Genomic DNA, 51,043 nt, shown 5'->3' with positions numbered 1-51,043 from the left:
GCATATACAATAAAAGCTTCGATTTGCATGGAAAACTGAGGCTGCCAGAAGAAACAGTTGAATAATTTCATACTGTGTGCGTCAGACGGAGATAAGTTGTGATGTGAGAAAATTAATTTGAAAATTGAAGGAAAATTAAAAAATCCAGACAAAAATCATTTTTAATCAGATATGTAAATTGTCAATAATCTGTATCTCGGGAAGGGATTATCTTGTCGATTTGAAGTCTTCAGCAAAGTTGTAGGTTATGTTGAAGAAAAAAAAAACAATTTTAAAAGTATCGTTTTTACACAATCATTAATATTCCCAATAAAGCCAGTAAAAATTTCAATGAACATTGTAGTCCCTCGATTCTAGTTGAAGTCGAGGGGGAGGCAAAACAAATGTCAAGCCTTTGTAAAATATTGTCAAGCCAATATTTTGAAAAAAAAGTTTTACAAAAAACTTAAAACATTTTCAAAGTTATGTTACTTTAAAAATATCATGATATTTATGAATTCATAAAACATATTTTTCTTCTTTTTAACAATTAAAAATATTTCATTGTTTCAACCTGAAATATTTTCAAAACTTAGGGATGACCTGTTGATTTCATTTTCTAAAATGAATTCTGAAATTTTCTGCTCTTTGCGAAAAATAATTCAAAAATAAAACCAAGCCAAACAATTTATAGATCAATTTAAATTCTAAATTTCTTTTTCAAAACAACCTATGTGCCATGAATTTCATAAGCACATAGGACCTTTATAAAGAGTAAGCAATAATTGATTGTATTTTTCTTAAAATAAAAATTTAGAAATTATTTTTATTGAGCTAAACAAAAAAGCACAAAACTTTCATTTTTTATCGTCAGTTCAAAATATGCCAAGAACACTGAAAAAAAAACAATTTTTCACTAATGAGCAATTCACAGAGATCTCGGTAATTCGATTTTTTGTATCTTTTAATCCGACTGAAACTTTTTTAGTGCCTTCGGTATGCCCATAGAAGCCATTTTGCATCAATAGTTTGTTCTTATATTTTTTCAAACAAATTTGGCAGATGTTCGTCGGGAACCGTGGTGTAGGGGTAAGCGTGGTTGCCTCTCACCCAGTCGGCCTGGGTTCGATCCCAGACGGTCTTGGTGGCATTTTTCGAGACGAGATTTGTCTGATCACGCCTTCCGTCGGACGGGAAGTAAATGTTGGCCCCGGTCTAACCTAGAGATTAGGTCGTTAGCTCAATCCAGGTGTAGGAGTCGTCTCCCTGGGTCCTGCCTCGGTGGAGTCGCTGGTAGGCAGTTGGACTCACAATCCAAAGGTCGTCAGTTCGAGTCCCGAGTGAATTATATGATTTTTTTTCAGATGAAAAAATTATTTATGAAAATTAAAAAAAATATATCTTTTAAAGGACTTTTTTGATCCATTTGGTGTCTTCAGCAAAGTTGTAGGTGACAATGACAGACTGTAAAAAAATGCTGATTTTTGTATTCAACTTTTGTCACTCATACTTGAATTTCAAAAAACCTTATATGTTCTGCTATGTTTTAGGGGACATCAAATGCCAATTTTTCAGAAATTCACAGAATGTGCAATAAATCTTTGACCTAGTTACACATTTTTGAATCAATACTGTTTTTGTAAAAAAATTGAAACATTGGTCGCAAAAACTTTTCAACTTTATTTTCCGAAAAATTGAATTTGCGATCAAAAAGTACTCTAGTGAAATTTGGATAAAGTACACCGTTTCCAAGATATAACAATTTTTAGGTAACTTTTTTGAAAATAGTCGCAGTTATTCCATTTTTAAAATTAGTGCCCATTTTTGCTTACACTTGAAACAAATATTTTTGAAAAGCTGAGAAAATTCTCCATATTTTGCTTTTTGAACTTTGTTGATACGACCTTTAGTTGCTGAGATATTGCCAAGAAAAGATTTCAATTTCAATTTTCAATTCGGTTTTATTGGTAAATAATCAAGATACAATAAGTTCTTTTGAGGTACATAACAGAGTTTTGGAGTTCCTTACAGCTGTGTGTTACATCATAATCCATTTTGGAACAATTATTGCTTGTAAATAAAGGTGACACCAAGAGAAAGAAAAATTAAGAAAAAAACTTACTAAAATTACAAGGGAAAGGGGATAGAGATAGAGAAAGCTTAAAACTAGATCACAGTTTTTTATCCTTTATAGATGTGCTTGATCATCAGCTCCCCAAGGGCCAGGAATTGCTTCACCTTGTTACGGCAGGTAAGAAAAGATTTAAAAATAGAAAGAATGAGGTTTTTACGTCTCACCCAAACAACCCACAATTTTCTAATGTCGATATCTCAGCAACTAATGGTCCGATTTTCAATGTTATAATGTAAAACATTCGTGACATTTTCGATCTTTTCGAAAACATTTTTTTTAAATTTTTCTAAATCAAGACTAACATTTCAAAAGGACGTAAAACGATAAATTTTATAAACGTAATTAAAACATTTTTTAAGGAAAAGAAAAAAACTACTATTATTTTGAAGGAGTGGCTTATCTCGAAAGAAAAAAACGCTTTCAATTCTTTCAAATGATCCATTGATGTTTTGCAATAAAAAAATACACTAAAATTGATCTTTAACAATTGAGCGTGAAACAGAAAGTATATTGGTTACATTATATTAAACGGCTCTTTTGTGATGGTGAAGATCATAATAATGGCCTGTGGTGGTGCATACTCTATAGCGAATAAAATAGGAAATGACAGAAAAAACTTGGAGACTTTATGGCTAACAATAATTTTATTACGGTTTGGACAACTAAACTCAATGCTTCGGTGTTATTCATTCTGAAAAATATCCCTTTCGTCATTGCCTTAATATGAAGTTGATTTCCCAACAAAGCTGAAAGAAAATGATTTTAATCACGTCAACTTTTATTCTTGCCATGATTTCAGTCCAATGATTTAAAGTTTGCTTCGCAAAGAGTACAAATATGGCATGTTAAGGGTAAAGTATGGAATTGTAATAAAATAACATTCTACCTCACAGCGAGCACAAAAATATACCTTTTCCCTTTATTTAATGTGCGCTTCAATTAAAAAACCAAAACAAGTATCCATTTCGACCCAATTCCAGCTCATTCCTCTAATTCAGATGCATCCGCAACAACCACCAGACCCCAGCCCAGATCCCATTGCGGAAATGTTTCGTTTAAATCCAACCAACCACCGCCGGCCATCGCTTATCGGTGGCATCACCCTTTATCGGCCACAACCCGGCCGGATGACAACCCTCCAACCGGGTCGCCTGTGTTGACGTTGGAATGGATTTCCAGGCTGGGAATGATTTTTTGATTGAATCGGTTTCGACACTAACCACATTCAATCCATTAAAAAGGGCCTGGGAGACCATTTGGGGGCCCAACTCAGATGGCCATCAAGCGGGTGGAAACGATACCCAAACCGGTAGTTTATTTCGTGGTTTCTGCAAATTGGTCTCTGTTTGTGTCATCCGGGGGGAGCTTAGCCCCAGTGTGGGTGTAAGTGTGTTTGTGTCAGGATGACCAAGAATGACACGTGCACGTGGTTGTTTTCTAAACGTCCTGTCCGCAACAGCAGCAGCAGTCAATCTGACCCCTACCAGGACCAGGAGGGTCGGGTTAAATGAAACCCATTTGTGGCGTTTGTGATTAAAGCTTACATGATGAAGTCATAAATAATAACAGATAAGAACGGATTGTGGGGTTTGAAATTTATTTTACAAACCACAAGAAATTACCAGCATTCTTTTTTTTTTATTAATCATTCATTCAAATAATCGAAGAAACCAAATCGATCAGAAAATCCCTTCTCAAGATTCAAATTTTGGAATATTCGCATATTACTTTTCTATGGACAGGCACCAAATTTGTGTGGAGACTTGTATGGACAAACCAATTATGCAATACGACTTAAAAATACAATGAAAAGTCGATTTACGAAAACGTACAGAATTGCTCAATTGATATTCCGTCCAAGCAGTTGCCCAGAGTAATGTTACCTTTGCTCTTATCGGTCCTGGAGTGCACGTGTCTGAGCCGGTAAACAGCACAAAAAATGGCACGGATTTAGGAAAAACTATCCGACTCGTTTGTAACCCACCGATAACCACTTTGCGGTAGTGAATTATGGTCTGCCAGTGTGATAAATGCGAAACTGTTGCTTCCACGTTGCGCTCCCCGTCTCGCTGAAGAGTTGGGGGAATTTGAAAAATTTGATAATGACATTGTATTATTTATTAGATTTAATGAACCGTCACACAGCGTCTCGCTACTGGATGTTGGCCGCATAAAAGTGCATAAATTAGCCTCGATACTTTTTCGGTTCATTGAGCCTCCAGGGCCAGCCTGCCGAAGAACGAGTTCTGCCTGGCAGGGTACGCACTCGTTTTTTTTTTGCATTCTGGGGTAGGAAATTTATCATCCCATTGAGTACATGCCGACATCGGGTAGTTTACCGTGAGTTGCAACAGCAGCAGCAGCACGAGAAGGGAAAAGAAGATGCATGGCAAAAGATTTTTGTTTACTGTTTTAGCATGATAATTCATCGAACCACATACTTTTAATGAGTCTATTAGCATAATACCGCGCGCCAACGTCGTAAATTGTGACCACGGTCGCGCTTCAACGGGAGCATTTATTAGGCGGCGTGGTTGAAGGTAAAAGTGGCTAATTTGCAATGTAAAATGACATTATCAAAAAAAAAGTTTCGTCAAAATTCGTTTCGGTATTTGATGTGATTATACTTTGAACTAATTTTTTTCTATGTTTGACTTATTATTTATACAATCCAAGCTATATTATCAAATCCTAGACTATCAGAAGTTCGATTATTGAATGGTTACAAACTTGATTATAAACTTACGGAAAAAATGTGTTTTTTAACAATTTTTTAAATTATTTTATCAAATTTTGAGTTCAGTGACATCATAGCAGTAAAAAAAATGTTTTATAAAAAAAGTAATTCGTGTAAAACCCTGGGTGATGAATAGAGAGAATGCGTAACGTGATTTTCGAATGATCCAACTTTGTTTACATCTACAAAGTAGGAAGCTGTTCAAGCACAAGCATGACTTTTTTCTTACTGGCAAATGAGCTGTTTGTAATCAGTTGCTTGTGTTTTATTTTGGCTAACTTTTTTGAACGTTTTGCTGGAAAATGATTTGTGTTTTTAAGTTTCTGTTTGTTAGAAGAGGTTTTTCTTTTTTACGGATTACGAAGAACTGCGGAGAGAGTGTCATTCTGCGAGGTCACAGAGCTCCCTGGCTGATTTTGGAATCCTACAGCTCTTCCTGATCCAGCGAAAATCATCGCTAATTCAAGCGAAGCTGATCCAACAAAAAGAGAAGATTTTTACTAACCAGCAAGTTTTCAAACAGAATCAAATTAAGATTAAGACAGCTTCTGGATGGATACAACCGCATCGACTTCATAAACAACTTATATTCATAATCATAAAAAAATTGCGAGCTCGCCTTAAATTTTTTTTTAAATTTTATGACTTCAACTCCAGGTCCTAAAAAGCCTATTTTTTCATTCTTGAAAAAAAAAACAACTTTTAATAATCGATAACAATACTCTCTACTTTTGGCGAACAGTGAATTGGTTCCGCTTTGACAGTTAAAAATTGAGGCCGTTTTGCGAACCACTATTCAGCACCCAGGTAAAACCTATCGAAATTAATTTTTCTCTTGAGTTTTTTTCAGCATTTTCATCTTAAAGCCATACCACAAATGTATGTGGCCCATCCGTGTTTGTGGGTAAACTGCGCCATATTAATATTAAGAGCGAGTCCACGAGCAAAGCATTGCCATCACGCGTCGACCTCACCAATCTGCATGAAATTTTTAGGAGTTGTTTGTACATACAAAACTAGCATCAGGCCAAAATATGAGCACTCTAGGACAACGGGAAGTGGGGCAAATCGGGACACAAAGTTTTATGGTTCAAAAACGTCAAAAATCTTAAAAAGGCTGTAGCTTAGACAAATTCAATCAAATTTAAATATTCAAAATGCAACTGAAAGGGCTGGAAAAATGCAACAAAATGCGAGGTGAAGCATTCCAATCAGTTAAATCTAAAGGGAGTTATTGGCATTTTAGTGAAAAAATAGCATAATTTTCAAACTCAAAGATAAAAGTGTTCCATCCAGATATCAACTCGATTCAACCTGGAGCTTATAGGGAACATTTGGGACTACTATCTGAGGCTGATAACGCTTTGGATAAGGCAGATTAACACAAAAAATAGACACTTTTTCTTTTAGTGAATTTTTTGGCTGTAAATTTTTGCTCGGGGACCAATAGAGATTTCATTTTTTTTGGTAATAATTTTAATCAAATTTGTGTTTCTGAGTCAATTTCACAATAAAAACATGCATAATTATTTTTACTTTCATCCATTTTAACCCTTCAAAAAATTTGAGGGGGTAGCCCACAGGAAGCTCGGATTTTGACCACCCTTATGTGCAACCTAACTTCAATATTTTTAATTGAATTCAAACATATTTAAAATTAAAATATTTTAAAAACATATGCACAGTTTTAAATTTATTGACCTCCAATTTTTAGGTAAATGAAAAAAAAATCTTGAGGCATTATTTACAGTCTTGTTCCGGTTTTGCACGCCACGGTTTTGAACTGCCCCGGTTTTGATTCGTTCAGCTACCTCGGTTAAGGGGTTACATACATGTATATCGGCAAAAAAAGTCAGAGGTTAGTATGAGCACACACTTTAACTTTTTAAATGTTGTTTTCAGGGCATTAAAATATACATTTTCACCGACTAATAAAACAAATTTTAAAATATTTGGTTGCATGATTGCCGAAATACAGCAATTTCAAATTAGCAGTTTCAAAAAACGGGTGCCACGATGTCTCAACACTGTCTTGACCAAATCGGCTCAAAATTTTGGTGAAGAATAGTGAAACCGATTCTGTGTGCATGACGAAGCCCGATTGAGCATAAATTTTCTTTTACTCAGTTTAATCATTGAATATCTCCATGAAACTTTCAGGAGTGATTGAAAATCATCTTTTGAGTTGATTTTACAAATATTCTGCAATATAAAATTTTGTTATTTTCTACATGTTTGTAACCTCTTAAGCATGACCCAGTGCTTAACTGAAGCACAGAGCTTATGGGATTTTTGCTATATGGGAGATATTGGCTATAATCGTATGAAAAATCATACTAACATAAAAAATTACAGTGTTTTGGAATTGGGATGATGTCAGCTATCGATTGCACTTATAATGAAAATTTTCACAAAAATACGTATTTTTCCTGTATTTTGAAAATGCAATGTTTCTCGAAAAAATACTCAAAATTATTGTTTTTGCAATATGGGTATCAAATGATCGGTTTTTTTCATACATTTCAAATGCAAAACTTTTTTGAAAATACTGAAAAAAATTCACAAAATTACGTGTTTTTGAAAAAAAGCTAAAATTTTAATTTTTAACAACATGGTTACCAACCTATCGGGATTTTTTCATACATTTCAAATGTTAAATTTTTTTTACAAAACTACGTTTTCTTTGACAAAAAAAACTCAAAATTTAAGAATTTACACAATATGGATATCAAATGATCGGAATTTTTTACACATTTTTAATGTAATAACAACATTTTTTGAAAATACTAAAAAAATCAAAAAATTACGTATTTTCAAAAAAAAATACTCAAAATTTCAGTTTTTTCTTAATATGAGTTTCAAATGATTGGGATTCTTTTATTCATTTCGAATATAGTATCGTTTTTTTAATACTCAAAATTATTATGAAACCACATATTTTCGAAAAAAACACTCAAAATTTCAGTTGTTTACAATATGGATATCATTTTTTTGAAAATACAAACAACTTTTTTTACGAAACTACGTTTTTTTCGAAAAAAAATCAGCTCAACATTTCAGTTTTTGACAATATGAGTATCAAATGATCGAGATATTTTAATAAATTTCGAAAAGTATAACTTTTTTTTTTGAAAATACGAAAAAAAATCACAAAACTAGGTTTTTTTTTTCTAAAAAATACTCAAAATTAATGTTTCAAAATTTATTACCCAACTGAAATTTTAAGTATTAAACAACACAAAACGTACTTTTGTGAAAATGTATTTTCAAAAAATCTTGTTATTGCATTGGAAATGTATGAAAAACTCCCAGTCATTTAGTACCAATATTGGAATAAACTGAAATTTGGAGTATTTTTTCGAAAATACGAAGTTTTGTAAAAAATGTGAGTGTTTGCTAAAAAATTTGTTATCACATTCCAAATGTATGAAAGAGACTAGATCATTAGATATCCATATTGCAAAAATCGAATTTCGAGTATTTTTTTTCGAAAATACGTAGTTTTGTGAAAAAAAATTATGACCCATATTGAAATAACAAATACTTTGAGGTTTTTCTAGGGTAAATAATTACATTTTCAAAAAACAGGAAAATAACGTTTTTGTGAAAATTTTCATGTAACTATAAATACAATGGAAATGGATGTGGATAATGGATGGAGTTTGATGTTTACATGATTTTTCATTCAATTATTACCGATGTCTCCCATATACACGGAGAAAAAAGAGTTCCCAAAATCGTGAACAAGCGTTCATGAATTTGGGAACCACGAAGAAAGTGTTCAAATGCCATGGTACGTTTTACAAAAACGTTCGTGGTTCCCAATTTCATGAACGCGTTTTCACGATTTCGGGAACTCTTTTTTCTCCGTGTAGCCAAAATCCCATACGTTCTGTGCTTCATTTATGCACGGCTCGGTTTTGCATCCCCCATATGCGATGCTAAACCGAGGCACGACTGTAATCTGAAAAAAAAAACATTTGCAACGATCTTTATCTTCAGAATAATGTTATTGATTTTATTTTATAATCTTTATTTAAGCAGCGAATAAGAGATTCATATTTTTTTTTTTCTTCAGGTTGCCATAGAAAAGTGCTTATTCAAATTCAAAATTAATGCAAAAAGAAGTTAAAAACAGTTTTAGTTCTAAATTAAGCTTTCTTCGTCACATCTGTAACTAGCAATCTAATTTTTTTTATTACACATGTTTACTGATTTTGTTTTATGGTATAATTTTTCAATTAATTCTGAGAAATATTAATAAGGAATAATATTGAATTCAATTTTGATTATATTTAAAAAAAATCAAACGAAAATGTTCATAAAAAATTAAAGACAAAATAAAATGAATTTAATACGTTGAATAAGTAATATTTGATGTCCAAAGCATAGACAACATTTAAATATTGCTTTATAAATTTTTGTTTTTAAAATGGGAAAAGTGAGCATATTTAACTTCAACAATCACAGCTGTTTGGTCCCGAGACCTGCAAAAACGCATTTTAAGTTTTCATACGACATTTTCAAATATTATTTAAAACTCCAACCTATTTTTCACTAACCGCTCAACCATTTACCACTCATTTTCATCTAAAAAGAGCTTACACCGGTTGAAATGAAATTGTTGAAATTGTTTTGTGGACCACCCTAACCCAGAGATCGCCCACTCCCATTTTGAGCAAGATCGGAAAACTTTTTTTTTAAATCATGCTGTTTTCGTTGGGTGTCTCTGAATGGTCACATATTTAAATGATTTTTTGGAGCTTGAAAATAGTTTAATTCTTCGTTTCTCATAGATTTAAAAAAATACCATGTTCAAAAATAGTAGCGTATGGAACAAGTTGCAAAAAAAAATTTTTAGCACGAGTCGTACATTTATCCAACGAGGTTAGTTTTAATAAATAAAACACAAATGTAAAAAAATGTATGACTTTAACAATATGAATTCCATAATGCGAGTTGAGTATGTGATCACATTATTCAACAATAGCTCAAAATTTAATGGACCTTCAAAAAAACACTCTAGAATTTAAAACTCTTCTTGTTCCTGCACGTGAGCCACTTTTTCCGTCAGCGTTCGCCACCGTATCGATACCGCCCGAGCAGAACAGTTTAACCGAAAGTGTTATTGATGCATCTTAATAATGCTATAAATATGTCACGTCAATACTTTGCCCCCTTCTTCGTCGTGTGTGCGCTTCTTCGGTGGCGATGTTGTCTTTGCATTTTTATGGGCCACCGCCACCGCCTGATATTGGAGTTTTGGACGCTGTCGTGGTCGTGCTAGCTTGGCGCAGGTTCAAAAATGGGTTCAATTTAGTCATTGACGTAATTTTGTGCATTTTTCAAAGCGTTCCAAGTTGACGCATTTGCCAAATGAGATAAATGTGTACAGTAATGATATTTTTTTGTTTATTCAAAGTCAAACTGAAAATCGCATTTTTCTTGAAACGTCAAAAAGCGACGTGCATCAAGGAAGTACGATCACAGCAACGGCGAAACATGGAGATAGAGGTGCACGTGTAACTATCTGCAAGAAGAAGGCCAAGAAGCTTATGCTGGTAATTTTTCTCTAGATTCCTCCACCCAAGCCTCCACAAAGATATCGTTCCACTAGCGATGGATGGTATGCACTTTATCAAAACCATCGGAGCAAAACTGTTAAAAAATTTGTTTGGAAAAACTATTTCTTTAAATAAGGGCACACATTAAGGTTGAGAAAAACTCAATTTTTTGTAAAAACGTATCCAATGTTATCAAAAATCACAAAATTTAATGAACTCATTTTTTTTAAATAACTTTTTATCCTTTTTGACTGTTTCTAGTTGTAATGTACATTGCCGTACTGTTCTACTCCAGGACGCTTTCCGGGATGACACTGGACTGTGGTTGCGGCGCTGGTGCTGAGCAAGCATGTTGTAAAATGCCAGTCCAGGCGTCATTATTATTCATACTCATTTATCGCTTTGTACCGGCGCGACAGTAATAAAGTCATAAAGTGGAGAAGCTGGAGGAATATTTTTAAGGTGTGCGGTCCAGTGTTGGGTAGCATAGGTTGCCCTTACTGACATACTGATGGACATGCTGGAGAGAGATTGGGTCGTACAAATATGCAGAAATCAGAAATCAATCAATGTAATGATTGTGTATTGAAATTTTATTGGAACTCTCTGACGAACTTTACATTCTCATCCAACAATCAAACTCATCTCAGCAAAGAAGATATTTTATCAAACGTCATTCTCCCAAACAATGCCCTCGATCCACGGGATGAACTTGTACAGCTTTATGAACCGAATCCTGGCACACGTGCTGTTCACAACCAGCCCGGCCAAGTGGAGCAATCCGTCAGCGGGAACCATAATGGACGGGGCCAGCAGTTGATCAAAACATTTCACCGACTCCATTAGTGGCGGCGTTGGCTGCTTTGCCACGTCCACCGCCGAGTAGAGAATGATTTTCGCCAAATCGAGCTCCCCCCGGCTCCACAGGCACACAATCTGCTGGCTAGGGATTCTGGAAAGCAAAAGAAGAAACATAAAATCGATAGAAAAAGCGGTAGCTAGAATACGATATTTGTGCGCCACATATCGATATAATAAATGCACATGCGGATTGCCATACGATACGTTTCTTTCCAGCTCAATTAGTGCGAGGTTGTTTTCGGTCGGGCTGGCGATGAACTTGGGATGTTGATGAAAATTCCGAATCCCGTACCGGAGCGTACGACCTTCCGTTTCGATAATAACGAATTGCTCTGGGCCGGCTTCTGCGGAAGGAACGAAGGGAGGAAATAAATTCGATTTATTATGTTGTCGGCTGACAGCGGCCGGGTACACCCAAACGAAAGAGTTGTGACATTCAATGACGAAGTTATCACGTATTTGTTAGTGCCAACTCTCCGCCAACTCCCACAGCAGTTGCCCCCCTGCAATTTGCGTGAAACTTTGTCCTAAGGGGTAACTTTTGTACCTGATCACGATTCCGAGGTCCGTTTTTTTATATCTTATGAAGGAGGGGTGGAACGACCCCTTCCATTTTATAACATTTGAAAAAAGGCTTGCTTTTCAATAATTTGCAGCCTGAAAGGGTGATGAGATGGAAATTTAGTGTAAAATTGAACAGCCGATTTGATGGCGTACTTGAAATTCCGAGTAAAAGTAGTGTCTTTTTAAGAGAAATGTAATGTTCTTTTCGAATCTACATTGACACAGAAGGCTATTTTTTCATTTGAAGCAAAATTTTATTTATTTTTTCTACCTTTGCAGGGTTATTTTTTAGAGTGTAACAATGTATAACAAAAAGAGCAGAAAATTACTAAAAAATGACATGAAAACATAAAGGGTTTGCTTGAAATCATCATGAGTTATCACGAATCTACGAAAACAAAGTTTTGAAAAAGTTGATCGTCGTTGACATGGCCGTTCATGGTCGCTCGCAAAAAGTAACTTTTTCAAAACTTTTTTTTGTAAACTCGCGACAACTCGTGATGATAACAAGCAAACCCCTTATGTTTTTATATATTTTTTTTAGTTGTCTGCTCTACAAATTTGTAGAACATTATTACACTTAAAAAACAACTCTGCAACGTTATCAAAAACACAAAATTCTAAAACAAAAAAATTTGCTCTAAATGAAAATAATACCCTTCTGCGTTAATGTAGATTCGAAAGTACATTCAATTTCTCTTAAAATGACATGTTCCAAAAAAAATTACGGTTGAGTAACAAAAGTTTTTTTTCGGAGTTCGAGTACGCCTTCAGATCAGCCGATTTAATTTATATAAAAGTCCCATTGACACCAAATTTCCCTTTCATCACCTTTTTAGGCTGCAAATTCTTGAAAAATATGTCTTTTTTCGCATGTTCGAAAATGGAAGGGGTCGTACCGCCCCTCCGTCATGAGAAATCAAAAACGGACCTCGGATTCGTGATCAGGGACAAAAGTTACCCCTTAGGACAAAGTTTCACGCAAATCAAAGAGGGGTCGGGGCAACTTTTCCCGATTTCGTGTGAGTTGGTAGATAATTACCCAAGTATCGAGAAATTAAAAGTGAGAGTGTGTGCAACATGGAGTTAAACTTTCTGTGCAGTTGCTGTGAAGGTTCCCATGGCACTTTGAAAAATTTAACTCCATGTTGCACGCACACACTCTCACTTTTAATTTCTCGATACTGTAACGAACCTTAAATTTGTTAACAAAATGTTGATATTAATGTTAATAACTGCACAATTTTTAAATTTTTGTATTTATTTTTTTTTAAGTTTGAAAGTTTAAAAGTTTAAAAGTTTAAAAGTTTAAAAGTTTAAAAGTTTAAAAGTTTAAAAGTTTAAAAGTTTAAAAGTTTAAAAGTTTAAAAGTTTAAAAGTTTAAAAGTTTAAAAGTTTAAAAGTTTAAAAGTTTAAAAGTTTAAAAGTTTAAAAGTTTAAAAGTTTAAAAGTTTAAAAGTTTAAAAGTTTAAAAGTTTAAAAGTTTAAAAGTTTAAAAGTTTAAAAGTTTAAAAGTTTAAAAGTTTAAAAGTTTAAAAGTTTAAAAGTTTAAAAGTTTAAAAGTTTAAAAGTTTAAAAGTTTAAAAGTTTAAAAGTTTAAAAGTTTAAAAGTTTAAAAGTTTAAAAGTTTAAAAGTTTAAAAGTTTAAAAGTTTAAAAGTTTAAAAGTTTAAAAGTTTAAAAGTTTAAAAGTTTAAAAGTTTAAAAGTTTAAAAGTTTAAAAGTTTAAAAGTTTAAAAGTTTAAAAGTTTAAAAGTTTAAAAGTTTAAAAGTTTAAAAGTTTAAAAGTTTAAAAGTTTAAAAGTTTAAAAGTTTAAAAGTTTAAAAGTTTAAAAGTTTAAAAGTTTAAAAGTTTAAAAGTTTAAAAGTTTAAAAGTTTAAAAGTTTAAAAGTTTAAAAGTTTAAAAGTTTAAAAGTTTAAAAGTTTAAAAGTTTAAAAGTTTAAAAGTTTAAAAGTTTAAAAGTTTAAAAGTTTAAAAGTTTAAAAGTTTAAAAGTTTAAAAGTTTAAAAGTTTAAAAGTTTAAAAGTTTAAAAGTTTAAAAGTTTAAAAGTTTAAAAGTTTAAAAGTTTAAAAGTTTAAAAGTTTAAAAGTTTAAAAGTTTAAAAGTTTAAAAGTTTAAAAGTTTAAAAGTTTAAAAGTTTAAAAGTTTAAAAGTTTAAAAGTTTAAAAGTTTAAAAGTTTAAAAGTTTAAAAGTTTAAAAGTTTAAAAGTTTAAAAGTTTAAAAGTTTAAAAGTTTAAAAGTTTAAAAGTTTAAAAGTTTAAAAGTTTAAAAGTTTAAAAGTTTAAAAGTTTAAAAGTTTAAAAGTTTAAAAGTTTAAAAGTTTAAAAGTTTAAAAGTTTAAAAGTTTAAAAGTTTAAAAGTTTAAAAGTTTAATAGTTTAAAAGTTTAAAAGTTTAAAAGTTTAAAAGTTTAAAAGTTTAAAAGTTTAAAAGTTTAAAAGTTTAAAAGTTTAAAAGTTTAAAAGTTTAAAAGTTTAAAAGTTTAAAAGTTTAAAAGTTTAAAAGTTTAAAAGTTTAAAAGTTTAAAAGTTTAAAAGTTTAAAAGTTTAAAAGTTTAAAAGTTTAAAAGTTTAAAAGTTTAAAAGTTTAAAAGTTTAAAAGTTTAAAAGTTTAAAAGTTTAAAAGTTTAAAAGTTTAAAAGTTTTAAAGTTTTAAAGTTTTATAGTTTTAAAGTTTCAAAGTTTTTGAGTTTTGTATTATCTTGTCAGGAGCGTTTCGTTTGGGTGTACGCCAATATCCATATATCACCCACAGAGAATCCCCGGACACACCTGAGCGGTTCATTTCGGTGGAGAAATTCCGAGTCGAGTGACGACGACTGGCAAGACGACAGTCTGCCGTTGAGATTAGAAAGTGCTCACTTATCAATACGGCGAAACAATCAATCACACGCATGAATGGAGTCTCCCTCGCAACGAACGCCAGATAGGACAAATCCTGGGCCGTACCGCCGGAACCGTTCCGATACTGGGCACATTCTGCGGGGTCGGGGAAGAGGATGAAAAATTAGAAATCTTTCATTGATACTGGCGAATAATCGGATGGCAGATGATTAATTCAATACTTTTTGTGTTGATTCTTTGTGTCGCTGGGAAGGACTCGGAAGTGGGATAATCATTCTTCGTGACGTTTCCGTTGTCTGTGGAAGATTCAATTGGTACAAAACGGTTTGCATTAGCAACCTTTTCAATCCATTCCACGTATCTGGGCAAGTTGACGAATCCGGCGTAGCTTTTGGGATTGCACAACGTTACGGTAGACTCCCTTAATCCGGTGAATGATATGATTCCACGTGCGATCCACGTTCCGTTGATGTTCACAACGAATGCTCCTCCACTGTCACCGTTGCAGACGTTGGTTCCTGTCCAAAAAACATCGGTTAGTACCCAACCCTAATCGCTTGCTAACCGCAACTTCACCATTATCAAGTCCCGCACAGAACATCCCATCAAACAAAACCGGAGCAAACACGTCCCTGTCCTTCTCCAGACAATCCAAATAGCTGACCATGGGTAGCCTCGCGGACTTCAGCGAATTCGCCAGCACGTCATACTCCGTCAGTCCCCAGCCGGAAACAGTTCCAACCAGGTCAAGCCCCGCCACAAACTCCTCCACGTTCCACAAACAAACCGGCTGAACAAATCTGGTGAACTCCACCACAGTCTGCAGCATCAGAACCGCCACATCGTGCCGATACGAACTGGCCACATAGTCTTCGTGCCGATAAACCCTCTCAACGCGATGTTCCTGTCCATCCCTGGTCATCGCCAACAGCTCATGAACTCCCAACCTCACCGACAACGCTTCCGGAACCATCTGGTACCCATTCGGGGCCGTCACGCAGTGAGCAGCCGTTACGATGACGCGATCACTCACTAGGAATCCTCCGCAAATGTACTCACTACCAACCAGCTGCCGTCGGTACAGGGCGGCGTGCCACGGAAATTGCCCCGGCCAGGTGGACTGACCCGAGGTGATCACTCCGATTGAGTTGGCCGGACGTTGGCCGCAGCGAAAGAGATGGTCGGTGGCTTTTGGTTGGAGGGCAGCGGCGATGACGGGAAGGAGAACTTGCAGGGAAAGTATAGCGGAGTTGGTCATCTTGTCAGGGTTAACTGCGCGAGCTAGACACTGAACTTGACGAGATTACGGAGGGTACTGACAGGACGAAGGACAGCTTGGGAGATTAACGCATGTTGTTGTTTTTGATAATCGCGTAGATGTAAGTGAATTGATTATGCGTACGGAAGTGGAATTTTCATGTAGAAGTTTGTTTGAATTACAGTATGCGATAACAAAGTAACAATACAGTCCAGACTCGATGATTCTAAGTCCCGGTTATACAATGTTTCGATTATCCGGTGATGGACTTCGGATAATCAAATAACGAACAAAACATATATGTTTCGTATTTTTTTATTGTCATTCTTGTTGTTCTTGTCATTCTTGTTGTTCTTGTTGTTCTTGTTGTTCTTGTTGTTCTTGTTGTTCTTGTTGTTCTTGTTGTTCTTGTTGTTCTTGTTGTTCTTGTTGTTCTTGTTGTTCTTGTTGTTCTTTTTGTTCTTGTTGTTCTTGTTGTTCTTGTTGTTCTTGTTGTTCTTGTTGTTCTTGTTGTTCTTGTTGTTCTTGTTGTTCTTGTTGTTCTTGTTGTTCTTGTTGTTCTTGTTGTTCTTGTTGTTCTTGTTGTTCTTGTTGTTCTTGTTGTTCTTGTTGTTCTTGTTGTTCTTGTTGTTCTTGTTGTTCTTGTTGTTCTTGTTGTTCTTGTTGTTCTTGTTGTTCTTGTTGTTCTTGTTGTTCTTGTTGTTCTTGTTGTTCTTGTTGTTCTTGTTGTTCTTGTTGTTCTTGTTGTTCTTGTTGTTCTTGTTGTTCTTGTTGTTCTTGTTGTTCTTGTTGTTCTTGTTGTTCTTGTTGTTCTTGTTGTTCTTGTTGTTCTTGTTGTTCTTGTTGTTCTTGTTGTTCTTGTTGTTCTTGTTGTTCTTGTTGTTCTTGTTGTTCTTGTTGTTCTTGTTGTTCTTGTTGTTCTTGTTGTTCTTGTTGTTCTTGTTGTTCTTGTTGTTCTTGTTGTTCTTGTTGTTCTTGTTGTTCTTGTTGTTCTTGTTGCTCTTGATGTTCTTGTTGTCTTAAAATTGCTCGCATTTTCGTAATACTTCATCATTTCCAATTTTCTTAGCTGCATTCGAAATATATTTCGAACACTTCAAAATGTTCCATAAACATCCGGAATTGGTTTAATTTTTTTTCTCATAGGTTTGACAAATTGCTATTAAAATTGATTTGATATTCTTACGTTTTGATTCGAGTAGGAATCAAGACCAAGACCAATAGAATTCTTATCGTTGGAACTAAAATTTCACAAATCATCGTTTTTTGTTTCTCTTATCGACGATAACTCTTTTTGAAATCTTTCGAAAATTTACTTAAACAATCACTTAAATTTTGTAATGCTTTCACTAAGATTTTTTTTTTGATAATGCAGTAATTTTCAAAAAATAAATACTTAAAAAAAATCACAAAATATCATTTTTTTAATTCTAAATTACTCAAAAGAAGCAAAACTTGGTATGCGTTTTCACTATCATTAGAGTTTTTTTGTTAAATACTTGAATGATCATAAAACTCTGTATTTTTGGAAAAAAAAACTCAAATTTTCAAAATTTCTAATATGGATATGAAAGAAACAAATAAACCAAATTTTCTGTTGTTGCTTTTTGAGTGTTTTTTAATAATTAATGGTTTATTGGACCTTTAAAAAAAACTCCAGAAATGTTGTAGGCTTTTTCAGTTTTATTACAGTAAATTTGTTAAATACTAAAAATTTCTTATTATCTCGTATTTTTTAAAAATAATCAAATTTTAATAATGTGTAAAATGAGTATCAAACTATAAAACATTTTTAATCTCTATAAGCAAATTATAGTATTTTCATAAAAATACTTTATTTTGAGAAAATTTTAGTACTTTCCCTGATAAAAAAAATTAAACAATGAAAATGCATGCAAAATTCCAAATCGTTTGATAACCATATTGCAAATTATGAAAATTCGAGTATTTTCGACAAAATACGGAATTTTAGAAAAATTTAAGTATTTAACAAAAAATATTCTAATAATAGTGAAAATGCAAACCAAATATCGATCAACAATCTTGGTAGAAAGGATAACAGCCAGTATTACATTAACATTTTGTTCATGTTGATTTTCGAACTACATATTTTTGCATGTAATATTACATACAATTTGTTTTGTTCTTAGGCATTTTACACAAATTAAGTCATAACTTTTTGCAGTATTTCTATGTTAAAACTGATTGGACAGGATTTGGAAAAAATATCCGGATTATTAAGGGGTTACATACATGTAGAAAATCACAAAATTTCATATTACAGAAATCCACTTAAAAGATGTTTTTTAATCACTCCTGAAAGTTTCATGAAGATATTTCATGATTAAACTGAATTAGAGACGATTTAAGCTTAGAATTTTGCCATGCGCAAAGCCAACTGTCTAACTTTCTGAGCGTTTTTCTCTGAACACCAAGTTGTACGACACGAATGCCATTGCAATGGTAAAGTGTCTTTAATAAAACTAATAATAATAACCAAGTTGTTTTACGGGTGCCACGATATCTCGAGATGGGATAGACCAAATTGGCTGAAATTTTGAGTGAAGACTCCCAAGACATGTTCCGTGTGCATGACGAAGCCCGATTTTGAAATTTTGAATTTTCAAAAAATACAAAAATCAAAAACTGGCGATTTTTTATATGAAAAACAGAAAAATATTTTTATCTTTTTTTTAAATTTTTTTTTTGTAAATCGGCCTTCGTCATGCAAACGGGACCGGTTTAACGAGTCTTCACCAAAATTTTGAGCCGATTTGGTCGAAACAATGTTGAGATATCGTGGCACCCGTTTTCTGAAACTGCTAACTTCAATTAGCTATATCTCGGCAATGATACAACCAAATGTCTTCAAATTTGTTTTGTTAATAGATGAAAATGTATATTTTAATGCCCTGAAAACAGATTTTGAAAAAAAATTAATTGTGTGCTCAAATTTTTGCCGATTTACATGTATGTAACCCCTTAAACAAATTTAAAATAAGTGTAACTAATATAGATAAACTAAAAAACACTTGAACAAATCGGGGACTTTCGGATCAAAATATCAATCGCACTCCTTATTAAGTATCAATTTGTCTATTTTATTTCTCAAATGTAATTGAATTGTGCTCCTGCTGCTGCTGTTGTTGACAACGCACGTGCGCGCATCGGTCATCGATTCGCTGCCACTTCGTTTACTAAACATAATAAATATTTCACATCGATACAACTAAATTGTTCCACTAACATAAACTTTTTTTTCTTCCTGATACAGTTGTGTGTGAGGAACCGAATGTCTTTTGAGATTGTGTTGACGTTTGAAACATTAATAGATGTATTAGATAATACGGTTTACACTTGTTCTTTTTTTCTTTGGTAGAAAATTTGATTCTCCGTTGTCTGATAAGTGTGCTTGTCCTACTATGCGCTGCCACTTTGTCCACCTTCAGATTTTTTAATCACATTTAGTAACTTTTTTTCTTGATTTTTTTAGTACACTTAGTAATGGTTTCGAATGGTTTTTTATATTTTTCTGTGTCTTATTGATCTAGGACAATAATGTTTCTTTTTTTTTTCATTTGCATAGTAAGTTTGTATATTTATTTGTGTTTTTATCCATTAAGGGTATGTATCTTACACAGATTCTTTGGGGGGAAATTTGGCATTTCAGATCAAGAATAATCTCTCGTAATAGATAGTCAAAATGGTACCAGCCAACAGAATCTTAATTTGTGGTTAGATTGCTAACTGATTGTTTGTACAAAAGACAAAAAACGAAAGCTTTACACTGATATAAATCCACTCCTCTGGAGCTCGTCGGCGAAGTGCCTTTACCACACCTCGCACTTGCGCTCCGGATTCATCCGGGAGCCGAGCTTGCACTTGAACGTGTCGGAGAATTCCTGCAGATTCGAAAGGGAGCCGATCACCCGATACTGCGGCGGCGAGTGCGGATCTTTGTCGATCTGCAGCGTGGTCGTTTCGTCGGTCACGGCCGAGCACCAGACCTGGGCAAAGGACACGAAGAAGAGCTGCCGGTGGGTCATGTTCAGTCCGGGCAGGGGAAGGGTGTCCGTCGGGGTGGTGCTGAACTTTTCGTTCTTAATGTACGCGTGGAAGGCCGCCTTGAGTCCGCCGTTGTCGGCGATGTTCTCGCCCATGGTTTGCTTGCCGTTGAGGTTCTTCCCGTTCACTTTGTACGAGCTGTACTGCTTGTTGAAGCAGTCCGTTTGCTTCTTGAACCGCTCGACGGTTTTGTTGTTCCACCACTGGTGAAGGTTCCCGTACTTGTCGTACTCGCGACCTTGATCGTCGAACGCATGTGTCAGCTCGTGTCCCATCACCACTCCCATTGCTCCGTAGTTCAAGCTCTTTGGGTTCTTCATGTCGAAGAAAGGAAGCTGGAGGATCCCGGCTGGGAATACTATTTGATTCTTGGTTGGTGTGTAGTACGCGTTCACTGTCGGTGGAGTCATGCCCCAACGGCTCTTGTTCACCGGTTGGTCGAGCTTCTCCAGATTCTTCTTCAAGCTGTAAATGTTAAAGTTGATGTTGTTGTCAAAGTACGCCTTCGGATCAATGTTCAGCTCCTGGTACTTCTTGTCCAGCTCTTCCGGATTCAAGATATAATCCGGAAATCCAATCATATCCGTAATGGCATCCGCCTTTTCTTCCGCTAGCTTTCGCGTTTCGTTATCCATCCACACCAGCGTGTCCAAATTCTCCTTGAACGCATTCCTAACCTCGTTGATCATTTCCTCGGCCCGTGGTTTCGACTCACCGTGAAACACTTCCCGCACGAACATCGCCCCAATAGCGAACCCTAGCACGTTGGTCGTGTCACTAACACAATACCTCCACGGTTCCTCCCCACCATCGGATCCGATCAACGCCTTCCGCAAACCCTTGTACGCATCCCGGAACGCCTTCGACAAGCACGCCGTCAACGTTCGCACCGTCTGCCACACCAGGTAGTTGTTCAGGATGCTGTAATTAATCAACGTCGTCAAACTTCACTCTCACCAAACCACCCCAAAACATACTCACATCTTCTTCTCGTCCGTCGTTTGATACTCCACGATCAGCTCGTTCAGCTTCTTCAGGTAGTCTGGTGCGTACACCACCACGTTCTCCTTCTCGGTGATCTTGCGCTTGACCAACCGGAACGCCTCCTCGAAATGATCGCGCCAGTTGATGAACGGAGCCTTCTCCTGCAGCTCGTGGATCGTCATCAGGTGGTAGTTCTCCTCGTCATCCCTGCGCTGATCCTGCGGCGTCGTGATCCCGGCCAGCTTCGTCTCGAACGCGATCACCTCCGTCATCTGGCGACGAGCCTCCGACTCGTTAGCTCCCAACAGCACCGACACCTTGGTCATGTAGTCCAAGTACGCCGCCAGGATCTTGGCGTTGGCCGTTTTGTTCAGATAGTTGTCCCTGGACGGGAGCGTTAGACCTCCTTGATCGATCTGCAAAACAAAGCGTTAGCAAACCAAAAAGAACCTCCGTCTCACCCTCGTACCTGAATGATATGCTTGGACGAGTTGCGATCGTCCTCCCCGACCGCCCACCCAAACAACCCTCCCATGTTGTACTTGATCTGCAGCACCTGCAGCGACTTCTGCAGCGACCACTTGCTCAGATCGAACCCGCTCGCGTTTGCCGTTACGTTCCACCCACCGACGCTCTTCAGCAGCTTCAGCAGCGGATCCGCGCCCAGCTTCTCCATCGTTTCGTCCTCGTCCAGACACGACGCGTAGTACAGCTTGGCCTTCTTCTCCGCTTTCGACTTGAAGTCCGCCTCCGGTCGCTCCAGCACGTTCTTCACCACCAGCTGGTTCTGCTGTTCCAGCTTGCCGAACGTGCCCCACATGGACTTGCCGTCCGGGATGGGGTTGTTCTTGATCCACTGGTTGCACGCGAACCCGTAAAAGTCCGTGCACGGATCCACGCTGCTGTCGATCGAGTGCAGGATCTCGCTGGCCGCGAAGATGCAGTGCTTGTCCAGGCACGGCATCGGCGAGTCGCCGGACAGCAACGAGCCATCTGTGAGAATTTTACTTTGATAAGTTTTCGGAAGATTTTACTTTATCTTTTAAAAATGTTATTTGATTTTGATGGTAATTCAAAACTTTATTGATTCTTAATTTTTCCGATCAGCAAACAGCTCAACTCAACTTTCAAAAACACACCCTGAATCTAAATATTCTATTTTAAGACTGCAAATTTCATTCGCCACAAATCATTGATTGCGCAGAACTGTGTTCATATAGGTATAACGTTTTACTTGCATTTTACATCGCTGTTTGCAGAAGCGTCAATCACAAATTGAATTCCGTCGAAAGCTGCCATCGACAAAATGAAAATTGATAACTTCTATTTCCATGAAGCGCAGATTGCACCACCCCACAAAAGAAGAAAAAACCCCCTCTCACCCTTGTAGATGTTGGAGTCCACGTGGGGCTGCACGTGCAGTATCCGGGTGCTTTCGGTGGCCAGGATGGACGCCAGCACGACGATCGTCACCACCGAGCCCAGCATCAACAGCAGCAGCACCTTCTCCAGCTTGGACCGGGCGTGCCACAGGGACGTCCCCCTGGCCGTGTGGTACCGGATGTGCATCGTGGGGCTCCGGCTCGTCTCATTGATCTGGATCGACCCGATGCTGCTGCTGTCCTCGTCCGCAAACTGGGCCTGCTTGTAGCGGGTCATCTGTGAGCGGGAGAAAGAGACAAGAAGACGTTCGGTTCAGATGAGGCCGAATAGTGCCTTGAAGGCAGGCTAGATATAAAACAATGAAGAACTGTGTGTTTCAATTAACGACTAAGAGGCACCCCCGCAATGACACAGTGGGAAATTGCTACGAACTCTCCAAGTCGTCAAGTCGTCAAGTCGTCAAGTCGTCAAGTCATCAAATCGGCAAGTCGTCAAGTCGTTAAATCGTTAAATCGTCAAGTCGTCAAGTCGTCAATTCGTCAAGTCGTCAAGTCGTCAAGTCGTCAAGTCGTCAAGTCGTCAAGTCGTCAAGTCGTCAAGTCGTCAAGTCATCAAATCGGCAAGTCGTCAAGTCGTTAAATCGTTAAATCGTCAAGTCGTCAAGTCGTCAATTCGTCAAGTCGTCAAGTCGTCAAGTCGTCAAGTCGTCAAATCGGCAAGTCGTCAAGTCGTTAAATCGTTAAATTGCAAGTCGTCAAGTCGTCAAATCGGCAAGTCGTCAAGTCGTTAAGTCGTTAAGTCGTTAAGTCGTTAAATCGTCAATTCGTCAAGTCGTCAAGTCGTCAAGTCGTCAAGTCGTCAAGTCGTCAAGTCGTCAAGTCGTCAAGTCGTCAAGTCGTCAAGTCGTCAAGTCGTCAAGTCGTCAAGTCGTCAAGTCGTCAAGTCGTCAAGTCGTCAAGTCGTCAAGTCGTCATGTCGTCAAGTCGTCAATTCGTCAATTCGTCAAGTCGTCAATTCATCAAGTCGTCAAGCTTGAAGCTTGAATGCCAGCGCTTTTAAGCTTGCACGATTTACGCTGTGCGTGTAGACGCTGCACACTCTTTTTTGCTTACCGACCGGATCTGGGTGCTTAATTGGGTCATACAAAAATGCTGAAATTTGTATGACCCGATTTCACCCCTCAGATCCAATTTACCCCTGATGACGGTACTCAAAAAATATTTGCAAACATTTATTATCAAGCTTTGTTTTTTTCATCTCGAATATATTGTATTGTAGTGCAGTTTTCATTTCATCTAAGTTAGTACACTTTTGATTTTATTTTTCATTAAATAATGCTCATCTTTCGTAGCTTTTCATTTTGTTTCGAAATTTCAATTTAAAGTTGTTGAATTAAATTATTTTGTTTTATATTTTAACAACAAACAATTTTCGATAAACGATGAACAATTTTTCTTTCACGACAAATAATATTAAAATGATTAAAAATCTGATGCAATTACGATGGTTGAAACTAACCATTCAAAAAATCTTTAAATTATCACATTATTTATACATTCATTTATTTGTAAAAAGCTTTAAAACTGTTATAAAGGAAAAATATTCAACTACAGGCAGAAAAATATTTTGTACGATCAGCATGTTCGAGTTTTGTTTCAACATTTTGTTTGTTGAACATAATCAACAAATGGTTGCGTTGAATCAATTATTGTCTCATTTTCACAAAAATCTTTTGTTGTTTTGAAAAGTTGTTTTGGCGTTTTGGGTTGATCAACACAAATCTTGATTCCTTTGATCTTGTTTTGTTTATTTAAATATGCCTTATTTTGCTGCGTAATTAAAAAATTCGCTTACTTTTTGAAAAGGCCCTAGGGGAAATATACCCATTTTAATCACACTAAGCCGTTCGACCAATTCTCATCACTTTTGCCGTTTCCGCTATTAAACCAACATTTTCAGATGTATCAACAATGAAGAGTTGCTTGCTCACTTTAAGTTGAGCTATTTATTACTTTGGAACAGTCAAAAACACTTTATTTTAGCTGTAATTCTTGATCAAAGTGCTGATAGGCCGATAATAGAAATAGGCTGAAAAAGGGTATAGTTCCCCTACATAGGAAACCCAATCAAGTAAAATAAAAAAAATAAAAATAAAAAAATGATATTCCTTATGCCTTCTGAACTTCAGTTAAAATCAACCATGAAGTTTGAACTACTTCTGAAATATCCTGACAAGTTAAGGAGGTATTAGACTACGACACACAAATACGCACTTTTTGACAGTTTGTTTGCAGAAATGTCAGCTTGCATACATTTTGCGAGTTTGGCAAACTGTCAAACACGGAATAGAGCGTGTTTGTTTAATAGTTTGTCATAGTTTAATGCCTCCTTTAAAATTATTCGAAAATAAATAAAATTAAAACAGTACATACCTCTGAATTATTTGTACTGTTCAGGCTTTTAAGAATTGGTTGCTGAGGTAAAGCCTAGAAAAGAGTAAAATTTGGGAAAGTTGACTTTTTAAGTGTCAAGAACATTGCATCATTGTCAAATGGATTTATGGAAATATATCAAAGCTTCAAAACACATTTCAGTTAAAAACTGATGGGTTAATTCATGGGTCAACTGATCTGGAATTTTTCGAAGTTTGAAGATGTTGAAATTTCAAGCCAGCAGGAAAATATTTCCTGTTCTTTTAATTATGAAAATGTTATCACAAGCCAAATCGATTGCCTGAATTCTGCTCCACCAAATGAGGAAGCTTGGAATTGTGGATTTTTTTATTTATTTCAAAAATCCTCAGTCAGTTTTTTATATAAACCAAAAATTAAGGTAAGTCGGTCTTGATCAATTGTTTTGATTGTATTTTATTAAAGATTGCACGATTTTTGTAATTTGATTTTTAGGCGTTTTATTTTAGGATGTCTCTATTAAAATAATAAATTCAGTAAAGGATAAAAACTTACATAATCAATATTTAAGAAACATGGTAGATTTTTCTAGCAATAATTAATTTAATTAAATTAAATTTATTAAAAAAAGAATACATTTTACCACGCATTATTCCACTGTGCCAATGAACACGAGTAAATCACTAGACTATCTAATTGTCGATAGATGCAAATTAGTTCGCCCCAGGGACACTGCACCGGTTCCCTGCAGCTATCCGACAGACAGTCAGACCGACGGACAGCTAATGCATTCGATACCGGAGTGCAAGTTCAAAAGCCATCCACCCACCAACGTGCGTCGGTCTGGTGCAGTTGTTCACCTTCGAAATGATCAAAAAGTAACTCCCAACCTTGAGTCAATGTTTATCTCTGCGCTCTACTGAACAGTCTGTGTGTGGCACACCAACTCCCCGAATTCTCACTTATTTTATATGGCGTAAACAAGTACACACTTCACACACAACGGCTTTGGAAGCTCCTCCGACGAGTATGCTTGCACAGGGAAAATTGGCGAGATACTAAACTACGCTCATCCAGTAAGGCACCCCGCCGGGGTAAGTTGGCTACAGTGGAACCCCGATAGTTAGACATGGCTACTTTTAGCGACCGGTTGGTAGTACTATTGATTTGCCTTTTAAGTTCGACTTCTTCAAATTTAACGGTGTCAAACCATCATGGGTGTACTTTAGTTAGTTAAACAGTCATTTGTTGAGTCTATTAGGTTTATTTTGATGATCTTACTTCTAGGTTACCAAACCCAATTCTTGAATCATCAATTCTGAGCAAAATTTCAAGAATCCCATAAAAAGTTTTGACAAGGTCGAAACCTGCTCCAGTTACCCCCAGCACAAGCCATGGCAGTGAATTGCTGGCCTTGTTTGACGTTGTTACGACGCACAGTTCCACTGTAGTTCCAAGAACCATCTCTGGGGAGGTTTGGCCTGGTGTAGGTGTGGCTTCGGGGCAAAGAACGAATTGCGCGCGCATTATTTTATTATCGCTTCGCTGCTGCTCTCCGGTGATGATAGACGCGCTTAGTACAGTGACTTACACTGTGTTCTATAGCATTTTAAGGGAGTACCAAGTTTTGGATATCATCTGGGGTGAAATGAGCAATGCTATCAACTTTCACATGTTAAATCAAACGACATATAAAATTTTAATTTTTAAAAATAAAGAATATGGACTAAAAATCGAAATTTTAAGATTTTAAACCCTCATTCTCCGCTTTCTAAAGAAGCTCCAAACTTGAGCGCTTGATGTGCGGTAAATCATCTCGTGAACTATTTTTGTACTTTATCCTGTAGGCAACAACGGACTGCATCAATTGAATGAAACGCTTGTTCCTGAATGGCATATCAAAACATCTGCTACGTTTCGAGAAACGTAGTTTCAAATCGACAATAGCACTTCTACCTTGAAAGTAACTTTAATAACAAATGTTGCCCAACTTGATTTTGAATATTTTGAAAAAATAAACATCTTGCTCAATATTTTCAAATAAAAAAGGAAACTAAATCCACACTTTATTAAATGTTTAGATAAGCATTGAAAAACTTGCAAAATTCTTAGTATTACTGATCAATTTCAAAATAATTGTTTACAGTATGAAGGAGTACGGTTCGTGAATCGAACTTGAACCAAATTAGATTTGCGAAACAGCACAGGCGTTATCTTATCTGTCTGGAATCGGAAGGCTACCCGTGTGCGGTGTAGAAAAAGCCAGTCATAACCAAATATTAATATTTTCACCGTAAAAATTAGTAACTTTGTAAAAGCGATACGCTGGTATTTTAAGGTGACAATACATTTTTTGTACAATTATTCTAATGTCGAAAAGTTAAAAAAAGTCCAGCTTGAATCTTTAAATCTTTAAATCTTTAAATCTTTAAATCTTTAAATCTTTAAATCTTTAAATCTTTAAATCTTTAAATCTTTAAATCTTTAAATCTTTAAATCTTTAAATCTTTAAATCTTTAAATCTTTAAATCTTTAAATCTTTAAATCTTTAAATCTTTAAATCTTTAAATCTTTAAATCTTTAAATCTTTAAATCTTTAAATCTTTAAATCTTTAAATCTTTAAATCTTTAAATCTTTAAATCTTTAAATCTTTAAATCTTTAAATCTTTAAATCTTTAAATCTTTAAATCTTTAAATCTTTAAATCTTTAAATCTTTAAATCTTTAAATCTTTAAATCTTTAAATCTTTAAATCTTTAAATCTTTAAATCTTTAAATCTTTAAATCTTTAAATCTTTAAATCTTTAAATCTTTAAATCTTTAAATCTTTAAATCTTTAAATCTTTAAATCTTTAAATCTTTAAATCTTTAAATCTTTAAATCTTTAAATCTTTAAATCTTTAAATCTTTAAATCTTTAAATCTTTAAATCTTTAAATCTTTAAATCTTTAAATCTTTAAATCTTTAAATCTTTAAATCTTTAAATCTCTAAAAATCTAAAAATCTTTAAATCTTTAAATCTTTAAATCTTTAAATCTTTAAATCTTTAAATCTTTAAATCTTTAAATCTTTAAATCTTTAAATCTAAAAATCTAAAAATCTTTAAATATTTAAATCTTTAAATCTTTAAATCTTTAAATCTTTAAATCTTTAAATCTTTAAATCTTTAAATCTTTAAATCTTTAAATCTTTAAATCTTTAAATCTTTAAATCTTTAAATCTTTAAATCTTTAAATCTTTAAATCTTTAAATCTTTAAATCTTTAAATCTTTAAATCTTTAAATCTTTAAATCTTTAAATCTTTAAATCTTTAAATCTTTAAATCTTTAAATCTTTAAATCTTTAAATCTTTAAATCTTTAAATCTTTAAATCTTTAAATCTTTAAATCTTTAAATCTTTAAATCTTTAAATCTTTAAATCTTTAAATCTTTAAATCTTTAAATCTTTAAATCTTTAAATCTTTAAATCTTTAAATCTTTAAATCTTTAAATCTTTAAATCTTTAAATCTTTAAATCTTTAAATCTTTAAATCTTTAAATCTTTAAATCTTTAAATCTTTAAATCTTTAAATCTTTAAATCTTTAAATCTTTAAATCTTTAAATCTTTAAATCTTTAAATCTTTAAATCTTTAAATCTTTAAATCTTTAAATCTTTAAATCTTTAAATCTTTAAATCTTTAAATCTTTAAATCTTTAAATCTTTAAATCTTTAAATCTTTAAATCTTTAAATCTTTAAATCTTTAAATCTTTAAATCTTTAAATCTTTAAATCTTTAAATCTTTAAATCTTTAAATCTTTAAATCTTTAAATCTTTAAATCTTTAAATCTTTAAATCTTTAAATCTTTAAATCTTTAAATCTTTAAATCTTTAAATCTTTAAATCTTTAAATCTTTAAATCTTTAAATCTTTAAATCTTTAAATCTTTAAATCTTTAAATCTTTAAATCTTTAAATCTTTAAATCTTTAAATCTTTAAATCTTTAAATCTTTAAATCTTTAAATCTTTAAATCTTTAAATCTTTAAATCTTTAAATCTTTAAATCTTTAAATCTTTAAATCTTTAAATCTTTAAATCTTTAAATCTTTAAATCTTTAAATCTTTAAATCTTTAAATCTTTAAATCTTTAAATCTTTAAATCTTTAAATCTTTAAATCTTTAAATCTTTAAATCTTTAAATCTTTAAATCTTTAAATCTTTAAATCTTTAAATCTTTAAATCTTTAAATCTTTAAATCTTTAAATCTTTAAATCTTTAAATCTTTAAATCTTTAAATCTTTAAATCTTTAAATCTTTAAATCTTTAAATCTTTAAATCTTTAAATCTTTAAATCTTTAAATCTTTAAATCTTTAAATCTTTAAATCTTTAAATCTTTAAATCTTTAAATCTTTAAATCTTTAAATCTTTAAATCTTTAAATCTTTAAATCTTTAAATCTTTAAATCTTTAAATCTTTAAATCTTTAAATCTTTAAATCTTTAAATCTTTAAATCTTTAAATCTTTAAATCTTTAAATCTTTAAATCTTTAAATCTTTAAATCTTTAAATCTTTAAATCTTTAAATCTTTAAATCTTTAAATCTTTAAATCTTTAAATCTTTAAATCTTTAAATCTTTAAATCTTTAAATCTTTAAATCTTTAAATCTTTAAATCTTTAAATCTTTAAATCTTTAAATCTTTAAATCTTTAAATCTTTAAATCTTTAAATCTTTAAATCTTTAAATCTTTAAATCTTTAAATCTTTAAATCTTTAAATCTTTAAATCTTTAAATCTTTAAATCTTTAAATCTTTAAATCTTTAAATCTTTAAATCTTTAAATCTTTAAATCTTTAAATCTTTAAATCTTTAAATCTTTAAATCTTTAAATCTTTAAATCTTTAAATCTTTAAATCTTTAAATCTTTAAATCTTTAAATCTTTAAATCTTTAAATCTTTAAATCTTCAAATCAGATGTATAGAGATATCCACGGTTTCTTACACGCACACTATGATTCATTGCTGATAAGTTCTAATTATTTGAAACTGCTCGCAATTTGAAACAATTCAAGCATAACAATGTAATTCAGCCAAAGCCGAAGTGTAAACAAACGGTCTGTCCTGCCTACGTTAATGGAAGTTTACATTAGACACGAGCAGGACAGACTCTTTGTTTACACTTTTGCTTTAGCCCATTTACATTGTTTTGCTTGAATTATAGAACTCCGCGTTGCAGATAGTTTAAGCAGGTATTAGATTATGACAAACAAACAAACGCGTTTGTTAGCAGAAACGTCAGCCTGCATAAATTTTACTTTGTTTGCCGCAGACAAGTTTGCGAGATTGACAAACTGTTTAACTCGAAAAAGTGCGAGTTTTTTTTTGTATGTTTATTTGTCATAGTCCAATACCTCTTTTAGTTGCTGAGAAATTGGAAAAACAGTCCCGACTCGATTATCCGAAGTTTCGATTTTCCGAAGTTCGATTATCCGAAGGTTTGTATGGGACTTCAAATGCTCGAATCATGACCAAAACATTTTTTTTTTCGTTTTTTTTTTTTGTTTTCTTTTTTTAACATCAAATATGAGGTCTGCGACCTCATTTTAGACAAATTTTAATATTTAATTGCCTATTAAATTAAAAAAATGTACTGTTTCAATATTTCAGTACCGCCATGTTGGCCGCCATATTGGATTTAAAATTTATAGTAGTTTTTGAGTCATACATAAGCTCGACAGTCAAAAAATGGACAGCGAAAAAAATATATTTCTTTCGTGATTTGATTATCCGAAGATTCAAATATCCGAAGTAAAATTTTTCCAAGGCCTCTTCGGATAATCGAGTCTGGACTGTAATGGGAATATAATGGACAGCTGTTAAAATTGTATGTAGTCTTGAAAAACCAAAATGGGTTACAACAAGTTTGAGCAAAACAAGATACACAAATTAACCCCATTTTTGAAAATTGGAAAGAATTGCTCTGATTTTTTTCCCATCGCGATTTAAACATATTTCAAAATTTGAAAGAATAGTATATTTTCTTTCTTTTTTAAAGTACTGAATAAATAGGGGAAATCTACCCATTTTAATCCTAATAAACGGTCGTGTTTGAATGATGCTGGATAATCTAGAGTCTCCCTTGAATTTTACTAAAACCAAGTACACCAACGAGTAGAGCAAGTTTTTGTGAACATTTCTGTTTATTTTCACTTTCACTAAAAGTTATTCTATTTCTTTACCAAGCATTTAACAAAAAAAAATTCCCAAGGGTATTCTAATCGAGGCGAATGCATTGGGCCACGCCCATTTTTCTAATATCGGCTTAGTTCTTTTTTCTTCCAACACTCTGTCGAGTGTTGCCATTTGCGCTGACAGTTCAAACGAACACTCACGAAAAGTGGCATTTATAGGGAAAGTTTCCTGGCATCGCTGGCTGTGCTGCTAGTGGTGTTGACGGCCAGCCTTTGTTCTTTTTTGCCTTCGTCTCTCGCTCGGTTTTCTTCAGCCTTCGATTGGAATGCAAAGTGAAAATTGAAACGTCAAACGACTTGGCGCGTTTGTTTTTTTGATGGCGCTTGCTAATTTATTACATTTTTCGGGATTATTCTTCAAGTGAGTGCCTTACTAATGATCAAAAGAACATGTTGCCGGTAGTTGGAAGCAATTTCATATCTTAAGCGCCGTGAAAAAGTAAGTGAAAGTGAAAAGTTAATTTTGGCGATATTCATTAAGCGTTTGAGGGATTCTCGTGTGTGTCACTGTGTGTGCCAACAAAATGATGAGAAGTGGTCTCGCAAAATACAAATTATGATCAAAAGTGCATTAAATGTGATCTTTTTGGCCAGTAAGTGGCATACATTTGCGTGCTTACTCGAGGCGGTGCTGTTGCTGGTAAGTTTATAGCCCAAATAGTATTTTTGGAGCTTCAATCGAGCATCAAACTCTCCATATGACGAAGATAGGTGTTTGATTGGAAAGGGTAGATTTCCCCTACCATTAGAATCACCCAGGCAAGATGTTCTAGCAGGATTTTAGCAACATTCTAACAGAGCTGGATATTTCCAGAATATTTCGTGACTGGGCAAGCTTGAAATCGACAGTTATTTTAAATCAAAGTTTTGCCTTCCTCACTGAGGTAAGGCTATAATCCTGCTCGAAAATTTAAATTTTCATAAGAAGTTCGTGTATACATATCAACTTAGAATCGAACACTGAACAAATGTCTGTGTATATGTATGTTTGCATGTGACCAACTAACTCGCTCATGTTTCTCAGCACTAGTAGAACCTATTTGAACCAAATCGGTTGCATTCGACTGGATTTAGGATCCCGAAAAACGAAAAGAAACTATTGGCACTACGCCCCCCGGGGCATGGCCTTCCTCTAACGTGGGATTTCTGCTCCAGCGCCTCTGACGAGACAGGAGAAACCGGGACCGACGTTTTACTTCACCCGCGTCTCATAGCATCATCGGGATTGGCAGCCGAAGCCGCTACCCCTGCGCCACGAGACCCATAGAACGATTTTTATACAAATTCAAGTTTCGATAAGTATTTCAAAAGTTACGCATACGTTGTTTCTCAAATATTGGGATGCTAGATTAATGGCCAGAAATGGATTCAAATACAAGCATGTTATGATAGGTAAGAGAAAGACCTTGCCAACAAGTTATGACCACTTAAGTTATATTTATGTACTTTTTAAAAGCCGGATCTTGCTTATTTGTTTGTAAACAATTTCCGGATCCATCAACCGACCTTTTATTGGAAAAGTAATTGACATTTTTTTGGAAGTAGTGAGGAAAGCACATAGGTGGAATAAGTTAGTTATTTTATAAAGTATCATTGGAAATTCCAAATTCCTTCATGACTCGCAAAAAGTTTAGTATTTTGAATCTGATAACTAACTTATGCTAATAAAATGAAATCAGATCTTCTTATCAATCTTACCTGAACCGACATTGTAGCAATATATTCCAAAGGATTGATGCTGGTGGCGAACTCTAGTCGTACGCTGAATATCCACCACTCTGTATTATAGTCGTATATATTACGTATCACATCGCACACAAAGCACACTCAACATGGGTTGTTCAAGGAGACGGGACGGGGGAGGAAGAGCTAAACTTTGGCACACACACTCTCTCTCCCTCTTTGAAATATAAACAAAAACTTTTCGAAACGGTGCCTCTTTTTGCTGGTGGCACCTCCAAAATCAAATCTATCCAAAACAGAGCAACTTCACACAAGTTTATCGCAACTCTTCCGGCACCTTTAGTAAATATTTTATCACAAGTTTCCGGCTCAGCAAAAAGTTTTTATTTTTTGCTTTGTTTATCCTTGGGAAAATCGATAAACACACAGAAGATCATCCTTCACTTTGGAAATTTGCGTATTTCTAGGTCGTTGAAGTTTGCTGAAGTTTGCATTGATTTTGTCTATCGAATGTTTCCGTTTTCAACTGATATAAATTCTTAGTTTTATGTTAAACTAGTAAACTTTCACCAAACACTTGTTCGAACTATGTTTTTGTTTGCCAGAACGCTGACCAACTTCACCAACGTCCCTTGCGAGGCATTTAAATCCCTCGACCACCTGTGATGGCCAGTCGATACCGGGCCGGAACAAATCCCGCACTTGGACGAACCGCAATCTGCGTCGAATTTTATGGAAATTTTATCACAAAACACCCATTATGAACGCCAATTTGGTCCAGGAAACACGAAAAAATACACGACGGCTGTTGTTGTGGTCTTCTGACACTTGCCATATGTGAGAGTGGCGATAAAAACAGAGCCCCGGCGAGCATGCGCTCCCGGGTCCGGGGCCAGGGCGGCTGCGCGTGGCCACCAGCTGTCAGAAAACGCCGGGAAACAAACGGCCCCTCCGCTGACAGAACTCCCCACTGTAACGAGCCGTTTCTTGGCGCGTGAAATCGGATACAACGTGTGTATAGCGTAACGGATAGCGGGTCGTGATTACTTGTCTTGTTTTGTGTTTCTTCTTCAATGTTAAGTTAATTTTGTTGTGACATTGTCTGATAGCTTTAAGTTTTTTATTCTGAACATTTAAATGTTAGTTTTATTATCACGTGATTTTGGAAATTATTTATATGGTTTGTTTAACAAATGAAATATTAACGCAAAAAAAAAAACAAAATAATTTAATACATATTTTGATTACAATCTCTATGGATGTGTGACAAAAGGTCGAACTTACAATGCAAGTTGAATTTTTCTGGGTTGACGATAATTTTTGAAAAAAAGCATGATATTTTGATATTTTTAAAATTTCGATGTACAGTACCGCAAAAAGTTTTTTTTTCTTCTTAATAAATATAGTTTTCATAAAAACTATTTTTTTTTTCTTCACTGATGATTTTTAAACAACTTGGTGAGTAAGGCATTCTAGAACTCATATTCATTGAAGTATTGAACCATGGCTTGTAATTTAAATGTATCCTTTTTCACTGCAAAGCTGATTCTTTTATAATAATTCTGAAATAGTAGTTCATGCAACAAGTTGCAAAAAGAGGATTTTTCAGCACAAGTCGTACATTTATCCAACGAGGTTCACCGAGTTGGATAAATACGAAGAGTGCTGAAAAAATCAAGTTTTGCAACGAGTTCCATACAACATTTTTTGCAATTAAAAAAAACGCACACTGAGTGGAATTTTAAGTCAAATTTTCAATAAATCATTTAAATCAAAAAAATGTTGAAAAGTGTTACTTTTCAAAACAAGTGCTGAAAAGTTCAACTTTTCAGCATTTATTTTGAAAAGTGTTGCTATTCGTTTCTGTTATTTTTGATACAGAAAAGTAGGCTATTTCGTCGTTCAAGAATGACAGGAAAAGTGAGTAGTTTCACGACGGAATTGCAAAAAAGTTGTTTTTGCAATTCCGTCGTAAAACTGTGTGTAAATGTACGACTCGTGCTGAAAAAATCCTCTTTTTGCAACTTGTTGCATAAACTACTATTATTCAAGTAAAATCCAAAAAAAAACTGCTGAATAAAAAAACAGTGAAACGTTTATCCCCCGCATTAGTTTGGCGCCCGTCGGTAGACTCAAACAGTGTCGAAAAGTATCACTTTTCGGAACACGTGCTGAAAAATTGAACATTTCTGAAGTTTATTTAAATGTCCAAAAAACAATTTGGGTAATTCTCTACCAACTCACACGAAATCGGGAAAAGTTGCCCCGACCCCTCTTCGATTTTCGTTTTTGTCCTTGAACACGAATCCAAGGTCCGTTTTTGATATTTTATGTAAAATTGAACGCCCAATTTGATGGCGTACTCAGAATTCCGAAAAAAAACGTACTATTCATTTTCCATTACCCGTCTTTAAAAAAATTTGGAACATGTAATTTTAAATGAAATTTAATGTACTATTCGAATCTACATTGACCCAGAGGGGTCATTTTTTCATTCAGAACAAAATTTATCATTTTAAGATTTCGTGTTTTTTTCTAACTCTGCAGGGTTATTTTTATGAGTGTAACAATGTTATACAAAGTTGTAGAGCAGACAATTTAAAAAAAAATGATATATAACCATAAGGGACTTGCTTAGAAACATTACAAGTTATTGCGATTTTACGATAAAATTTTTTGACAAAAAAATACTTTTTGCGATTTTTTTTTGTTTTGTCGCCCGTGTCTGTCACGGGTGACCATGAACGGCCATGATCAACGACGACCAATATTTTCAAAACTTTTTTTTCGTAAAATCTCAATAATTCGTGATGGTTACAAGCAAACCCCTTGTGTTTATATATCAAAATTTTTGTAATTGTCTGTTCTACAATTTTGTAAAACATTGTAACCCTGTAATGTAAAAAAACACAAAATTAAAACTTTTTTAAATCTTTTTTTGTGTTTTTTTCGATGAAAAATACGTTTTTTTTTCGAAATTCTGAGTACGCCATCAAATCGGGCGTTCAATTTCTAATCTAATCTAATCTAATCGAACACAAGCGCAGCCAGTCCGAAGAAAGCATCCTGGAAGAACTTGTGGTAAGATTACGCCTCAAGTCCTTTCTTGTCAATATTAATGATTACGCGGGCGTTCAATTTGACATAAAAGTGTTTTTGACAACAAGTTTTTATATCATCACCATTTCAGGCTGCAAATTATTGATCAAGGACTAAAGTTACCCCTTAGGACAAAGTTTCACGCAAATCGAAGAGGGGCCGGGGCAACTGCGGTTTGAGTTGGCGGAGAATAATCCATTTATTTATTTATTTATTTTGCTTTTTGGGTATTTATGAATACCTCTGACTCAAGGCGATTCTAAAAACACCCAAAAATCAAATATCCAAAAAAAAATTAGCAAAATTCTAGATAAGCACTCAAATGAGCTCAAACGTCACTACAGAATGCAAGAAAAAAAAAGTATTTTTAAGAATAAACTTGTTTAATTTATGATTTTAATCTAAAAAAAAATAAAAAAACATATTTGAAAAACAAATTAAATCTCTTCAAAAATTGATATATTATTATTAAGATTTCTATTATTATTCATTCCAAAAAGTATGACAAAAATATCAAAAAAAAACTTTAAAAGGAATTATACAACAACATGCAAATATTTCTCAGATCGGATGAAATTTCAAATGTGAGCTTCTCCGTGTGACATCGGTAAATGATTAGTTTTTGCCTAAAACTTTGCATGCACGTTTAGTATGCCCAAAGAAGCAATTTATTCATGATTTATACGTCCATACACGATCAAAATCTAATATTATAAAAAAACATGGTAAATCTTAACAAAAAAGTTATAACTTTCACATTTTTTTTTTAATTTCTTCAAATTATTAAATCTAACGAAAACTGGCGAATCGCTATGGATGTGCGACAAAAGATCGAATGTCAAAAGCCGAAAAACAAAAGGTCGAATGTGGACTAAAGGTCGAATGGACAAAGCAACATTGTTATCCCATTCTTTGAAACACGAGCAGTTTTCGATTCGAAAATTCGATTTCTTAAAATGTTTTAAAAGATGTTCGATTCTATATAAACAATATTTTCATATCCTTTCAAAGCTGATTTTTTTTTCAATATTTATGCAGTGCAATTTATTTTTTTTATTTTTTGTTAGAAACGTTAAAAAAACAACTTTCGACCATTTCGCCTTTAACCTTTTGTCCATTCAATCATTTGGTCGGATGTGTTATACATTCAATCCCTTTGATTTTTTTGTAAAAAATACTCTTCTTTTTGATAATTCATATCATCATATAATCTGTAAACTTTTCTGGGAAATGATTCATTTTGGGAATGGTTTATTCTGACCGTTAGTTTGCTAAATACAGAGAAAGCATTCAAAAGCATTGAAAAGTTTTCAGAATGATAGAACCAATTGAAAATAACTTTTTTGGTAGATTCTCGAGCAGGGGTAAATAACGGGGGAATACCAAATTTTGGTATTACTTGGGCAAATAACAGGGACCAAATTGTGCCCTTGGTAGCCCAGTAATAGATGGTAAAAAAATTGGCCAAACATTGAATATAACGCCCATTTAAAATGCTAGTCTTGAATTAAAATAAAAAAATTCGAAAAGATCGGAAAATTTCACGATTTTTTCATGTATTGAAATTGAAAATCGGACCATTATTTGCTGAGATATGGTCATTAGAAAATTGTGGGTTGTTTTGGTGAGATTAAGAAAACTTCAATTTTCGTGTTTCTTTTTCTTAAAGCGGCTCTATCTCAGCAACCCGCGGTCCAATCTTCAATGTCTCTTAGACAATTTTATAGCAAATTTTCTAAACTTTTCACTATTTTTAAAAATTGAAAAACTGCAAATATTTCACTAAAATCAAACTTTCGGTGGCTATAACATGAACACGGAGCCCTTTACTGCCCATAATTGAAAATTCGGCTATTATGCCAAATCAAGTATTCCGAGAAAAACGCGTTTTAGTGTTTGACACAAAATCTCCGTCAAGGTAATTTCCCATAAGAATGGCATATTAGCCGTTTGGTTTTTCGCATCGGCAGCCAAGTCTAGACACTATTTCAGTAAAATTCAAGTTCCAGAAGATGCGTTGAAACGTCCTCTACCACCTGGTGCTAATATCTCGTTTTTGCCAAAAGTGGATATTAGCCGTTTTTTCAATGGTGGGCAGTTTATCAAAAAATCTGTTAAGTACTTTTCGATTGCAAATTCAATTTTGCATTAAAAAATAATGTCAAACTTGTTTTTGCTTGAAACTTCGATTTTTTCCAAAAATCACTATTTTTTGACCATGTTTCTCTATGGCTCAAAAGTTGTGGATTTTTGTCCCCTAAAACATATCAAAAAATCTCGAAAATCAAAAAATAAGTATTTTGGGAAATTGAGTTTAAGTGAAAAAAAAGTTTATTAAAAAATCTACAATTTTTTTCCGTGTACCTATTTTTTCTCAAAAGTCCTCAACAATACCTACAACTTTGCCGAAGACACCAAATTGATCAAAAAATTCACTCAAAAGTTACAGCTGTTTGAATATTTACATACCGTTTTTGTATGGACAGCAGCAATTGTATGGAGACTTTTATGGGTGAACCAATGACGCAAAATAGTTTATTTGGTCATAGGGAAGGCCCCCATAAAGTTTGAACCAAATCAAAAAATACAAATAAAATCCATTTCCAGTTTTGGTAGAGAATTGCTCATTTGTCATTGATGAAGCTTCTGGAAAATAACTAGAAATATGTGTTACTGGATTGAAATTCACCAAAACTCAATAATCTGTCGATTGACTCGTTTTTCAAAATATTTGGTTATCCCGACTTATAAAAATTGCAACGATTTAAAAAAAAAATCTTAGTGGGTAGATAAAAAAAATGAAAATCAGCATTAACATTTTTGGGTTTCAAGTCATTTTAGCGCAAAATTGGTCAAAATTTTCCCATAGTTTCAGAGGAATTTGATAAAACACTTCAATACCTAAATAATAACAAAATGTGGCATCCTGACTTAGAAAAATTTTCCACAATTTCAAGTCATTTCTTTAGGGGGTATATCAAAAATGTTTAAAATCAAGTTTGAAATTTCCGGTTTTCAATGAAAGCATTCGCTTTGAGACATGATTTTAGCGCAAAATTGATTATTTTTTTCAAAATTACTCAAAACTTTCCCATAGTTTCAGAGGAATTTGATAATACCAAATAGACCATTGTAATACCAAAAGACCATTGACAAATTCTGCAATTTTGCAAAATCAAAACAATGTACCTTAAATTGGTATGATACCACATCTGCTCTTGCATCCTTAAGACAAATGTTGAAGGGTCCAGGAATACCAACATTTGATATTGATACCAGAGGAAGGTATTATTACGCATTTCCTTTGTTATTTACCCATGCTCGGGAACTTGTCGACGAGGCGACAAAAATCGATCGTCCATGATTTTTTGCAGATTTTTCGGATGAATATTTCTCGAGAAATGATTTGATAACGAAGCTTGATTTTGAGTCGGACCCAAAAGCAAACCCTATATCTTTCTTTAGTAAGAAAGGCAAAAAAAGGTGAAAATGTCAAAAAAATGGAAATTGATTATGATTGCATAGTGGAGTTTGAAGAAAAGGCCTGAAACTACCAATAACAACAAAACTAAACAAGACAATTGCATAAAATACTAAAAAATAAATGAAAAGAAACATAAAACAAGAGAAGTTAACTTTTTCGTAGAATTTAAGTTGCTTTTGACAATTAGAAGGTCTTTGCCAAAATAAAAATTCTCGAAGAAAATTCGAAAGTATTGTGAGGTCTGAGATGAGCTATTGCATTTATTTAGTATTTTGGATTGTTTTTCAGAATTTGTTAAACCCATTTAACGTTTTAATACATCCTATCATCAAATTACGATGAAACAGTGTATGCTCCCCGTGATGAAATGTTTGATCAAATTCATTCTTTCAATTCCAGTGAAGGCTCGCACATTCATCACTTTGAATGCCTTTTCCAATCAACAAACAGTTGGTCCACTTCACCTCCTCCGTGGGGACACACACTCACCAGATTTCGTTTGGTTTCCTCGTGAAAAACAGAACCCTCCTCCAGCTCGCAGCAAGAGTGCTCAAAATTTGAATTCATGCACGTTTCCCCCCACCGACACTGCATTGCACTGCGCCATCTATAATTGAGTTTTTCAAGTACTACACATATATTTCCCTCCCGCCACCACCACCACCGGAGTGGACCGGAAAAGTCGACAAGGAAAAGCTTTTGACCCAGCTCGCGCGCTTTTGTTTGCCTTTTAAATTTGGGTCATCATTTCGGGTCCGGCCGCGGTCGGTTGACTGCACGTGGCGCACTCCGTGGCGTCATCCGGTGGCGGCGAATCGACAGCAGAACACGAACGGGTGTTTCGATGGGGTACACCCAAACGGGAAGTCATCATTGGTTGAAAGGTTGACACTCGTATTCTGCGTTTCTGCCTAAACCACAACCTTACAAAAAAAAATCGTCAAATTGCAGAAGAGTTCAGCATCCCTTCTTCGAGTGCCCAGCATGTTTTTGATCAATGTTGAGCTTTTTACCAAAAGAGGCTCAGCAGGTCGAGAGCGCAGGGACTTGCAATAGCTACGCGGTTGAACGCAGGTGGGCCTCGAATCAAAACAACTTCCGAAATATGGTCCCCGAGCAGCTCCGGTGTGACTGTATGCTTCGCTCGCTCGTGGGAGGGCTGGCCGGCTGGCAGGTTCGATTTTGATTTACCAACGTTTTTGTGCGCGTTGTTCCTGGGAGGTTCAACTAACCACCTGACGGGTTCTAATGTCTGGTCGTCTGGTTTATCTAGGGTGCGTTTGCGGTATTGAAGTTACATTAAATACAATTCGGAATTATTCTAAAAATAATAAGAAAAATTTGGGACCACAAAAAACTAGTTTTTGTGAAAACATCTCGTTTCAAATATTGACAGGAAGAATCAGACGGTAAAGAAATGCTTTATAAAAAAACTTAAAAATTTAAACGAAAAATCAACTCAAAACAATTAAATGTAAATGCGTCGATAATTATTTTAGCAAGATTGGAACAGGTAAAAAATATTCAGAATTTGTGTCAAATTGTTTTGTACCTTCAAATGTAAACTTTTTCAAACAAAACTTTTCGACCCCCGGGACTTTTGTGGTCTCCGGTGGTGGTCTTTCTGTTGATTTTTAGGCGTCCGAAGGTTATGTGTGGTGAGTCACTCAAAACCTGAGCAATTCTCTGAGATTTCGGTCATTCGATTTTTTTTTTGTATTTTTTAATCCGGCTGAAACTTTTATGGTGCCTTCGGTATGCCCAAAAAAGCCATTTTGCATCATTAGTTTGTCCATATAATTTTCCATACTAATTTGGCAGTTGTCCATGCAAAAATAATATATGAAAATTCAAAAATCTGTATCTTTTGAAGGATTTTTTTGATCGATTTGGTGTCTTCGGCAAAGTTGTAGGTATGGATAAGGACTACACTGAAAAAAATGATACACGGTAAAAAAAATTGGTGATTTTTAATTTAACTTTTTGTCACTAAAACTTTATTTCTGGAGTTTTTTTTTTGAAAAGGTCTAATAAACCAAAATTTTAGTTTTTGCTTTTTGGGTATTTTTAAAACCACCTTGAGTCAGGGGTATTAAAAACACCCAAAAAACAAAAACTAAAAATTTGGTTTATTGGACCTTTTCAAAAAAAATTCCAGGTTTGCAAAAAAACACTATTTTTTATTTTTATTTTTTATTTTTTGATATGTTTTAGGGGACATATTTTTTTCAAAAATTCGAAATATTGGTCGTAAAAATGTTTCAACTTCATTTTTCGATGTAAAATCAAATTTGCAATCAAAAAGTACTGTAGTGAAATTTGCATAAAGTGCACCGTTTTCAAGATAAAGCCATATTTAGTATTTTTTAATAGTCGCAGTTTTCCAATTTAAAAAAAGTAGTTGTTTTCTACGATTTAGCGATCTTTGATTTTTTTTATTTGGATGAATCTTTGTGCATGCATTCCCTATACCAAAAGACGTTTGCATCATTAGTTTTTCCATGCAAGTCTCCATACATTTTGGGGATTGGTCATACAAAATGAGTATGTAAATGTATGAAATTATGTATCTTGAGAAGAGATTTTCTGAAGATTTGGTGTCTTCGACAAAGTTAAGGCAAATAAAAAATAGGTATACGGAAAAAAATATTTTTTTCTATGGGACCATCCATAAACCACGTGGACACCTTAGGGGGGAGGGGGGGATTGACGATTGTCCATGCTCTACACAAATAAGATTTTTTGGTATGAACAATTGTTCACGAGGGGATGGGGGTTGAGAATTCCTAAAATAGTGTCCACGTGGTTTATGGATGGTCCCTATTCAGCTTTTGATAAAAAAAGAAATCCCAAAATCCATATTTTTTTAAATTTCTGGTTTATATGATATTTGGTATGGTATGAAGCAAAATCTGGTTTAAGATGTTGAAAAAAGTGTTTTTTTGGAAAATGTCGAAAATCTGGACAAGCATATTAAAAATACTGTTTCAAACCAAAATTGTATTTGTAATCGAAAAGTCTTCTACAATTGTTGTGATAAATGTACTGTTTTAAAGTTATAAGCGATATACGCACTTTGAAAGGAACCGGTCAAGAAAAATTTCAAATGGGAAGCAGCGGCAGCGAAAGCAAGCCAAAGAGGGCGAAGAAAAGCCCCAAGAAATCGTTCCCTCTCCTTTATTCGGCTGTTCGTAAAGCTATTTCTTGACCCCTTTTCTTGGGAGGTGCGTATTGGCCCATAGCTACTTTAAGGTATAGATTTTTTAGTATTTTAGGTGTTTTTGTTTGGAACTTTAAAAATCAGGCAATTACTTTCTGAGATACAGCTTCACAAAAAATCGAATCGATGAATATGAATTTCTCTAAATGTCACTTAATTAGCCTAAAATTTTCAACTGACGACATCTCAAAAACTGTTGGTCCAATTTTAAATGTTAAAAATTGTATTAAAAATCGTCAAACAAAATATTAAAAGATAAATGATCTATTATCAGACTTTTTCAAAATCTAAGCTTCTAAATTTTAAAATTAGGTTTTGAATTTTGAAGTTATTTTTATTTCACAAAAGTTTCAATTCTAAACAAGCCGTTGATTTGTATCAAAAACTGGTTAAAGACAAGCATGTAGCAAATTTGACGGAAAAAAATCACACTGAGAAAAAAATGTACGCAATTTCTACGGAGTCTAATTTTTATTTATAAGGTTCAAAGATAATCTTAAACATGTATTTTCATTCGTTTTTGTGGAGAAGGCCTAACATAAGCATTTTTTTTGGGGTTGCATAAGCATAGGTGCCCACCCGCAGTTGCTACTCCATTATTGACCAGGACCTCCAGAAGTTACATCCACGAGAAGGCCTAACATGTTTAAAAATTTCTCACGAAAAATGCTGGATGGAAAAAAACAGAAATCATTTATTAATGCCATTTTTTTAGGATTGTTCTGAAAGTCAAAATTTTTAAATCACAACCACGGAGATTAGTTTTCTATACAAATTTACATCTAAGTTTCCATATTGACAATTTTCCCAAGTATTATCCTTTAATATTCATTGAAAAAAAAATGCTTTGAAAAAAAAACTAAGTTTCGACCATTTTTAGGTGTTTGTTGCCCCTATTCATTTGATTTTTCATTCTTGAAAATAACAAATCTTTTCCTAAACGGATTTATGAAAGAGTGTCTATTCTCAATTTCTGGGATTCCAACTGAAGCTGACCTCAAGAATTGTGTAAAGCAGTGTTGGAATTCGAGCGAGAAGAAGAAAAGCATTTCTCGCTTGCGAACGAGGGAGAGAACTTGTAGTACTTTCTCTTCTCGCTCGCACTCGCATTTTCGTTCGCGTTCTCGCTCTCGCCGCGAGCGTTCGCGAGCGCCTCGTGCTAGCCGTTCGTCCCAAGCTATCAATTTTTTTATCAGGCTTATGAATGCGAACAAGGCGATGGTATAGAAATGTAACTTCAATCGCTCTGTTGTTTTTTGTTCGTTTCTAACACTTTCAACTTCTCGCGAACGGGCAATTCTGGCTCGCGAGAAATCCCGTTCGCGAGCAGAGGAGAGCACGGGCAATAGCGTGGCTCACGGATATATGAAAAAGACAAAAGTGTTCAATTTCGAACGCCTCGACCGGAATTTTGTAGCAATATGGCCCCAGAACATAACCTGAAATTTTGAGCGTATTTGGTTAAGGTTTAGTACTTCCACCATTGACCTGAAGTTAGTATGGAACTTCTAAAAATTTACTATGGGAAATTTTCACTTTTAACCTCTTCATAGAGAAAGTTTCCCAAAACCCAATCAAAATTTCCTATTCTCAGGTTTCTTATAGTTTTTGATCCGGGGAACAACTTTGTAGAACATCGCAAAGCGCTAGTAATTGATCCCGAAAAGATACAGGATATTTTTTGGAGTACGTAAACAAAATTCAACATTCTCTTAAAATTTGTCTGTATCTTTCCGGGATTAATTCCTAGCGCTTTGCGATGTTCTACAAAGTTGTTCCCCGGATCAAAACCTATGAGAAACCTCTATTCTGAAAAAAAATCATACGGCATAGGAAAACTTTCTCGAAGAAGAGTTAAAAAGTTGAAAATAAATAAATTAAATTTATTGAAATTTCTTTATAACTTCAGATTAAGAGTGGAACAACTAAACATTAACAAAATGCGCTCAAAATTTCAGGCTAGCTTCTGCGGTTATAATGCTACAAAATTTCGGTCGAGGCGTTCGAAATTGAACACTTTTGTCTTTTTCATATATCCGTGAGCCACGCTAACGGGCAATCAGTGAGTTTCTCTCGGCAGCTCGAGACTCGTGGCGAGAACTCGAGAGAGAGGATTTTTCTCGCGAGAACGCGAGAATACCAACACTGGTGTACAGAGATCGTTATTCTTTAAAATATCTTTACCTTTCTATGCTACACAGGAAAAATATGAATTTAGGAAGGTTGAAAATTTGGTGGGTTAAATATTACCTCTTTTGTGAGTAAGATTACTTAAAAAATGTGTAAAAATGTGAACCCGATTAAAATTTACTTAAATCTAAAGAAAATTCGTTAGCTTGACTAGTGAGTTGTCGTAACTGAATACTTCAAAATAATAACAAAAAAGCTAATGTAAATGCTCATGTGCTGGGCAAAATTAGTTCCCAATTTCACCCCTGATGACGGTATTCTATCTAGGAGATAACGCAAAATCCTTATTGTTTTGAATATTTCAGCAAATAAATAAAAATTGGCGAATCAATTTTGAGTAAAATTCTTTATTTTTTTATAATATGGATTCGAAAAAAAAATCCTCCATTATTGGAAACTGGTATGCTACAACTCACGCAGAATATTTCATATAAAATAAACTGGTGTCATGAAATTGACAAAAAAGTGGTCTCATTATACAGCAATTCCATTTGAAAAGAGCCTAAACCAAAAATCGGGCTCAAAATTTTTCTGGGGGTTCCTTGGCCAAAATAATTAGACCCGTATTTTTTTGTTTGGCCATTAGGGTGACCTACATCGTGCTAGGGTGGTTCGAAAAATGGCAATTTTCGTCATTTTTCGCAAAAACCACTTTTTTTTTAAATCATATCTCCGCGCCATTTCATCCGATTTTAGCTGTCTTAGACGCAAACGAAAGGTAATGAGTTTGGCTATTTGGGAAAAATAGTAAAAAGTTCCAAAAATCTAGCTTAACTCTTGAAAAAGTCGTATGAAAACTTAAAATGGCGTTTTGACCGTGTCTGGACCAAAGAGCCTATGTCTGAAAATATTTTTATCGGATTCCTCGGAAAATTTCACATATCATATCAAAAGATTGGCGATTTCGAACCGTACGTTTTGGAGATACGATTTTTTGAAAATAAAAACTGCGTTTTTCGACGCGCCACGCGCAAAAACGGGAAAATGACGAAATCGGCAAAAAATCAACTTTTTTCACTAAAACTGCGATAACTTTAAAATTTCAGCGATGACCTATAGATGTTATGGTACCAAAAGTTGTGTCTTTCAATTACAAAAATTTTGATACCCAAACATCTATAGGTCATCGCTGAAATTTTAAAGTTATCGCAGTTTTAGTGAAAAAAGTTGATTTTTTGCCGATTTCGTCATTTTCCCGTTTTTGCGCGTGGCGCGTCGAAAAACGCAGTTTTTATTTTCAAAAAATCGTATCTCCAAAACGTACTATTCGACATCGCCAATTTTTTGATATGTTATGTGAAATTTTCCGAGGAATCCGATAAAAATATTTTCAGACATAGGCTCTTTGGTCCAGACACGGTCAAAACGCCATTTTAAGTTTTCATACGACTTTTTCAATAGTTAAGCTAGATTTTTGGAACTTTTTACTATTTTTCCCAAATAGCCAAACTCATCACCTTTCTTTTGCATCTAAGACAGCTAAAATCCGATGAAATGGCGCGGAGATATGATTTTTAAAAAAAGTGGTTTTTGCGAAAAATGACGAAAATTGCCATTTTTCGAACCACCCTAGCACGATGTAGGTCACCCTAATGGCCAAACAAAAAAATACGGGTCTAATTATTTTGGCCAAGGAACCCCCAGAAAAATTTTGAGCCCGATCGGAGAACTTTTTTTTCGGTTTAAGCTCTTTTCAAATGGAATTGCTGTATATATGTAAAAAGTTTTATAACGGATATTTCTTGCATTCAAAAGTTTTTTGGTCCAAAAATTTACTAAAATATTTTTTTACAACTAAATATTAATAAAAAGGAACTGAAGAACCCAAAAATAACTAAGCGAAATACCACCAGGAAGTTAACATTATACAAAACAAAAATGTGAGTAGAGCTAAAGCTTTTCGTTTGGAAAGAAAATATTGCTTAAAGAGTTTATTTTTTAAATTAAGTTTCTCAATAATTAATCAAGTTTTAGTATTACCATTAAATGTACATTTCCATCACCCTGTTACGATGCCCTCACACCAATCTGTTCACATTTCGAGCAGCAAATCGAGCCGTGGCCTTCGATGAAAAGCAATATTTTCCGTTGAAAACGCAGCCCAACAGGAGTTGGTGGGGGGATTGGAATAATCAAATTAATATTATTCCGAGTAAAGGAGAAAAAAAGTTATTGCATCGAATTTGATTGGAGTTTTCGGTTGTAGATTCAGCAAAACCATTCACACACGAGACCGAGTGCAGTGGGGCAATTGTTTGTCGACCTTCCCGGCGGGTGTGCAAATATTTGGATTCTCTTTTTTGGTGAATGATTTTATTTTTTAATTTGGAAGGGAGAGAAAATATCAGATTTTTTTTCTATTGCAAGTTTGTTGCACATTCAATAGATCTTTTAGCTATCATAAAGCATTTTGATTCCTAGCGTAAAATTTGATAATCAAATCAAGATGGCACGGTAAAGTTAATAACATCTTTTTCACGCGTTAAACGGCTGAAACTAGTTATTATTGGCCGTTTTCAGCGCTGCAAAATTCTTGCTTTTAAAAGCATTCCGTAACTTCGGATTCGTTTTAGTAATGCTTGAAGTTTCAATTAAGCAAAATTCCATAAAATGATGCCGAGGGTAGCAAATCTTTCTTTCTAAAAGGCACGTTGAAAAAAAGCAAATAAAGCCAAATATTGTATAATCTAAAAAATAAATGTTTTATTTCTCTCAGTGCCATCCCGCCACTGCTGGAAATCCCCCTTGATTATGCTGTTATTTATGGTTTATAAATACAATTCCAAAGCATGGGCTCACATTAGTTTCCGTAAATTAAATTACAAAGAGTGGGTTTTGCAAATTAAAGGCTTGCTCGGCGCATGATTTCTCCCTTCGAAAGAGGGAGGGGGAGGGCGATTCCGTTCGATTCATCATTCGGGCTGCGCCTCACATATGTTGAGAAGAAGCATAAAACACTGACGATGTCTGGAGTCTGGTCTCTGGTCTGACCAGGAGAGACGTCTGGGACGAATTGGGTTCACCATGAGAGGGTGGTGCGTTTTGCGCGCGATTATTGTGGTGTACATGGTGGGAAAGTGGGTAAAGTTTCACGATTTATGACGCATCGTAATGGTTTCTGATCTGATGAGGAGACGGTGCTGGCTGGCTGGCGGAACTGATATTGTACTCTGGCAAGCAAGATTAAAAGGGATAATTCAATTTAGCTGGTTGATGGAGGTTTGCTTTTATGAAGTGATATTCAAGTGCTCATTAAAGGAGTCGGTTTCAATTAAGGGGTTTGTGCAGCAAAAGAGTATCGTTAAAGTTTTCGCAACCGTTTTATGTGCAAAAAGCGGTAGCAATGCCCTGGAGAGAGCTTGATTGGCGAAGTTGTGGTGAGAATTGCGAAACACCTTTATAGGTATCTTCATGAATTGTAAAGGGTTCGCTCAAAAATTACGTCCATGAACTGGGGGGTCTGCAGTTTGTGACAGCTCTTGTTTAAGGTATAGGAAAAGTGCTTGACAGGGGGGAGGGGGGAGGAAGGTTCTGATTTTAGGGGTTTGCTTGTAACCATCACGAGTTATCGCGATTTTACGAAAAATGTTTTGAAAAGGCTACTTTTTGCGTTTCTCTTTGTTTCGTCGTCCATGAATGTCGCGGGTGACCATGAACGGCCATGATCAACGACGACAAAACTTTTTCAAAACTTTTTTGTAATTGTCTGTTCTGCAACATTGTAGAACATTGTTAAACTCTTAAAAATAACCATGCAAAGTTAGAAAAAACACGAAATTTTAACTGTGAATACAAAGAGACGAGTTGTTCCTTTTAATTCCGCTATATATTTTAATATCTTGACAGATACGTATTTCGTCTACTACTTGCAGACTTCATCAGTGTTCTGTTCTCACACAGAACACTGATGAAGTCTGCAAGTAGTAGACGAAATACGTATCTGTCAAGATATTAAAATATATAGCGGAATTAAAAGGAACAACTCGTCTCTTTGTATTCACAGTAATGCATTCTGCTAAAACGCTCAACCAAACCACAAACGAAATTTTAAAATGAAAAATTTTACTCTAAATGAAAAAATACCCTTCTGGGTTAACTGTAGATTCGATAAGTGCATTGAATTTCCCTTAAAATGACAAGTTCAAAAAAAAACTACAGTAACGGAAAATGGCAGAGTTTCTAAAACATTATTTCAGTGTTTTTATTTTCGATGAAAAATACGTTTTTTTCAGAATTTTTATTACACCATCAAATCGGGCATCCATTTTACATATAAGTCTATTTGACACCAAATTTCTATCTCATCACCGTTTCAGTCTGCAAATTATTGAAAAAACCTTTTTTTTAGCAAAACTGGAAGGGGTTGTATCGCCTCTCCGTCACAAGATATCAAAACATGGACCTCGGATTCATGATCAGAGAAAAAGTTTCACGCAAATCGAATAGGGGTCGGGGCAACTGCTGTGCTGTTGATGAGGTTTGGGATAACCGGCACAAAGAGGTGGGGCATCCGTTACCATTCTGAGCCAATATTACGCCGCTCGATCAGCCCAGGGAAATCATTCTATCGTTGGACGCCGAGGAGTAAACAACAACCTGGAGGCCCAGAAGCAGTTGGCCGAAAAGCAGCTGGCCTGGAGCTAGGAGCAGACCAAGCGGTGTCAGGCCAGCCGGTATTATTGAAAGCCACCGGAATATTCTGGCCACAAGACCCGGAGTGGCAAGTTTCCTCAGGGGTGTTCCGATGGAAGGCCATACGAGACTGGACAACATGGGTATCAAACTTCTTGGATTTTGATACTTGTGATGAAAATGGCCACAACCAGGAGTGGCCGGTGCCCTCAGGGAGGTTCTCCCGGGGGACATTTACCGAACAACATCAAGTATCAACATTCATGGTTTTTGATATTCGTAATGAAAATGGCAATTTAGAAAAAAAAGCTGGCCACAACCAGGAGTGGCCGGTGCTCTAAAGGAAAGTTTTCCCGGGAAGACATCTACTGAACCAACGAGTTTTGGCAATATGGGTATCACAACTCACGGTTTTTCAATACTGGTCATTTCGAATTTGGTGGCCACAATCTGGAGAGGCCGCTACCTCATGATTGTTTCGATTGGGGGACAAACATCGAACCATACAGATATCATGGATTTTGATACGGAGCATAAAGAGAAAATGAGCGAAAATAGGTTGTTAGCTCAGTCCAGGTGTAGGAGTCGTCTCCGTGGGTCCTGCCTCGGTGGAGTCGCTGGTAGGCAGTTGGACTCACAATCCAAAGGTCGCCAGTTCGAATCCCGGGGTGGATGGAAGCTTAGGTGTAAAAGAGGTTTACAATTGCCTCAACAATCAAGCCTTCGGACATCAAGTTTCGAGTAGGAATCCCGTAATCGGGAACGCCAAGGCAATGCTGTAGAGCGAATAATTTGATTTTTTTTTTTGAGTGTTTTGATTTTATCTGACGCATATTTCAACAAAATGGCTTAATTTTGAAAGCTTTTCTGCTTAGTTCTTTGTAATTGTGGTCATGTGTAACATAACCACCTTCACCTTTTTATCTAATAAATCAGAAATTTTCTAGGAAAATTTAGTTTGACATTGAAAAATTTAGTTATAAAAAAATGTCGATTCAAATCGACCGATTTCATGGACAACTGCTCAAATGCATTTGGATCTTATTTTTCCCCAATTGTGACAAATAGACAAAACTGGATCTTTTGCAACCGGAAGCATTCAATTTGGTCAATTCTGCCAAAAGTTATATTTTTTTGAAGTTAAAATAGGAGTAAAATGTGTTTAAGTTATAATAATGTTGTTAAATAAGATTATTTAAATGTTATAAAAGTGCCATGATTTAAAAATGAGTACGAATCAATAAACAATTTACCCCTGAAAAAAAGATAAAACTTGTATCTTAATTTGAAAAAAAAGTGACACAGGATTCAAAAATTTCACGAAATTTCTAGGCATTTTCGATACAACAAGGAATACTGGAATAGAAATAATGAAGAAAATAATAGTTTTCAAATTAATTTCAAATTCAATTTTACTTTTAATCTACTCAACCATAAGTTTATAAGTATTTTGAAAATAGTTTGAAAAAAATCATAGGTAAACAAACGTTGAAAATGCGATTTTTATCAAAGAAACATTTATAGAAATCTTAGTAAGGATCATTTGAACTGCATAAATAAATTCACACACTTTTATTAGTCACCTTCAAATTCAAAATAAGAATTTCCAACGAAAATTATTTTAAAGCACTATGAAAAAATCTATACTACGTAAAGTAAATGGACATTGAGTGATCTACTGCACTCGATGTTCAAGAAATAACAATATTTAGAAAATAATTC

At 34.6% G+C, this 51,043-nt stretch overlaps 2 protein-coding genes across 11 annotated transcripts; both read right to left on the bottom strand.

The window, feature by feature from the left end:
* Positions 1–10,978: 10,978 nt before the first annotated feature.
* LOC120421101 (chymotrypsinogen B-like) lies at positions 10,979–16,007 on the bottom strand. Of its 3 annotated transcripts, none has more exons than XM_039584248.2 (5): positions 15,261–16,007; positions 14,906–15,202; positions 14,613–14,819; positions 11,475–11,619; positions 10,980–11,366 (listed from the first exon to the last, which is right to left on the bottom strand). In XM_039584248.2, the coding sequence occupies exons 1-5, from the start codon at positions 15,940–15,942 to the stop codon at positions 11,081–11,083; spliced, it is 1,617 nt and encodes a 538-aa protein (XP_039440182.1). In that variant the 5' UTR covers positions 15,943–16,007; the 3' UTR covers positions 10,980–11,080. The 3 variants fall into 3 exon arrangements, with proteins under 3 accessions (XP_039440181.1, XP_039440182.1, XP_052563708.1); XM_052707748.1 differs by having other exon boundaries at positions 11,226–11,366; positions 11,480–11,619; XM_039584247.2 differs by having other exon boundaries at positions 10,979–11,619.
* Positions 16,008–19,019: 3,012 nt separating this feature from the next.
* On the bottom strand, positions 19,020–33,518 carry LOC120421108 (neprilysin-3). 8 transcript variants are annotated; one of them, XM_052707742.1, is made up of 6 exons: positions 32,712–33,518; positions 24,807–24,860; positions 22,374–22,650; positions 21,461–21,984; positions 20,989–21,407; positions 19,020–20,928 (listed from the first exon to the last, which is right to left on the bottom strand). In XM_052707742.1, exons 1-6 carry the CDS (start codon positions 32,721–32,723, stop codon positions 19,773–19,775), a joined length of 2,442 nt encoding a protein of 813 aa, XP_052563702.1. In that variant the 5' UTR covers positions 32,724–33,518; the 3' UTR covers positions 19,020–19,772. The 8 variants fall into 8 exon arrangements, with proteins under 8 accessions (XP_052563702.1, XP_052563703.1, XP_039440197.1 ...); XM_052707743.1 differs by lacking the exon at positions 32,712–33,518 and adding an exon at positions 25,676–25,824; XM_039584263.2 differs by lacking the exon at positions 24,807–24,860.
* Positions 33,519–51,043: the final 17,525 nt, after the last annotated feature.

The sequence above is a fragment of the Culex pipiens genome, chromosome 2, assembly GCF_016801865.2.
Source record: "Culex pipiens pallens isolate TS chromosome 2, TS_CPP_V2, whole genome shotgun sequence".
Lineage (NCBI taxonomy): Eukaryota > Metazoa > Arthropoda > Insecta > Diptera > Culicidae > Culex > Culex pipiens.
The sequence above is the reverse complement of the archived record's forward strand: the minus strand, read 5'-3'. Positions and strand labels throughout refer to the sequence as shown.

Bases quoted from the DNA above. Each gene is read 5' to 3' on its own strand.
- LOC120421101 (XM_039584247.2), bottom strand. From the start codon at position 15,942: ATGACCAACTCCGCTATACTTTCCCTGCAAGTTCTCCTTCCCGTCATC. The intron at 14,820-14,905 runs GTATTGAATTAA...CCGACCCCGCAG, and splicing joins ACAAAGAATCAACACAAAAA to AATGTGCCCAGTATCGGAAC. The intron at 11,620-14,612 runs GTGTGTCCGGGG...TTCCTTCCGCAG, and splicing joins CACCGAAATGAACCGCTCAG to AAGCCGGCCCAGAGCAATTC.
- LOC120421108 (XM_052707742.1), bottom strand. The intron at 21,408-21,460 runs GTACGAGGGTGA...TTTGTTTTGCAG, and splicing joins CGTCCAAGCATATCATTCAG to ATCGATCAAGGAGGTCTAAC. The intron at 20,929-20,988 runs GTGAGTATGTTT...GATTAATTACAG, and splicing joins ACGACGGACGAGAAGAAGAT to CATCCTGAACAACTACCTGG.